Source organism: Arachis hypogaea, chromosome 8 (assembly GCF_003086295.3).
Source record: "Arachis hypogaea cultivar Tifrunner chromosome 8, arahy.Tifrunner.gnm2.J5K5, whole genome shotgun sequence".
NCBI lineage: Eukaryota > Viridiplantae > Streptophyta > Magnoliopsida > Fabales > Fabaceae > Arachis > Arachis hypogaea.
In genome coordinates, this window is record NC_092043.1 from 38,346,360 (window position 1) to 38,418,448 (window position 72,089).

The following is a 72,089-nucleotide window of genomic DNA, read 5'->3' on the forward strand; positions in this document are numbered from 1 at the left end:
TGGTTTCTTTGGTAGTTTCTTGATGCTACAAGTATAAGTTCAACTCCCATTCATTGCATTTTAAATTTACTTTATTTAAAGAACTTTTTTTTATTGTTTTTTCTATTTTTTATTTTTTTCATTCTTATATCTATTCATTTTTATAACAAATTCATTGCATTTTAAATTTACTTTGTTTAAAGAACTTTTTTTTATTGTTTTTTCTATTTTTTATTTTTTTCATTCTTATATCTATTCAATTTACTTTGTTTAAAGAACTTTTTTTATTGTTTTTTCTATTTTTTATTTTTTTCATTCTTATATCTATTCATTTTTATAACAAATTCATTGCATTTTAAATTTACTTTGTTTAAAGAACTTTTTTTTATTGTTTTTTCTATTTTTTATTTTTTTCATTCTTATATCTATTCATTTTTATAACAACTTCTAGCTGAATGTAATAAAAAAATATATACATAAAACTAAATTATATTAATTTTTTTTCATGATAAAATCAAAATATATTAACTAAATTATTTATTAATATGAATATATTTTATATATTATATTCACTCATTTATTTTAAAGCTATAAAAAAATATTAGAAAAATTAATCTATATTATTTATGCTATATTCTTTATAATAATAAAGGATAAATTAGAGTGCTATGCAAAAAAAAATTAATATAAATGAGTTTTTTTAAATTATTTTTAATTACAAATGATATTAATGTATGAAATTTTTTTTAGTAAAACTTGATTTTGATTTTGATATATTACTTAAAAATTGTTATTAAAAATAATAAAAGAAACTATTGTTATCGTATGATATAATATTTGATTATATGAGTTTTTAATTTTTTGTCTCTTTATATAAAATTCTTGGATCCGCGTACGGCTTAGACGTTCAGGCACTATAAGCATAGTGTTCTTCAATATCTCTACCATAAATGAAGACCATAAAATGGTTACACCTTGTTTTCATTCTATGAGTTTCAGAGTTATTAGAATCAAATCAGACCGACTAGTTCGATTGAAAAATCGATGAAATGAACCATCAACTGTTCTGGTCTAGTTTTAGAACCATTTAAGGATGAAAATTGGTAAAAATCGATTAAACTCAGATGTCGCCACGTGTCACCTTTCCTGCTAACGTGGCTGGTGACATGAAATCTGACGTGGTAGCTGGTGAGCTCTTTATGGTTTTGCCGTCTGTTTTTTCGTTTTCGGCTCCGAATTCGCAGTTTTCTCTCCTCTCTTTGATATTTGTATCTACTATTATGGAAAACTTAGATGTTTTTGTTGCCACAGATAGAAAGAGTCAATTCTATCATAACTATAACCATTCTGGGCACCTCTTCTCAAACTGTCCTTCTGTTGAATGTTGCACATGCCAACAGAAAAGTTCCATTAGTTACAATTGTCCACAACTATTCTACCATTACTACAAGCTCTCGTGACATTTGATTACTACCTATCCTACTCGCCCACCATGTCCTAATCACTTCAAGTATCATTCTCATACCAATTTCTCCAAGAATGTGTCTGCTTCTCCCGTTGCTACTACTGCATCTACCACCTCTACTCATGTCTCTCTATCTGATATTGCGTCTCTTCTTAGGCATCTTCTCACCCTTTACGGTAATACTTTTGCTGCTTTTTTGACTCCTCCAGGTAATTCTAAATGGTATTTTGACTCCGGTTGCTTTAATCACATGTCTCCTTTGCGTCATCTTTTCTCGTCTTTGTCTACCACTATAAATGCACCTTCTGTCAATACTGCTAATGGTTCCCTCTTGCACGTGACCCACAAGGGTTCTATTTTCCAGTCAAATCTTAATATCTCTGATACTTATTATATTTCCAAATTGAACTTTAATCTTATTTCTGTTGATCAACTTGTTGATCTCGGTTTTGATGTCAATTTTTCTATTTCTGGTTGTCATGTACAGGATCGTCGAACGGGACAAATCATCGGGACTGGACATAAGGTCGGAAGGTTGTTTGAACTTGAGAATATTCATATTCTTTCTGTGCCAAATCTTTGTGCTGTTTCTTCTCTATCTACCCTTCACTTATGGCATCAATGTCTTGCTCACATTTCCTTGGGTGAATTGTGTCCTCTTATATCTCAGGGTGTTTTGGGTTAGATTCATAATGAGGCTTTTGATTGTATTTCTTGTCAATCTGCCAAACAACTGGCCTTATCGAATCACAATAATTCCTCTCTTGCTTGTTCTCCTTTTGATCTTATCCACTTCGATGTTTGAGGTCCCGCTCCCACCGCTTGTATGGGAGGAGCACGATACTTTGTTGTTTTTCACTACAACAATTTCGGCAGATAGCGACAGAAATTTTGTAGTGGCAAAATAACAACCTGCGACGCATATCGCGGCGGTTAGTGGTTGGGGTTGCGATCAGCCTGGCATTTAGCAGCGGTTTTACTAGAACCGCCGCTATATGTACCGTAGGGTCAATTACCGTTTTAAATCTTTTTGTTCAATATAATTCTAAATGATTTCATATTGCCTTAAGGTTGGATCCATGACTAGAGGAGCTCAGATATCACGTGGGCAACCACGTGATAGAGCACCACCATTTTCGTCTTCATCTGATAAAGCTCCAGCTTCCCGTATCAATGAACCGTTTCGTGCACCGCGCAACGATAAAAGGCTTGCACCGTCAACTACAGCTGATGACCTTCAAAATCCCATAGAATGCATAGAGATACGGCACTGCGATGAAGTGGCTTATCATAAATTAGAGGATGAGGATTACGACCCGGAGGCAGATGAAGTTTCGTCGTTTGAAGACCACATCGATGACTTTTTTGCTGCCCAAGAAGCCGAAGGCCCAAACAACGATGAGAAACGCAAAGATATAGATTACTAGAATGTTACTATTATCGATATATTTTTTTCTTTTGTTTTTGTCAATAGTTATTTTGAAATCATTTACTCCTATTTATCTTTTGTGCAATGATTAGATAGTAATTTTTCATACACTTCTTAGAGGATGGTGTGAGAAAAGAGGCTAGGATGAGCGTTAAGGAGGCTATAGCACTTCCTCCCACTACAAAGATATTACTCCCATTTAATAAAGAGTTGCAACCAATTGGTCAAGCAATTAGACTATTCAGTGGTTTCTTAGGGAGTTTGGGTGCTGATTATTCAAACTTTTCCATATGTGAAGAGAGTTGGAAGCACGTGAACAAAGCCAAGAAAGAACATGCATATGACATCATTAAGGTACATCTTTAAGCTTTAACATATTAAGCAAATTTAGTATTCAATTTTTTGTGTGTAAGAATTTTTGCATGGGTAAATGAAATTGCTGGTTAAGTTTCCATATTTCATTTTTCACATGTTTATGCAGCATTTCTATATTATACATAACTGCAACTTCTTGTACTGGATTTGAGTGTTATACTTTTTCAGTTTAAAGTAGCCTGTAATGGTTGTGGATATTCTTCAAATTATGAGTCTTATGCTTGTTAGTTGGTTTTGGTTAATGACAATGACAACTAATTGCAGTGGGTCTTTCACTATGAGGACAATGCCAGAGGATAAATAAAGCGCAAAATTATGCAAATGATAGGAAAGCTTTGAAAGGATACAAGACACAACTTGTATCATAAGTATTACAAAGAAACAAGTACTTTTGAGAAAAATCTTGAGCATCGCCTGTCGAGAATAGAAGAAAATGAATGGAAATGGTTCTTTGAATATCGCCAGAAGGAAGAAACAAAGATAAGCCTTAGTATTTTTTATTATTTTCACAAAAACATACATGTGTATATATATTATACCCCTTACATTTTATATTTATACCCCTTACATTTTATATTCAACCTTCTTTTTTTCATTTATATTTGTTCTGTAATTTGTTCAGAGAAAAAGTGTAAATAAAACGCTTTAAATCGAAGCAAGCAACTTTACACACATACTGGGGGATCCAAAACATTAGCAAGAAAAAAGACGAAGTGATAATAAGTAATTATTTGCATTGAGATTTTTATTAATCTTCCTAAATATGGTGTTATTATTTGCAAAATTGTGTCGATATCAATGATATAGGAGAAAGAACAAGGAAGGCCCGTTGGTAGAAGAGAGTTGTTTATCATCACTCATAAGAAAAAAATAGCTCGTATATTCATCCCGATGCGCATGTTGTTAGTGTAAGTAACGTCTAAGAATTTTAAACTTAGATTACTGTATATATCGTGCTAATGTTAAATCATGCCTTTTCAATTTTTTGTATATTTGTAGGAAGCAATTGCGAATGTTGAGAGGTAGGATGAATCCTCTAAGCACCTTTCACAAAATGATTCGCTAGCACAAGTTCTTGGAAAGGAGCACCCAAGGCGAGTTCGTGCCTTAGGTGCTGGACCATGTCCCACCCAAGTATTTGGTAACGCTGCTGGACAACCATCGGGTTCTGGTGAGCAAAATGAAAAGTATGAGAGGAGGATTGCAGAATTAACTGCTAAGATTGAAGAAGAGCAGGCAAAGAGATAGTCGATGGGGAGGGTTTTGGGATATATAATCCAACAGCAAGGAGGCAATTTGCTAGCTGACATTGCTGTAGCACTGGATGATTTGGGAAATATACCGACCTTATCGTGCACAAGGCCATCTTCATCTGGCAACCATGACCTGCAACAAAAAATGACTTTCAATCAATGTTATTAGAGACTATTAATTTAAGTTGGTTTAGTGATTTATGTTTATTTTCTTTAAATTATCAAATTTTACTTTATATTGAATCTTTCACTTATGACAATCTCTTTATATAAGTTATGTTTGCATATATATAATTTGGTTTGTTATGTTATTTGCTTGTTTTATTTGGTTGGAAGTTTTTTAAATTAATCGATAACTAATAAATTAAAGTTGAACAAAACATACTATTTTAAAAAAGGCAAAATAATAAAAAAAAGCTAGAATTTTAATGGAAATTCTGCATTTGGTGGCAGTTTCTAACCGCTGCAAAATTATCATATTATATGTTTCCCGACATTTTGGCGGCGGTTTTCAACCGTCACAAAACAAACGTCGTTTTCAGCTCCTTGCCATTTAGCAGCGGTTTGTAACCACCGCAATACCATTTTTATTACATGGCAGTTATTCCAGCGGTTAGCAAAAACCGCTGCCAACTGTTTACCCGCGGGCTATCTTTCAGCGTTTGGTTTGACCGCCGCAAAATGGACCCAGAAACTCTGTAAAATGTCAGAATTGTTGTAGTGTTTGTTGATGATTATTCACACTTGGTTTATTTGATGACTAATCGTCATGAGTTACCTTAGATTTATATTAACTTTGCCATTATGATTAAAACTCAGTTTTTCAAAGTCAATAAGGTTTTTCGACGCGATAATGCTATGGAATACCGTGATTCCAAACTTTTAGCCTTTCTTGCAGAACACGTTACTTTGTCTGAGTTTTCTTACCCTGGTACCTCTCAACAAAATGCCCGAGCTGAACGCAAATACTGTAACATTATTGAGTCTGTTCGTACAATGTTTCTTTCTTCGCCGTGTCCTAAGCGTACTTGGGGTGAAGCTGTTCTTACTGATGTTCATGTTATCAATAGAATTTCTTCTTCTGTTCTTGGTAATGATACTCTCTTTGAGCATCTTTATCATACCTCTCCATATTACAGTTCTCTTTGAGTTTTCGATTGTGTCTGTTTCGTTCTTCTTCAACCTCATGAACATAGTAAACTTGAACCTCGAGCTCGCATGTGTTGTTTCCTTGGTTATGGCACTGAACACAAGGGTTATCGTTGTTGGGATCCTCTCTCTAAAAGTATTTGTATATCTCGTCATGTTGTCTTCTATGAACATCACATGTTTTCTCGATTTTGCTCATTTGAGTCCATTCTTCCTACCCAGTCACCTTTCTTCACTAACCCCAATGTTGACCTTTTTTCTAGTGATGATTCTACAGATTCTATCTCGGTCACTCTCTACAACCTCCTGCTCCTCCTCTTTCTCCATCTCCCAATGATTCCAGACCGGACGACAATCCTGCTCCTACCGTCATGCCTCCTCCTTCCATTCATGCTTTTAGGGTAAGAAATTTACCTCCTCATCTTCTTGATTATCCTTGTTTTTCTACTATTCTTCATCAACATAAACCTAAGTCATTTAGAGACGCCTCCACAAATCCAAATTGGCAACAACCAATACAGAAAGAAATACAGGCACTTGAAAAAACACACACTTGGAATTTGGTTGATCCTCTTTCTAATTAGGAAGTTGTGGACAGTAGATGGGTATACAAGATCAAAACTCGCTCTGATGGCTCTATTGACCATTATAAGGCACACTTAGTTGCTTAAGGTTGTACACAAGAGTATGGTATTGACTGTGAAGAGACTTTTGCTCCTATTGCTCGTCTCACATCTGTTTGAGCTCTTCTTGTCATTGCTGCAGTAAAAAAATGGTCTCTCAGTCAGATGGACGTGAAGAATGCATTTCTTAATGGAGATTTGAAAAAGAAGGTCTATATGAAACCACCTCCAGGTTATCCTTGTCCTTCTAGCAAAGTCTATCTCCTTCGCAAGGCACTTTATGGTCTTAAGCAAGCTCCTCGTGAATGGTTTTAAAAGTTCAGCACCACTATTTACAATCTCAGTTTCACTTGCAGCCCTCATGAGAATGTGCTTTTTATTTGTAAAAGTGAATGTGCAGTTGTTCTTCTGCTTTTGTATGTTGATGACATGATCATTACTGGAGATGATGTTGATGGTATCTCTGATCTCAAAGCCTCCCTTCACCGTACCTTTGAGATGAAAGATCTTGGCTCTCTCAGTTATTTTCTTGGTCTCGAGGTCATATCCACAGATGATGGCATCTATCTCTCTCAGGTTAAGTATGCTTCAGATCTTCTTGCTCACATCGGGATTACAGATAGTCGCACTGAGTTTACTCTCCTTGAGCCTCAGGTTTAATTTACCCCTATGGATGGCATTGTTTTGGACAATCCTACACTCTATCAACAGTTAGTTAGAGGTCTCGTCTACTTGACTGTCACCCAACCAGACATTGCCTATCCAGTTCATGTACTTAGCCAGTTCTTGTCAGCTCCTCGTACTACTCACTATGCGGTAGTTCTTCGCTACATCAAAGGCACCCTATTTCATGGCCTTTATTTTTCTGCCCATTCATCTTTGTCCCTTCAAGCATACTCAGATGCTGATTGGGTTGGTGATCCCACTGATCGTCATTCTACTACTAGTTACTGTTTGTTTCTTGGCGACGCTCTCATTTCTTGGTGTGCTAAGAAGCAAACGTTCACTGGTCAACCAAGCATAGAAGCTAAATATCGTGCTCTCACTGACACCACTGCTGAGGTTGTCTCGATTCATTGGCTTCTCGAAGATTTGGGTGCTCCTCAATCGTCCCCTACTTATTCTTTTTGTAACAACTATAGTGCTATTCAGATTGCCCATAATGACGTGTTTCATGAACGCACTAAACACATTGAGATTGATTGTCACTTTGTTCGGTAACATATCTTTATTGATATTGTTCGTCTCATCGATATTGGAACACTGGATCAGACAGCTGATATCTTCATGAAAGTTCATCATCCGACTCATTTTTGGACTCTGTTATCCAAACTCAAGATGGTATCTTTAGCTCCCACTTGAGTTTAAGGGGGGGATGTTAGAGAATCATTAGAATCAATTTAGATCAATTAGTATCATTTATATTTATATAGCATAGGGGTGGCAGTGGGGCGGGTAGGGGCGGGTTTTTGCCCTACCCGACCCCGCCCCGCCGTCCTTGCACTCCACTACTACCCACCCCACCCCTACCCGCGGGTAGTAGGCTGCCCTACCCTAACCCGCCCCCACGGGTACCCGCCCCGCCCCTACCCACCCCTATAAAAATTTAAAATTCATAACTAAATTAAAATACAAACATAAGATTCATACAATGTCAAATAACTTGAAATTAAAAAAAGATTAATGTTTAATCACTACAAATTTAACAGCATAATAAAAAAATTGCATCAAAAGAGTCTTCAATCATTATTCTTGTTCTTCCACCATTTAACAAACCTACATTGAAAACACAGCATAAAAACTAGTTAAATTAAGCATTATGATCAGTAAACACAAAGTTTTATCAAATAACTTGGCACCGTTTTTGAAAAAAAGGTGAAATAATTTTTCAGAAGTAACAGCAATACCATTGAAAAGAAAGCAACACCAAATTAAAATTCCAAAACAAAGATAAACAAAAATAGAAGCAGCTAACACTTATTTTAGAATTGAACAATTTGCATAAGTATAGTTTCCATGGTCAACAAATAAAATAACTCTAATGATGATGCAATTAAAAATTACTATATAACTATGCAGAAATAGTTACTCTAACTCTTACTTTGTAAAATAATAAATAAAAAAATTAATCTTAGTAATGCCTCATGCTAAGAAATAAGAATATATAAAAATTGAGTCCTATTAACCAATCTCACCACTCTTTACCTGTTAACCACAACTAATCAAGTGTTATCCCAGCAAAAATTTCACAATTATATCAAAAGACCAGTGCAAACTCTACAAGTCTGGTTCCAAGTTCCAAGTTCCTAGTCAATCTTTTTAAAAGTAAAACCAAAAACAAATTAGCACCAATGCATCATATATCACACTGTAGTCTCTTCTCTAAATACTTAAACCAGCTTGACAAGAACTAACTTTTTAAAAAATTTAAGTTTATTCAATGTTAATTCTAATAAAATTCATTGTATAAAATAAGAGTAACAAATTTACAGTCAATGAGTTAATAATTTAATAAGCAAATTTGATACAACAATGCTAAATGTAAGTTGTAACATCAGCAAGTGAATCACTCATTACCTAAATAAATTTCATGTGTATACATAGCAAGCATGATGACTTGATGGTGTTAGATTGAAATCAATTATAACTAATCAAGCACAAATCACAAGAGTGACTGACTCTGAATCAGCTCCAAAAGAATACATGGCATTATGGATAATCAGCCTTCAATTTTATAACTACTACAAGTATCTTGATTGCTAGAAAATATTAATCAGGAAAGCCATAAACAATGCTTAAACAGGAAAGCCATATGATATATATTTAACATAAAAAATGAGAAGTAATAGATAATTTCAGTTTCCAAACATGCTTTGATTTAAAAAAATAAAGATACATAAGGCCAACACACATAAATTAGGCCGATTCTTATTAGCTAGTAAGTAAGAAAACTTAGAGTTATTACTCAAATAAATTGCAAAGCTCATGCTTTAAAGAAGTACATAAATCAACTCAGATTAGCAAATGTTAATTTCTTTAAAAAGGAGAGGACCTTGGCAGGGCCAACAAGTTCCTGAGGGCTGAGGACATCATTCTTTATATCGTCATTTAGGGATTTTTCAAGATCAATAATTATTGTACTCAAAGAAGTCCTCCGTCATTCGTCAACAATTTACATAATATTAATGAAAAGGCAAGTTTAACTGTTCTAACATAAAAAAAAATTAACTATAAAATCTACTCACAAAAAATAAATCTGGAGAAGGCAAGAAGCAAAGAGCAAGCCAGTAAGCTGTAAGTAGTGAGTAAAGGAGGAGTTCTTGCTGCTTACTAGTGAGACGACGACAGAGGAAGGAAGGACCGGAGACTGCAAATCAAAGAGACGAACAGCGAGAAAAGTGACGGCAACGAGAGAAGTGCGAGCGAAGTGAGTACGGTGAGGGAGAGCGGCGAGGTGAGCGACTGCGCGACGACGGCGGTGAGCGACTGAGCAAAGCAAGCAACAGCGGCGGTGAGCCACGGAGGCGGTGAGCAAGGTTGCTGCTGTGTGGGTTTCTGGGATCTGGGTAAGTGAGTGTTGTGTGTGTTTCTGAGATTTGGGTATGTGGGTAGGTGGGTATGAGGGGTATGAGGGAGGCAACCCTAATTGCTAAGAGAAATATATATATGAGGGAGTATATGTACACTCCGGGGCGGGTAGGGGCGGGTTTACCATGAACCCGACCCCGCCCCGCCCCCGTTCAGGACCCGCCCCGCTTCGGGTCGGGTTTAAACCCGCCCCGGTCGGGTTGGGGCGGGTCGGGTACCCGCGGGTTCGGGTACTCCTGCCACCCCTAATATAGCATATCTGTATATTAATTGTAGGATTCTATGCTTTTATTATTTTGATTCTTCTAGCGGCTATATATACCCCTTGTACATTGTACTTTTCAATACAACTCAATAATACACAAATTCCTTCTCCAATTTAGTCTCTTGTTTCTTCTTCCGTGCTATTTTTTTCCTTCTCTTTTATCAATGCTTTGATGCTTACTCACCTAACCGATTAGCTCGTTCACTACTTACTTATTCTCATAGAGAAATCATATATTTTTCGTCACCTTCCGATAGTTTGCCATCTCTTTACACTTTGTCACTTTTTCAACAGTTTTCCAGCCGTTCGCCATCTTTTTAACGGTTGGCCACTCTTTCGGCAGTTCCATCTGTGTTTTTTTGTGGCAGTTCCATCTGCATTTTTTGTGGCAATTCCGTCTGCGCTTCCTTCAGACAGCGACAGTTTCGTCTGTGCTTCCTTCAGACAACAGCAGTTCCATCTGCGCTTCCTTTCGACAGTTCTGTCTGCACTTCTTTCCGGTAATTCCATCTGCACCTGTTCTATCAGTTTATGCATTTTTTATTTCATTGTTTTAAATAAGTTTCAAACTCAAGTTGTTTGAGGGGGGTATCAAAATATATTAAGATCAATTAGCATTTATTAGAATTATTTAGTATCTCTGAATATTTATTATGGAATATTACGTCTTTATTATTATGATTCTTTTAGCACATATAAATATCCTATTATATTGTATCATTTCAGACAACTTGAATACACTCAATAATACACAAATTCTTTCTCCGATTTAGTCTCTTATTTCTAACAAGATTCAATAGGATTGAATAATATGAGCTAACCCAATAATAAAACTTGCACACGATTATTAAAGAATATAGTTGTTCCTGATCTCTTATTCAATCGCCGAAAACCACACTAATTGAACTAACCCAACAACAACAATAATGAGAGGATAGGATAGTAAGCAAGAAACACCCACGAGATGAGGTATTCAATGATAAGAAAAGGAGAAAAAAAAAGGGAAAAAAATAATGGGTCAAAAGGTTTCAATGGGAATATGGTAGTGGTAGGTCAACTCACGAGAGAAACCCTAATTAGGGACATGCATTACAAGAATTAAAACTTACGAAAAAGAAAGACACAAGGGATATTGCCTAGGAATAAGAGCGAGAGGAAAGTGAAAATAATTTTGTTAGGTAATCAATAAAAATACAGTCAATTGCTGTCAACTAGCATCAGATACATATCTATAATTTATTAGATAAGATAATATTTAATTTGGTGGTTTTACATGTTTTGAGATCTGATTGTCTATGTTATCACTTTATTATTAATATCTTTATACTAAAATTTGTCTCAAAAACTAATTTGATCGACGTTTGTAAAATTTGGAGATTGAAAAAAAGAAATTAAAATTCGAATTCAGAGTGAACATTCATTTTAGTATATACTTTATAGCACTAAGTTAAGCTGCTTGATAAAAAGATTCTAAGCTTTTATCGAAAAGGTGGAATAGTTAAAATTTTCAATCTATTTGCAATGTATTTATTGAGGTAAAATTAAAAAATATACATTAACGATAATCTTAATCAAATTTTTGAAAGGTATATTGGGAATGCAATTTTTAATTGAAATAATAATACGTAAATTTTAAGAGTTATGTTATGTGTACACTAAAATTAACTACTAATATAAAATATATATTGGAATATAAATATACATTAAAAATAAATTAAACTAGACATATATTTTTACTAAAATATATTGATAGTTAATTTTAGTAGCTGATTTTGGTGTACAAATAATACTTTTAAAATTTTATATATTTATTTTAGCACTTGTTTCAAAAAATTTTTATAGAACTTGATTGAAATTGAAATGTTTAGTTTATTGAAAACGAAAATTTTTTTATGTTATTAAGAAAAATTTAAAGAATTAATAAAAAAGCGGTGCGAATATATATTGTTGAAAACAAAAGGAAAAAGAAAACGATGGATATTGATGGGTAGGTATAGAGACAAAATGAAATAAAAAAGAAGTGTGTAATAATAGTGTTATTGGATGAAAGATAAAATGTGGATAAAAAGATACGAGTTGGAGATACATAAAATCCTTTAAAGCCTTCTCATTGGTTGATCCAAAACCACACATCTTCCCCACCACTAACAACAGCAACACTCGTGTGTGTTGCCAACCACAAACACACACCTATATCATTCTCTCTCTCCCTACATATCATGTTACACACTACACATTAAAGCAATTAAGAAATTTTGCAAGAAATCATCATTCATGGCATCAACATTGTCTAGCACTGTTGTGAAGCCAACACCTTTCCTTGGACAAGGAAGGGGAACCAACAACAACACTCTGAGAGATGTTGTCTCCATGGGAACTGGGAAATACACGATGGTATGTATATTATTGTTGTTGCACTTTTGAGACACCCCTTGTTTTAGCAACAGTTTTGAAGTGTTGTGTATGGTTGTGGTTTAGGGGAATGAATTGTGGTATGGGCCAGATAGAGTGAAATACTTGGGACCCTTTTCTGCTCAAACACCTTCATATTTGACTGGAGAGTTCCCTGGAGATTATGGTTGGGACACTGCTGGTTTATCTGCTGACCCTGAAGCTTTTGCCAGGAATAGGGCTCTTGAGGTATCTTCTTCAATTCATATCTAATTTCTCTGTTAAGGCCATATTTTTACAAATCATAAATCAGTAACTCTCAGTAAAGTGTTTGTTTGGGCATCTTTAGTTCGTCTAATTAAATTCATACGTTTAGAAGTTTTTAATTAATGTGTATGAAAATTAATTATTTAGATGAATTTTTTTATATAATTAATAATACACAATTAGATGTTTGTATACATTTTTATACTCTCAAAAAATCAAATTTTCTTTTTAAGTATATATGACAAATTATTAAAATTTGTATTTCTTTTAGAATTTATATTTTTTATTTTATTGAAAAAATATTATAAAAATATTTTAAGATAAAATAAGATCTTTTAGCCTTATAATAATATTTAGTGGTGAATCATTGAACGTTTTGTGAATGAAATTAAACTTTTTTGTGGAATAATAATTAGGTGATCCATGGGCGTTGGGCTATGCTTGGAGCATTAGGTTGCATCACCCCAGAAGTTCTTGAGAAGTGGGTCAGAGTTGACTTCAAGGAGCCTGTTTGGTTCAAAGCTGGGGCCCAAATATTCTCAGAAGGTGGGCTTGACTACCTTGGCAACCCAAACCTTGTCCATGCACAAAGCATCCTTGCAGTCTTGGGCTTCCAAGTAGTCCTAATGGGCCTTGTTGAAGGGTTCCGCATTAATGGGCTTCCTGGTGTTGGAGAAGGTAACAACCTCTATCCTGGTGGGCAGTACTTTGACCCATTGGGCCTTGCCGATGACCCAGTTACTTTTGCTGAGCTCAAGGTCAAGGAGATCAAGAATGGAAGGCTTGCCATGTTTTCCATGTTCGGGTTCTTTGTTCAGGCCATTGTAACTGGTAAAGGCCCATTGGAGAACCTTTTGGACCACCTTGACAACCCTGTGGCTAACAATGCTTGGGTTTATGCCACCAAGTTTGTGCCTGGTTCTTAGAACAAGATAACACCTTTTCTTTTTCCTTCTTTTCTTTAAACCTCGCACTTTGCTTTTATTGTGAATAAAGAGACACGATGATTTATATGTAGGTTGTTATCATTAAAGTTGTGGATTAGTAGTGTTAGTGCACTTATTGTTTTTACTTATTAAGGACTACTAAGGCTTTTGTCAATCAAGGGGATTTTCATGGTGAATCTACATTATTTCTACATATAATCATATAAATCAACTACCAAGTACCAACTTAGTGACTCATATAAAATATATATTAAAAATAAATTAAACAATATATAATACACATACATAATGATTGATTTCCTGTATATACATGGCCTTTTTCCAAGCAGCATAAAACATTATTTATTATTGGTGAAATGAAGTTGCATAATCCAGCACAGCAATATGATGTACAGATATCAACAATGACTACTAATACTTGGAGCTAAGTTTCACATATACATGAACAAACTAGACTATCCATTACTACTATGCAACCTACAAGTCTACAACTATAACTATGCACAACTTTCACTCTGTAACAAAATTGGTAGATATACAGTTACTCAACCACTCTTGCCATTTTTGCTCATTCCCTACCAAGACTATGTGCTTTTGAACTCAATTTCCCCCACCATTTTCGCCGCCCTCTATCCATTTCTGGATTCCTATGAACTTTTGCTTTTATCTCCTTCAATCTAATCTTGTATTCTTTCTTCCACCCCTCAAACCTACGTTTAAGTTTCTTATATTCAGCATAACATTTCATGTTACCGTTTTGACCCTCAAGCATAGCTTTGGCCTCTTCATCAAAGACGTGTCTCTGCTGCTCGAATTCCCTTGCTAGACTGCTCACAGAATTTGCACAACTGTTAACTTCTCTTACTGCTCCGAGTTCAGAAAGACTACACGAATACTTCAAGGGTGTACTCACTCCAGGTGTTCGAGGTGTTCTAGATTCCATGGAAGTGGTATCTTCAGAATCGGAGCCATATTGCGCCAGAGCATCATGTTTTGCATGTTGACCACTGGCAGAGGCAAGGCTCTTTCTAGCAGCAGCAAGACTCATCTGTGCATTGAAATTGCAATTACAGTCTTCAGTTGAATTTCAGGTTAAACTTCAAAACATTCCTTATGGTGTGAAAAATGAGCTAATCAAAGGTGTGGTTTTGAACAACATCACATTCATTACAATAACATCATCAAATCTTGAGGATGTCAAAAGTTGAATGTATAAGCGGGAAAGTTAGTTTAGATTACTAAGCTGAAAACTTACTTGCAGAGACACCATTTGTCTTTGCCACATCTCCTCCATTGATTTCATCTTATTCTCGTACTCGATCCACCTTCTCTCAAACTGTTTTAGTTGATCCCTCAATTGAGAATTTTCGACTTCTCTTTGCTCTATAGTTACTTCAGCCTTGACGACCCGCTTTTGGAGTTCTGCTAAAGCTGAAGGCAGGTTCTGAGCCAGTTCTCTGGACAACACATCCTGCTAAACATAAACCAGGAATGAAAAATAGTAATAAAAAGGACAAAAGAAAAGAGGCGATTAAGATCTAGAATGGTTGGGAATTTGTACAAAATCTTATATAAAGAATCATTCAATTAGTATGCAGACTTAACTTCTGGTATTCTAAGCCATTCAAGAACCTAGAAATATGTTTTGGCATAACAAACATCCCCATCATTACACGTAGGGCTGGTAATATAGTGGGTTTTTCTAACTAGAAAATGCAAAAATTACCTGTATTTCTGGAAACTTTGGACGTGATCTTCGTCTATGTCTCGGATTTTCATGATGTTTCTTCGGCCTATAAAGGCTACTAGCATGCCTCCGAACCAACCACCCACGAATTACTACATAAAAAGGAAATTTTTAAGAACCAAATCATATTTAATGTCCCTCTCAAATGTAACCCCACACACTAACCAGATTGTATTACTATGGCTGCCTCAATCTGCTGATCATGTTCAGAAGAAATGGTTATAGAGGACTCCATCATAACACCATATTTCTTTCTCGCAATTTCTCCACGAATAACTGTAATATAACCAAATAGAAACTAAGATTTAGATACAAACATCCCAAGCAAGATGCATATGGAGGCAATAATCAGCAGAGAACTTTTGATCCAAGCGGAACTAATTTGATAGGCCATCCTTACATGATTGTAAAGTTGTTGCACGATTCTTAAGTTCACGGAAAATACTGCGGACTTGATAACCGCGAAAACTTCTCTGAACACTAAGTATTCCCCATAAAATATGTTTTCTCCTATCCTCCAGTACACCAACCTAAACAAGAAACAAAGCACTGAAATAATGAAGTGAAAGAAACCACTAGATGCATTAATATTAAATCAAGCCGAACCGTGATAACTTGAAAGAAATTAGCTACATACCTGTCCTGATCGAAGATACAGTTTGGTGTAGCCAACTTGGTACATTTCTGGAGGGATATTAAATTGTTGCAAAATAGCAATAGAGATACTCAGTGGATCTAAAGATGTGTGCGCCTCAGAAAGCAATAACCCATACCTAAAATATATGCAGAAACATAAATTAATCCAGTATTCATGATAATTGAAAAACTATAAGAGATTTCTGAACTACCGTTTGGCAAACTCTTGATGCGTCATTCGAGTAGGATATCCAGCCCTCGAAATCCTTACAACCTCCAAAACTCCGCAACATTTGAGCTGTTGCAGGACAAGGTCTTCATCATATATGCCAGGAACTTGCTTAGCATTGGGCTTTATACAGCGAATAAAGTGGGGTGTGGTGCTCTCCATCTGATGCATCAACTTAAACAGCTGACCCTGAAAGAGAGAAAGAAATTCAGTAACTTACTACTATCAGTATACACCTCAGATTGCTACTATGCTATTACCTTGAACTTTGTGCCAACACTCTGCCTTTTTGACTCCATAGCACCTAAGTGTGATGAATTTGTTTGTTGAGACGGGTCAAGAACTTGGGAGAATGACTGCAGCAGTTCGCAACTGCACGATGACAACAATTTAATGGAATCAGATGGCAGTGGATCTCTGTTCTTCTCCAGAAACCCATTTGTATCATATGTGACCTAATTGAGAGAAGCTGTTAGTATAATCACAAATACAATCAAAATTGACTTCTTTGGTACATATTCTAAATACACCTTAAGGCTCAGGAAATTTCAAGAGATACTTATACCCGAATAATCAATTTGAACTTAGAGTAGCTACTAACCTCCCCTGCATAATGCCGAACACTGAAAGCCTTGCCACTTTCTCCTTTGAAACAAGGATTGGAACTCAGGTGCTGCTTGAGTTTAGTAGCAAGTGTCAGATCAGTGGCCCTTGGGAAATTTGATTCCTCGTCCAACAGAGAGAGCAGCCCCAGAGGCTTCTGCAAAATTTACAACAAACATCAATCAGAGAACTTTGTAAAAAAAAACACCTAATATTAGGACCTATACACAATTTTTTTTATAAGAGCATAAGTCAAGAATAGAATGCAATAATCAAAATAAATAGTAAATACCTTCTCGAAGAGATCCAAACAAACTTGATTATCCTCAAACTCCACTTTTGTCCAATCTACACCATCTAATTCATAGTCCTGAAAAAAGAGAAGCAAATTGCAATAAATTTATAGAATAAGAACATAGTATCAGACAACTTACAGGAACAAACAATACACTAATTAAGATCATTTGGAACTAAACTGTTTTATGAAATTGTACTTCATAGCTTTTAGTTATTTAATTACTCTTGTTCCAAATACATTAACTTGTATATATTGGCCAAAAATTTGGAACTCTTGATTGATTATGCTCTTCCCAAAAGATAGTAGAAGTACCAAAGCTTTTCAAATGATGCATATAAATTAGATTCTTGGCTTGTATCGCATTCACACTATCCGAAATATACTTGGCTTCAAATTGTCCAGCAACCATAAAGTTGAATTCACAAATAAAATTTATGTAACTGTAGCAACATACTATTGCATTCAAATTAAAGATTTAACATAATTTCTGACCTCCTGCTCAAGTTTAAACAGATGCCGATTGAAATGTTGCTGAAGCCTTTCATTGGCATAATTTATACAAAACTGTTCAAAGCTGTTTTTCTAGAGAGGGAAAAAGAATATCAACCCATTAGAAGACATAAAATAGTGCATGAAACAATAGCAAACTCATCAATATAATTTGCATACCTGGAATGACTCAAAACCGTAAATGTCAAGGATACTTATGGATCTCCCAGTACGTCGTTTACCCACTTCAAGCGCCTTGTTGACTTGTTCTACAAGCCAGTCAAACAAGTTTGCATACATAAATTTTGCTAATGCATCTCTTGTATCAATGGCCTAAAGAAAAAATGAAAAATTATGTAAATAAACAGAACGGATTAGTTAGGTGTGATTGATCATTTGTAACAGATTAGAGAGTAGAGGATCCCTAACTCTTCCTCAAATTAGTGTAATTCATTCAGGGTTCTTGGCCTATTTCAAAGAATTCCTAATTCAATAACACAATTCAAATTTTCAAACTTCATTTCCTTCTAGCAAAGACATTTAGGATTTGTACAATAATAGATTGCAAGAATTGTTTAGGTAATAATAGACAAACCTGTCGCAATGTCAATTTTTTGGTAATAGTATCCTTGCCAGCTTTAATTTTATGGGTAGACAATGTTACCATTAGCTCCTTCAAACTGCATTGCATCAGTGTGGCAGCAATGGTTGCAGCTGCCAAGAGAATTATATGCATAATGTCACTTTCAAGGTGTAAAAAAAAATTTAATGTATTCATTCATATGTTACTATTTTAGTCACCTTTAAGATAAACCATTATACAATCCTTTCCCGCACAATTTAAAACATTATATTTGCTTTTAAGAATCTTATTCTTACCTTCATCATCAACCACCTCAATGTGATTTTCATTGTCAGTTTCATGGAATGTAATATTTCCCAGCCATAATATTGCAGCTAGCAACTTGAAAACCCTTTCTTGATCCTGTTTGGACATTCGAATAACATCCAACGCTTTCTGGGGTAAAACGCAGATAACAACGACAGGGAAACATTCCATGAGAACATAAAAGGCCATAAATTAGCTAAAAGAATATAGTGCTAACAAATGAACCGGCAGATGATATACCACTAGCCCTTGAAACTTTTTATCATCATTAACACCATCAATTGTCATGCAGTCACTCTGATTAAGATATCTATATTCACTGGCCGTTCTAAGCTTCAGCCTATCTGCAACGGAGAAAAAGTAATGCTGTGTGAGTAAATACTTACAACTTCAACTGAGCTGATAAAGAAATCACATTGCAGAGGCAACTAAAAGGGAAGAGGATATGTTTACAAATGAATTTACATATAGTACTAAGTGGCAGCAATGGTTAGTGAGGATAAGATAACAGAAGCTCGGCTAAAGTGCTTTGGTCATATGAAGAGATCAACAAAAGAATCAGGCAAGAAATATTTTATGAAATGGAAGTTAGTTCAGTTAAATGGTGTAGTGGAAACCTGAACTTAGATAGGTGAAACAAAGTATGAATAATTTCAATGAGATTTGGATTTTGATAGGACCTAGTGACATCAGTTGGTCCATATAACCAATACCACATAATAATAAAGCTTGTTTCTTTTACTTGGTACTTTGTGATGCCTTAACCAAGTAAATTTAAGGCACCTAAAAATGTATCACATAGGATGCCGAAGCAACTGTAGTAATTCCAAATAAAGGCAGGCTATAAAACAAGCCATATACTACAAGCTGAAAACTTGTGACATAAATTACGCAAGTATGCAAGCAAATTTGATAAATAATTAGAAAATGCACCTCTAAGATCAGGTGAAGCACCAGCACAAAGCTGATAAAATATGTGGTATGACCTCTCACCATTGGCTAGTTGAACAACTCTTGACTGCAAAAGGAGATGCGATTATTTCAGAAGTGAACATAGATATACATTTCAGTTACACACTTAAGTTTAGGTAGGGTATCACAAGTTACCTTTTCTAACAAAACTGCTCAAGTAAGTGAAATGGAATTGGCATATGAGAAACACAAAGGCATGAGAATTTAAGTTAGTAAGTCAAGAAAAATCAATTGCACGAAAGAGTAAATTTTATGTAACATATTTACTTGAAAATTCTTACATGTTTGAATTTTAGCCCCACAAATTTTCCCCAGTGCGCTGAAATGAATTTCAATCAACTTCCCCTGAGCCCAAATAAAGGTGTATATCAGTTCAACTTCTCAACCGTTAAATGCAATCCACAAAGTGCTACATTGAAAGGAATGAGTTCCAGTATAATGAAAGGAAAAACAAAACTCACAAATCTGCTAGAGTTATCATTCCTAGAAGTTTTTGCGTTTCCAAAAGATTCTAGTACAAAATTTGTCTGAAGAACATCATTTTCTATCCCACAACTGCCACCACCTAGATCAGCTAAATACTGCATAGCAATTTTCGCTGTCTCCGTCTTCCCTGCTCCACTCTCACCACTATCAACAGATTTGTAAAAAGGTGATTATTAACAAGTACATATCTATTACTTCTTCAGCAATTCAATGCCGTAGAGTTCAGCAACATATATGAAGAGGAATGTATTGAGTGCTGACCTTATGATAATGGATTGATTTACTTCATCTGCAATGTGTAAAATTTGAACAGAAATCTTTCTGTGAATATATAGTAAAACTACAGCTTAACAGAGATTCCAAAGAAAGAGAGAATCTCACCCACCTCTTATCATCTCGTTATAAGCTGCATCTGCCACAGCATAAACATGAGGATTATCATTACATCTCTGTTTATAAGCTTCTACGTATTCACTTCCATAAATCTGGACATCTTTGAAGGGATTGAGTGCAATTAAAACTGGCCCTGCCTTGCTCTGCATACAGAACAAATACCATATGAGGGAACATAGATGAACACCCAAGCAGAAGTACAACCCAGAAGAGCACACGTACGTAAATCAAATCTTGAGTGTAACGACTCTTAAGATTGTAAAGAACTGAGGGTTCATTTAAGTAACTAAGCTGTATAAGATCATCCACACCCTCTAAAATGTCGGGATTAGCCGGTAGGAGTGCTAATCTGGACACTTTCATAACCTGCAGTAACAACCACAAACATGTTACCTTGAAAACTTTATTCCGAAATGACAAAAATGCTTAGAATTTTACATTTCCGTTTGAAAGCGAAACGCATGCTTCCTCTTCTGAAGTTGACTGTATCTTTCCTAGTTCCCAGTTCCCCTTTTGTTGCCTACACCAAACTTGAAGTTTCTGTAGCAACAACCAAAATCAGAAACGGAAGTTTAATGTACAAACACATGCTACTAACAAATTACCAACTCTCAATCTATGCCAAAGGTCAGTGCTAACAGATAACTTAAAAAAGAGTTCATCAAAATACACACCTTTCTGATGAAATAAGCAATATTATCATCCTCCAAATCCACTTCTCCTGTTGGAGAAGAAACCATAGAAGGTACAGCAGAAGCAGCAGTAGAAGCAACAGCAGAAACATAAGTAGAAACTTCAGAAGAAACAGGAGCAGATGCATCAGAAGGAGCAGGAGCAGGAGCAGCAGGAGTATCAGTTTCAACACCAACAGCAGAGTTTGGAACCTGAACCTGTGATGATACAGGGGACGATGTTGTTGTTGGTGGTGGTGATTCTTCAGCACTCAAGTTCAAGTTGCTATCTTCTGATTTCACAATGTAAGGTGATTCCACAACCACCTTCACCTTCTTGACCCCAAAACTACCATTCCTCCTGTGGCGTCCACGAACACCACTATCCTCTTTCTCATCATCTCCATGGCAAAGGAACCTATTAGGCACTCTCACCGATGGCAGCCTCGCCCTCGAGGGCGGCCGCGATGGCAATGCCGGCGGCTTGTCCTTCGGCTTCTCCTCCTCATCCCTCCGCCGGAGAGACTCAAGCATCTCCTCCAGCGAGCTCCTCGCCTGAGATCTTGGGGTCATCATCTTTTCTTGCACCCCAAAGAACAACACAATCACAGCACAAAGGAATTCAAGTAAAGTTAAAAACTTTACATTCAATTTCTCATGCCCAATGCAGAAATCTCATCACCCCTTTCCCTCTGAGAATGAACACGCAAAATGTTGAAAAGTTTTTATTCTGAACGGATTATGGTTATGGGGCAATACGGGTTACGTTTTTATTTCTCTTTTATATATACGATGATATGTTTTACGTGCCACTTTTTAGCAACAGAATATCAAAAACCGAAGTCCAGATATGGATTTACCAAATCGAGGAAGGTGGCGGGTTCCCATTTTACTGAATGCGAAAGATAAGAGATTGAAGAAGTGGAGAGAGGAGGTTAAGGTTGTTAAAGTTGTTGCGAATAACTAACGAACCTCCTCTCAGAGGAAAAAACAAAATAGGAACGGGAAGATAGAAGGGAATATTTGGGTTGCTAGTGTTAAAGAAACGCACAAGAGTTTAATGAATGTAATGTTAATGGCGTATAGAAGAATAGCCCAGAAACTTTGAAGATTGAAGGAGTTGGCATGGCATCCTAACAGCAACACTTTGATAGTTTGATTCATGTCTTCCTGCAGATCAAACATATTAACTGCATTCTTCTTCTCCTTTTTTTTTATTAATTTATCTTTTTATAAATTAAATGTATTAATTTAATTAAAAGATTTCGAAAAAAGTGAAAAATATTGATTATATTATTATTAAAAATATTTTGTTATGATAAGTTTGATTTTTCTTCTTGTTTTTGAAAAAGTTGATTATTCTAGCTATTGATTATTTATTAAAAATTATAATATAATGATTAATTTTTAATATCTATAGAATATTCCTTTATTCCATACTAATTAAGTATTATTATTAATATATGTATAATGGAAAATTAATGTATAGTATAAAATGAAGGAATATATATTAATTATTTTTATTTTACGTGTAATATTAAAAGATATCATTAATTAGTCGTGTCTAATATGTTAGATAATATAAAAAATCTAAAAGAAACATAAATAACTTGAGATGATAGAAGCAAAATATTTTATTTAAATTCTCGTATTTAATTAATATTTTCAACACTCTTTAGCTAAAGAAAAAGTACGAAGAGTCATTAGAATATTTGTATAATATATACAATGGAGATTTATGGAGTATTAGAAATATAATTATTAGTATCATAACATGATATTAAGTTGAATCCCAAAATCAATTTATTTTTTAAAAAAGGTGTACAAACAGTCCATTGTCTCTCTATCGAGATCTTTAACTAAATTACATATAAAATATATTGTAAATACTAAATAACTAAGATCGCCTAAAATGTTTAAAGAAATAACCAATGATAACGAAACATGCATGCCAAACCAAAAACAGTTATGTTGGTCTCCTTTTCATAGCGTTCCATAGCCAACGACAAAGCAGAAAGAAACTGACAGACATTTTGACATGCTGTATTGCTGTTGGGTATATTTGTATGTGGATGTGGTCCTCCAACAATTGAAGTGAGATTAAATAATCACATTTGCATGACCTTATCCCAAATAGGTAATAATTAGGTAATATAATCTATACTTTATGTCATATGAAGAACTTAAAGTGGATTAACAATTTTACAAAGGATGACTATATGCGCTTGGCGTCATAGTAAAGGACATGTGACCGATATTGGATATAGCTCGTCTACCATCACTTTTGAATTATTCTATTTAGATTTTTGAGGGCCACAACACTTTACATATACTCCCTCTATTTAATCTAGACATGCCTATCATTTTCTCCTCTCTCTTTTTTCTTTCTCCCCAATTCATTGGTTTCCTTCATTTTCTATAATTTTCTTTTGACACGAGTCAAAGTTCAGCCACTATGTTTACGTTGGCTAAATAATTTGATTATAGGTTTAAATTTGGTGTTTTAGTTGAAAATTAGTGCAGTATGTATTTATAAATTGGTGAGGTGTCAAAAGACATTTTTAATATGTGGAGAGACATATTATATGTAGTACGTTGATGGGTGTGAATAACACATGAGGAAGTCTGGTTGCACGAGACTCCAACACCTGAAGGACATGTTGAATTAGCACAGAAGAGAGGCGTGTTTCATGTGTCGAGGGCTGATTGGTTGGTGATACAACACGGAGGATGTGTTGAGTATTCCGTCTATATAAAGCAAAATTTGGTACCATTTTATTGTGAGAAAGAGTGTTCTTTGAGTATTCTTTGAATGTGTTGTTATGTAATAGAGGGTACCGCAAACTTGATAGTGTATTGTAAATTATATGGAATACTCAGGAGGGAGTGAAGTTTGTGTGTCAGAATCCATTGTCGTTTGTGGTTATATGCACCATGACGAGTTTCGGAACGGTCTCTGTCAAAGTATGGAGAACAATATATTGAAGAGAGTGAAGAGTATATTAATATTGTACCGCAATCCAATTATTGCGTGTTGCTAGGGCTGTGCCACCTGTCACTACAAGCCACCTCACCACGCTCCATGCGTGTTTCCAAGCCACGCCTCTAAAGTCTTGGCACCACGCTCACGACATGTTGAAACTGACACACACAATGCGGCAAAATACCTTCCTTTCCAATATTGAACCAATACACCAACGTAGTTTCCATAAAAAAATAATTTCTTTGTTTACATTCATATATTTGAGTGTAAATTTAATTTTAACTAGTCTTATTTTTTTATGTGGTTACTATTACTCAACGGTTATAATTTATAATTTTAAAATTAAATAAAAAATATTAGTATTTTGATGATTTGTAAATAATTACTATTTACATTGTTGTGCATAATTCGTCTTTATACCAATAATTTCATCGTCATATTTATAATTCAGCTATTACAATTTAATCTGTCTCATATTATAGACAATAATTATCAATTAGAGTTTAAAGAACAACTTAAACAAATAGATATATTCAAATAAAATAAAAAAATAACCTTTTCACACGTTATTTTTAATAGTTTAAAAAAATTAGTCAAACAGACATTAGTACTTCAAACATAATTGTATATAGCTCATGTACGTGTCCACTAATATTTGGATAACTGAAAAAGATATTTAAAAATGTTCATTTCTCTGTAAATAAATCTAACAAGATAAAAAATATAATACATATAAAAATTTAATACTCACTTAAATCACTTTTATTTTTTTCTTTAAATTATTATAACTTAAAAATTGAAATATTTTTTGCAAATATTCACTCTATTTAATATTTTTTAGAATTCAGTGTATATTTTATTTATAAAAAAAAGACATGACAATGCCCCACCTTCTACAACGAATTATATCTTAGACGAATTTCTTAACGGCAAAAACATTTTTAATATACAAATAACGATCTATGCTATTTTAGATATTGCAGTGTAAAAACTAATCTTTAGTGGCCACCATAAAAAATTTCCATGTTGTGCATTTGTTTAAGAGTAGTTATATTCAAATATATATGCACATCCTACATAGAATTTTATTGTAATATTTATTAGAAAAGAAACAAATTCGGAAAATTTCGGAAAAGCTTTATATTCATGTAAAAATTACATGGATGGTATCTAAGTACCTTCTATTCTATGCGTTTTTTCTCATCCACACACTCGTTTGTTTTACACGTGCCTCATATAACATATAAATGTAATCCTTATTTTGCGTGATCAACCTTTTTTAAAGTACTCCTTTCCATATAACGTAAACCTTTTTCGCGTTCTTCTTCTTCTTCCTGTTCTTCTTCTTCTTCAACTTAATTAAATTCGTTGTTCTCCTCTATTCGCATTTTTCTTTTCTGCATTATGAATTTGGATTGATTTCAACATAATTAGCTTCGTCGTTCATCTTCTTCTTCGTTTTCTTCTTCGATCTGCACTTCTGAATTAAAGCAATGAATGAATCAACTTTAAATTAGTTGAATGAGTGCGATTTGGATAATTCTTCCGAAACACATCAATTTGATGAGGTTTGGATTATTGAATTTTGAATCGAATTCAATAGAATGAAATTGCTAATTTTATTTGAAGTAAATTGAATGGACTGAGGTGATCTGTATCTGAATTGAATTGATAATATGTAAATGTGAGTAACTTTTTGGTTCGGTAATTACTAAAGAGTTGATTCACCACGTGCATGTGTTTGGTTCAGTATGCAAAAAGGAGTCTAAAAATAATTAGACGAATATAGTGTTTAGAGTTTAAGGTTCAGGGTTCAAGGTTCAGGGTTTAGGGTTTAGGATTTAGGGGTTTAGGGGTTCAGGGTTTAGGGGTTTAGGGGTTCAGGGTTTAGGATTTAGTGTTTATAGTTTCAGGGTTCAGTGTTCAGGGTTCTAGGTTTAGTGTTTAGGGTTTAGGGTTTAATGATTCAGGTTCAGGGTTTAGAGTTTAGGGTTTAGGGTTCAGGGTTTAGGAGTTCATTGTGTTTCTAACTTTCGGTTCGCCTAGTGTATTAATTTCGGTTTACCGTGTTCAGGGTTCAGGGTTCAGGGTTTAGGGTTTAAGGGTTCAGGGTTTAGGGTTTTATGGGTTAAGGTTTTAGGGCTTTAGGGGTTCAGAGTTCAGGGTTTAGGGTTCAGGGTTCAGGATTTTAAGGGCTTAGGGGTTTAGGGTTTAGGGTTTAGGGTTTTAGAGTTTTAGTATTTTAGGGGTTTAGGGATTCAAGGTTCAGTGTTCAGGGTTCTGGTTTTAGTGTTTAGGGTTTAGGGTTCAGGGTTTATGGGTTCAGTGTGTTTCCAACTTTTGGTTCGTCCAGTGTATTAATTTCGGTTCACTGTGTTCTTTTGGAGTTCCTAATGTATTGGTAAATACAGTGATTACAATCACTGAGAACCTGGGATAAAACAGCAGTTAGACAATTCTAACAGATATATAAATTAACATCTCAGATGAGTAATCCATCTTGAATCAAATATAAATATTAACATTAACAGTTAGATTAATATTCACATATATACATTTGAAGTAAGCATGTTTTGCTTTTTAAACAAGTTAAACAAAATATTGTTAATTACAAACAGCCAATCATAGTATATGCTATTTACTATCTAAATTCTGAGATGTGAATTTACAATAAGGGCTGGAGAGGACAGTGAATTTACTATCATAGTATATTTTTCTTTGATGATTAAATGCTTATGACGTTTTATTCAGCACATGAATGATGTTCGGTTCAGTGGAGTTGGCATTTCGGTTAATTTCTGTTTTGCACAATTTAAAACTCTTCCTACTCACCTTCTACTACTTCTTCACAAGGGAGAGAAAAAGGAAAAGACAAAAAAAAATACAGCAGTAATAACAACAAAATAGTGAATATAAGGAGAAAACACGTGAAGAAGAAGGAACGCGAAAAAGAAGGAGGAGAATGAGAAGGAGGAGGAGGAAGGCGAATCTCTGTTGCTATTTTTGTTCGTTTCTGGTTGTTCAATTCCTTGCTAAATCTTCTCGCGATTCTTCTCCAGTAGTGATTTTCGCAAAGAACGTGATTGAAGTTTGAGTTATTTTGAGAGAGATTCGAAGAGAAGGAGCAGTTTCATATTGAGGAAGAAGTAACGTTTTTTCATAATGAACGTGAAATAACGAAGAATTTTTGAGTGCATGTTTTCACTCGTCATTAATGTGCGTGGCTCTATTTGAAATTGGGTCAACTTGGTTACATGGATGTGTAGCGCGTCCGAAAAAATATATAATTTTTTTAATTTTTATATTCTTTTATTCTATACGAGAGTATCTTCCTTTGTTTATATTAAAGAAAAAAAGAATACATATATATTTTGAAAAATATTGTCCATCTCATTAAATTATTTACAATATCGCTGTGATGTAGGTGATGATTTAAATCAAAGCTTTAATAATGATATTATTTAATTTGTCCCACAATATAGTGATCATTTGTAAAACAATATCCTAAAATAAATAAATAAATAATAATAATAAATAAACATATAAAATTATTTAATTTTTTTTTCAAAAAAAACAGTATTAGTATTGTATTAGGGTTTTATCAAAAGAATTACATGATCAACAATTTTATGTCAACTTAATTACATAGAACGATAAAGTAAGTATATAATTATAAAATATTTTTTTTTACATGTAAATGAAGTGAATAAATAATAAAGCAATAATGGAGGGAACCACACCCCATCATTAATCAATTCAGCTCAATTGAAACAAGTAAGAACACGACGATGCAAAGTAAGCAAGCTAAGCAATGGATCCTTTTACTCTTTTTCTTTGATTTGATTTAACAAGAAACCATTCATGCTCATGCATAATGACTCAGCTCTGGAGCGGATTTAATGCTTGTTCTTTTCCTCTTAGTCTCCTACATTCATCAAAATTAGAGTTAGAGGTTTCATAATCCATGTATATACGATTTCATCAATCATAATGTTATATCAATAATTGATAAGATACGGTTAATTTTTTTATATAAAAAAATATTGATATTTTTGTTAAAAATATGATTATTTTGTGTAATTACAGGTGGGTAGATTTTACAGATAAAAAGTTAACACGTAAGGTGTGTGTTGGATATATGTTAACACCTTGACGTAGGGTGTGTGTTGGATATATGTTAATACCTTGACAACATGCAAAGTGCGTGTTGAACACGTGTCATCATCCTGACAATACACAAGATACATGTTGAACACTTTTTTTTATATATCCATAATATTGTAATACACTTTAAATATCAATTTTTAATTAAAACACTATCTTCATCTCTATATTAAAAATAATTTTTATAAGATACACCTTTTTTTTTTTCAATAAATGAGAATGACTATTTTTTTTTTGGTTTGATAATGAACACATTAAGTAGCCATATAATAATTATGCGATTTAAATTTTAAATAAAAACTTAATAAATACCCATATAATTCTGTATAAGCTACTTAACATATTTTTTCCTTCTACCAAAAGAACCAAAGAAAAAAAAATCATGATGTGGTGAGTTGGCTTCATGATTGCATATCTATTATTCTTGGAGAGTGAATTTTGTGAATTGTCTGTGTTGTCAGTGAGATAATTCGTTTTCTTTAACTCTCTGTTGTGTATGTCCTTGCATATATGTTGTGTCATGAATACAACAGTCAGAAGACTCTCAATAAGTACTCATTCCAAAGAGCCCTGACACTATAGCACTGAACATGTCTGCGTAAATTTGTATCTATTTATGAGCATTTTATATTCCAATTATAAATAATCTTAGTCTTGATGATGATGGAATTAACTTCTAAGTTAGGATCAATAATTGAAGTGAAATTGAGTAAATACTACAAAAAATTCGTAGAACGACGGATTTATTAAAAAAATTCATCGGTAATATATTTATTATTGGAATAAATTAACGGTATAAAAATTTTATCGATAATAATTTATTAATAAATTATTTTATCTATCATTAATTATTATAAAAAATTTCACTAATAATTTTTATCAGATTTTTTTAGTAAAGCTGATGGTAATATATTATTAATTAATAATTATTGGGGAATTTTACCGATAATAAATTTGACGGTAAACTTAAATTTCAAATTTTTTTAAAAAAATTTGTTTAAAAAATAATATATAATTTTTAAATATTTAAAATTCAATAATTTCTAAACTAATAAATAAAAAAATACAACACTAATTAATTTAAAAAATAATAAATTCAGATAATAATAAATTTAGAAAATTAACAACAATAAACAATAAGTCAATAATTAACTCAAAAAATAAACAAGTTAATATTAACTAGGACGATTAACAATAATTAAGTAATTAACTCAGAAAATTAAACAATTAATTTAGATAATAATAAACTTAGAAAATTAACAACAATAAATACTAAGTTAATAATTAACTCAAAAATTAAATAAATTAAGATTAATTCTAACCATTAACAACAATAAACTAATTAACTCAAAAATTAAATAACTCATATAATAATAAACCTAGAAAATTAACAACAATAAACAGTAAATCAATAATTAATTCAGAAAATAATGAACTCAAACAACACTAGAGAACAAAAATCAGAACAATGCAGTTGGGAATCTTACACTTGTAAATTCAAACAACAATCAACTAATCAGAACACACTACTACATACTTAACTTTTACTAACATTTAAAAAATGTTACTAAATCATATTAAAATGTTACCTATGTATATTAGTAATATTTTAACAAATGTTAAATATACCCTATGTTACTAAAGAGTTTTACTAACATTTTTTTAAAGATTTAATAACATTTAGTAAAAATGTTACAAAAGATATTCTATAGTAATATTTTGAAAAATGTTACAATAGACATTTCTTGATAACACTTAGAGAAATGTTACAATAGATATTTTTTGTAACACTTAAAAAAATGTTACCATAAATATTTTTTGTAACATTTAGAAAAATGTTACCGTAGATATTTTTTGTAACACTTAGGAAAATATTATTGTAGATATTTTTTGTAATACTTAAAAAATGTTACCATAAATATTTTTTTATAACATTTAAAAAAATGTTACCATAGATATTTTTTGTAACACTTAAAAAAATATTACCATAAATATTTCTTTTAACACTTATAAAATGTTACAATAGATCTTTAGTAATATTTTTTTAGTTCTATTATACTCTTTTTTATTTTATATTATACACAATATAAATATACTAAAATTAATTACTACAACATGAAATATTTCATTAAATATACAAATTCACAAAATGAAATTTTTATAGCCTTTTTAATCAATAATCATTGTACAAGTTTATCTCTTTCATTAAATTCACAAAAATCACAAATTCATCTCAATATTACAAGCACACCACTTTCTTCTTTTTTGATCTTTTCTTATGCTGGTCATGCTTCATTTTCTCCAATTTCAAGTCAAGAACTTCTTGAGTAAGAGAAGAACAAAAAACCTGCAAAAAAATAACTATTTTAAGGCACCAATACCAATATTTCTACAATAAATCTCAATATGATTATTATAAAGCATAAATTATAAATGCTATTTTAAATTCTTCGATTTTAGGTATAAATATACCTGCTTCTTTTTAGGTGAAAGAATCACATTCTTCTCCCTTGTTTGAGATAATGACTTAGTATGAGATTTAAAAACATCTTCTGTTATAGTAGATGATTTACTTGGAACCTAAAATATAAGAAAAATAAAATATTATTAGACCATCCATAATATTACTAAACCACCCATAATAAGAAAGGGAAAGAAAAAATAAAGGGGCACTCAAAAGTGCATGCAGACTCTGTTTGTTTTATGGCTTTATTTTTTTAATATTCAATTCACATATTAATTTGTTAAGAAATTTTATCGTTATAATTATTGGTTATTAAATAAAATAGAAAATAATAATATTGATTCAAATTGCATGTGTTTGTAAAGTGAAGATAAAAAATAAAGAAATTAAAAACAAGAGATATATTAATTTGTAGATTAGTCTATACACGCTAAAATTGGTTCATTGTAGATTAAATGATTGAATACATTTAACACTATGAAAAGTAAATTTTATAAATTATTATTAAGAAAAAATGCAAAGAATGATATAAATACCTCTTTTTCAGCAGTAAAAACTTCATGATTTGCTGTTGCAGTAGCTTCTACTTCCTTCGTATTTAAAGTAGTTGACAGAAAAAAGAGATTTGGAATTTCTACTCCTGGGAGATTTTTCTGTAGTTGATTCAAAAATACATTAAATCCACACAACATCTGTGACTTCATGTCCTCCACTCTTTCTTGAAGTTTTATTTCCATCTCCTCTTGCATCTTTTGTTGTATATTCTGAATTTCTGTTTGAGCATTCTCTTTAACTTCTTTAATTAACCTCTCCGTCTCAACTTGAGATCTAGATCCCCACAAATCTGAAGCTACAACACCTCTACCATAAGTACGGACACGACCGGGTTGATCTTTTCCTAATACTTGGGAAAGTATATCATCTTGATTTGTGCTTTCTAATTTTTCAGGATGTGAAACTATGGCATCCTCAAGCTCAGACTACAATCCAAAATTCAAACTACATTAATCTATGACAAAAAAAATCTATATCACAAAAAATATATATTAAAAGAAATACATATCTTACAAAAATTTTGCTTGTTCCCTCACTCATTGGTTTTCCATCTCTTGACTTGTGTGTTAAAAAGAACATGTTCACCCGAGATGGTTCTCTTCTATCAGGATTTTTCATTGCCTATTAAGAAAAAGCACAATCAACTAAAAAAATAAATACAAATAAGACAAGTGTGAACAGATTAATTCTACCTCCTCTTCACGTATTTCAGCAAATATTTTTTATCCTGTTGTATGCTGACTTGTATTCTTTGCTCTACTAGCTTTATTCTTCTTGCTTTGTTCCTTTAAAATCATAAAAATATAATTGAATAATTAAGCCTAAAAATACACAAACAAGCAAAATTAGATAGTATAACTAATTATAATGTCATGAAAATTACATGCTAAGAATTAATATACCTTAATCATATCTAGGCTCCAAAATTGAACAAGAATCTTCCAATGTTCAAGTGGAACAGTACGAGGACAATTCTTTATATTGTAAACTAGTGGCATGTTTTTTTTAAAATATTGATTTTTTAACCGACTTTTATATGTCCTCCAAGATGAATCTAAGGTTTTGAAAACCCACCCTTTAGCTCTTTCTCCAATGTCAAACTTTCCCTGCACCATGATGTAGTAATACTTAGTTTTTAAGATCAATAAAGAAAAAAAAACACCTAAGTTAAAAGAGGTAAAAGTGTAATACAATGGTAGCTTCCCACAAATCTTCCCAATTATCTTTAAGTCCATGCCAACTTGTGTATGTCAATGGAGCAAGATGTGCATTTCTAACCAAAGTTCCTAAATGACTGCTTAACTTGGCTCGATTGCAACTAATTGGTTGACCATACTTATTTAATCTTATTGGCAGCCGATCCTCATAGCTTAAACCATGAGTTTTAAGGCACTTTGTCGGACCCCTTTTTCTTTTGGTTGCTGGTCCTGTTATGGAAATAAAGAAATAAAAGATAATAATGTAAAAAATAATATACATTGATTATAAGTATTAAACTAAACATAAAACATAATTACTTACTATCATCATCATTAGTTTGGGGTGATGCTAAAACTGGTCCTGTTATCAAGTATTAAAAGCAAAAGTCATTTAAAAGGAAATAGATTAACTGTGACAAAATTCAAAAATTTATCTCAATTTCCTAACTTTTTTGTTTGTGTTTTTTTCTTTTTAAAAAAAGAATTGGGCAATAGTATTAAAGTATTATCAAATTCAAGAATAAAATACACACACAAGCAGGAAATTAAAAATAGTATTATTTTATTTCTTTCAAATCACATGAAATAAAGGCACACTTACTATCATCATTAGCATATGGTACTAAAGGTGTTTGAGAAGGGCTTGATGCAGTATCCTCTAGCTCACCAATGATATTAACCATAGAACCACCTTTCAATCCTCTACTTTTCTTCATCGTTGATATTAATCGGGATTGACGAGGACCTAATCCAATTTGCTCTTCTTGTTCATAGATAATATCTCTCATTGAGATGCTTGACCTTAAAGTTTTCTCTTTCTTGTTTCCCATAACACTATAACAATTATAGAAAGTGCGTAAGATAAATCTGCATAAATTTAGTGAACACAAATTATTATCCATACACCAACTAACGAAGGCAGCCATAAATGGACAATTAAAAGCAAACACAGCCATAATTAAACAATTAAATAAGAAAATACCAGAAGAACAAGAACTAAATCACAGCAAAAATAAGAACTAAAATCAAGAACAAAGACCTATAATAACAGCAAAAGAGCAAGAACAAGAACTAAAAAAATTAAAAAAATCACAGCAAGACCAAGAACTGAACAACAAATAATCAACCAAGGTAGCCATTATAAACCAACAACATAAATTAAGTGAAAGAAAATTATTCTCCAAACACCAACTAACTAAGGCAGCCAAAATTGAACAATTAACAGCAAACACAGCCATGATTGAACAATTAAATAAGAAAAGCAAGAACAAGAAATCAAACCAGTAAATCATAGAAAACACAGCACGACTAAAAATTAAACAACAAGAAAAATAACTTAAATCTAAACTAAACTGAAAAATCTCATATGCTTTACATTAACATAGAACGGCTATATTGAGATTCATTCAAGCCAGCAATCAATCTGCATGTGAGACCATAAGAGTTGGTGGATTTCCTTGTTGGTAGGTATTAATAATGAGAATAAGTTACCTTCCAAAAGGGGATTTGATAAAAAGTAGACATTTTATTTCAAAAATAAAAAAGGGCAAGGAAATGAAAACTTTTAATTTGAACTGAATACTGACTAATGACTAAACTCTCACTAAGGTAACTCTTAAACAGAAGGGTTTCAAATTTTTCATAAGTCATTGATATAAATTGTAAACCTGATATGAAAAACAAAGGTGTTAAATAATAGAAAATATAAATACAGCAAAGTGTAAGGTATAAGCAATATCCAATTACAAACTCCACACTCAAAAGTATCACTACATGGCATTGATATCATCGCTAACAAAACTAATTACAAGCCATAATATTGTGTATTTGCATACCATGAAATTTAATTTCGGCATGTTTAACTTATATTTATAATATATATGTTAACCTCTTAAATTTATTTAATGAAATGTATATATAGAAAGTAAGTAATTATAAGATATGATTTAAGCATAAAGTAAAAGTGATTAGACATTTTAAGTTTTCGTAGTTATTTTGTTCCACTTGGTTTAAGCTATGTATCCTTTGGAGATTGACAAGGGTCATTTAAACATTATATTTATATAACAATATAATTAATTCAATTCACTACATATTTGGCTCAATGGTCCCCCGAATAAGCTGCGCCATTTTGACCTTTCTTCTATTTTGGTTCCTTTCGATTGGTTAATTATATTAATGCATTTAAATATAATAAACTTTTTCTGTAGTGGGAGAGAATATAATATTGTTCATGAATATTAGGTCAGAGATATTTGAATGATCCTAGTCAGTAATTAAAATATACATTAGATTCTGAAATCTGAATGAACCACTTTAAATACAAAATAAAATAAAATATGGAACAAAAAAAAGCATGCACCGTGGAATTAAGTGGAAGATACTAGTTTGGATTGACTTTATTATATATATGATTTACCAATGAAGTAGTATGTGTGATCATGTGTACTCAAGTAAAAGATATAGAGTTCAGGAATTCATGTTGAAAGATGTGTATGTCAAACAAAACTGCCATCATGAAAATTTTCTGCTCTGCTGTGAGACAAAACAGAACAGAAGCAACACAAGAAACATGATCAAAATGTGATGATATATAGCAATCTTGCCTTTCTATTAGTTAGCCAGCGTTTGAAGAGCTCCTCGCTGTCGATGCGAAAGCTTTGAGAAACACTCTTGAATCCCTTTAAGCAATTAAAGAAAAAAAGCAAGTGAATAAAGACTATAAGCAATCACTATAAGCAATTAAACTTCACTTAATTTCTATAGACTAATCAAATAACTAATGCCTAATTATTCAATTATCATGAATGAATGTTCTTCTACATTCTCCTAGTATCCTATTTTTAAGAAATTGCTTTACAATTCAACTCTGAATCTAATATTTTTATGCAGAGAAGAAAAAAAAGAAGGAATGACAAGAGATATTAGTGATCAAAGCACACCTCAATATCTTAGTTCAAGCAGTTCTAGCCCTGCTTTAACATCTTCAATCATAGGATAATTCAAATGCCAAAACATATATAATACTAACACTTCATAAAATACATAAAAGCAATCGAAAAGACAAAATATGCTAACACTTCATAATATCCTCATAAGTCTCAATGAAAACAATACATGTATGTTATGATTCAGACATTAAATCAAACATGTATTGGGCAGCTACATCTAACCAACCTATGCTGCACCAAATCGAAATGTATAGAGCAAAACATAGCAATATTGGATATAAACCAGTATTATCAAAGGCAATGAAAAACTAACTGCAATATGAACTGACAATCAATGTACAGAGAAATAGCTTATCCCTCATTCCCAAAGACGCACTTATCAGTTATCAAAAACATTCTTCTGATGTTTCTTGCTTTATCAATAAGTAGCACAAAATAACAAAGAACATTGAAAGCTTCTCATAGACAAAAATGTGGTGCTAGCATCAGGTGAAAAATAGATAGATAATACAAAGTGAGACTTACAGCAGCATCAAAACTCTAAACAGCTGTGAGAGGAAAATATCGACCCCCCTTCAATTGTTTCTAAAACGCCGCACAAAAGTTTAGTAAGTATAAATTGCCAAGTATAAACATAATTTGAATTGAAGGAGCAATTAAACTCATTTATACCTAAATTCAAAACCTAAATTCAAATAAACAACTTAATTGGTGAGAAATTACATATGCATGATTCAAATCTGGATCAAAATCAGTAAGAGAAGAAAGAATCCGAAAAGAGATTTTTCTTCTCATCTATTAGACTCACCTCAAAACAGAGAATAACAAATCCAACCCTAGAATTTGTTGAAACAAGAGAGAGATTCAAAGAGCGGAGGAGCACATGTGAGGTTGAGAGCGAGAGTGCGAAGGAGAACGAGATTCGGAGTGAGATTGAGAGCTATGACTGGTTCCCGATCTTTCTTCTGTTTCGTTAGGCTAGGTCTCCGTCCAAAGTGTTATAGGAATAGGTAACATTTTTTAAGATTTTAAATTTTTTTTATATATTTACTAACATTTCTAATAAAATGTTACTTTATAATATAATTTTATAATAATTACTAACACTTTAACAAATATTAAGCAATAAATGTTATCAAATCTTCAAAATGTAGTAGTGACAATGCAGATTTTAAACACGGAATCGTTAAAATAGAATTAAAAGATCCTAAATCAAAACTGAATAAAAAAATCCTAAATCTAAACTAACATACGAACTAAATCTGAAAAATAGTTAAATCTCTAATACAAAAACCTTAATTGCAAATTTTTTAATATATAACAAATTAAAATTAGATAAATTAGAATTTAGAATTTAATTACCCAAAACTAATTAGTGAGTTAATTACTTGGAGACAGTGACGACACAGAGAACTTTTCTGCCGTAGTGGCAGCATGAACAATGAAGTGGCGGCAACAATGACCAACCGGCAGGGTTGTATTAGGATTTTTTTAAATAAATTGAAAAAAATAACAGGAAAAAAGAGGAGGACAATATACCTGGAGGGAGGAAGGAGGCAGGTCCGGCGATATAAGGAGCAGCAATGGCAGTAGTGGCTGGAGCGATGAAAACAGCAGCGATAGAGCGACCAATTCAACGCCACGCAATCTTTGAACTAGGGGTGTAAATTACTGAACCAAACCGAAATTTACCGCAAAATCGAACCGAAATTTACAACAACCGATAAAAACCGAAAAAAATCGGTTTTTTTAATTTTTTTAAGTTAACCGATCGGTTCGGTTCGGTTTTCGGTTAGCTCGGCAGAAACCGAATCGAACCGCAGAAGTGGTTTAGTAATACATTGAAATAGAAATTTTAGACTTAACAAATGTGTTTGTTTTATGTTTAGTTGTTGGAATGAGTTGAAATTGTGTTGAAATTGAATGTAATGTAATATTATTTCAGTTTATTAATTGTTTTGAACATCATTTTACTAAGATTAATTTTCTATTAGTTAGGATTTAAAAACCGAAAAAACTGACCGAATCAAATCGCTTTTGGTTCGGTTCGGTTCGGTTCGATTATTGCACAGACAGCAAACCAATTGGTTGGTATTATGTAAAAACCGAACAGATCGGTTCGGTTGGTTTTTGGTCTAAAACCGAACCAAACCGAACCGATAACACCCCTACTTTGAACGCTGTTGGTGGTGGTCAATGCTAGTGGAGGGGTGTCAGAGGTGGTTTGTGGGGAGAGAGAGAGAGAGAGAGAGAGAGAGAGAGAGAGAGAGAGAGAGAGAGAGAGAGAGAGAGAGAGAGAGAGAGAGAGCAAAACGCATTTATCAACAGATTACCGTCGTATTTATCGACAGATAAATCTGACGGTAATGCTTTGCGAATGACCAAAACGCAGCGTTGCACTAATTCAGATTAAAATATGCCAACAAATCTGATGGTAATGATCGCACTAATTTTTTCCTCCAATTATTACCGAAAAAATTACCAAGTAGTTTTGATGGTCTTTTACTCCTAATTTTCATCGGAGAATGGTTTAGGTAGAAGAATAACTTAAAGAATCACAATTCTCAAATTGTCAATATTGTCTGCAATTACAGCCACTACAAGGGTTTACAATTATTTTTTAATGTTTAAATTTAAATTTTTGATTTATAATTTTGGATGTGTTTCAAAAATATTTTCTGTATAACTTAATAATTTTAAATGTGTTATAATTGAAAACAAATTACGGCCATTGCAACGATTATAATAAACTCTAAAATTGTTTTATATATCACAAAGTTGAGGAATTAACGTTGAATATCTAATTGATTTTTGTATCTTTCACTGCAGAGGAATAACACTCTTCTATATAAATTTTTGTGAAGAACGTGAGAGAGAAAGAAAGACAAGAACGTATGAGAGAAAGGAGAGAGAGGAACTTACAAAGAGAATGAAAAAATAATACAACAACAACAACAACAAAGCCTTGTCCCACTAGGTGGGGTTGGCAACATGAATCAAACGACGCCATTGTGCTCTGTCATGTATCATGTCTACAGAGAGACTGTTTACATGTAGATCTCGTTTGACCACCTCATGGATGGTCTTCTTAGGTCTTTCTCTGCCTTTCGCCCCTTGTCCATCTTCCATCTCATCCACCCTCCTGACTGGGTGTTCTATTGGTTTTCTTCTCACATGTTCAAATCACCTGAGACGCGATTCAACAATCTTTTCCACAATGGGTGCTACTCCAACTCTATCCCTTATATCTTTGTTCCTTATTTTATCCAATTGCGTATGACCACTCATCCATCTCAACATCTTCATCTCTGCCACACTCAGCTTATGTTCGTGCTCCCCTTTTGACCGCCCAACAATTCGTACCATAAAGCATAGCCGGTCTTATAGCAGTTAGAATTTACCTTTAAGTTTTAAAGGCACCTTTTTGTCGCATATAAAACCAGATGCACTCTTCCATTTTGACCAACCTGCTTGGATCCTATGATTTACATCACGTTCAATCTCTCTATTATCCTGTATGATGCACCCAAGATACTTATAACTTTTAACTTTTCATAGGATGTTTTCTCTAATCTTCACCTCTATATTAGGGTTTTCCCTTCTCATACTGAATTTACATTTCATATATTCCGTCTTACTACGACTTATGCGCAGACCATACACTTCTAAAGTTTCTCTCCATAAGTAAAACTTCTTATTTAGGTCTTTCCTTTACTCTCCCATAAAGACGGTATCATTGGCAAAAAGCATGCACCATGACACAGGCTTTTGGATGTGCTCTGTGAGTACTTCCAAGACTAATGTGAAAAGATACGGATTTAAGGATGATCACTAGTGTAATCCCATACCAATAGAAAATTTCTCTGTCACACCACCTTGAGTCTTGATACTAGTTGTGGCTCCATCATACATGTCTTTAATTGCACGAATATATGCGATCCTTACTCTCCTCTTTTCTAAAACCTTTCATAAGACCTCCCTTGGCACCCTATCATACGCTTTTTCCAAATCAATAAACACCATATGTAGATCCCTTTTATTACTACGATACCTTTCCATCATCCTTCTTAATGGGTATATCGCTTCAAAGGTAGATCTGTCTGGCATAAATTCAAATTAGTTCTCTGTTACTTGTGTCTCTTTTCTCAACCTCCATTCTATCACCCTTTTCCATAACTTCATGGTATGACTCATGAGTTTGATCCCTCTAGAGTTTTCGCAACTTTGTATATCCCCCTTATCCTTGTAGATAGGTACCAATGTGCTCTTTCTCTACTCATCAGCCATCTTCTTTGACCTTAAAATCTCATTAAAAAGCGTGGTTAACCAGTTGATGCATTTTTCTCCAAGGCCCTTCTAAACCTCAATCGGGATATTAGCAGGTCCTACTGCCCTGCCATTTTTCATCTGCTTTAGAGCCTCTTTTACCGCGAAGTCTCGAATCCTTCGATAGTAGTCAAAGTTTTGATCTTCTTCTCTTGTGCATAACCGACCAAGGCTTGGAAGAGTCTTCTGTTCCTCATTAAATAACTCGTAGAAGTAGCTCTTCCACCTTTCATTAATCATCTCCTCTTGAGCCAATGCCTCTTCATCCTTATCCTTTATGCACTTAACATAATCCAAATCTCTCGTTCTTCTTTCACAGCTCTTTGCGATTCTATATATACCTTTTTCTCCTTCTTTCGTGCCCAAAGACTGGTAGAGACCCTCATATGCTCTTATTCTTGCTTCACTTATAACCACTTTTGTCTCTTTCTTAGCCGTCTTATATTTTTTCCAGTTATTTGCGTTGCGGGATAAAGACGACTCTTTAAAATAATTATGTTATGAGGTGAGTAGGAAATTAAAAAAATTTTAATATTCAAAATTTAAATTAATTTTAATTACTAATATATTTAATTATAAACTAAAAATATATTTTAATTAAAATTTAATTAAATAATATTATTTAAATTAAAAAATTGATTAAAGACTAAAATTTAAAAGACACATATTTTCCATCATTTGTCCAAACTCCAAAGTCAAAAGAACCATGTTGAAACTTGAAACTTTATTTTTCCTTTTTTTGGTTTTGGTATTAAAGAAATGTTAATTACGGAACCTATTGGGCTTTACTACCAAACTGAACCCAATCCAAGAAAGTTTAATTAGAGCGGTTCGGGTCAGGTGAATCGAGACCCAGCAAGAAATAAACCTTCTTTGTTGCCTTCTTCGGCGCCTCATGAAATCGTAGTGACTACCGTAGTGACTACTGGAGTAGTGGCGGCAATCTGAATCCTATGGCGAAAAACAGGAACAAAAAGAAGCGAAACGGTGCCGTTTCCATGGACACTACGGAGACATCGGTTTCCGAAGCTGCTCAAGGTATGTATTACTCTATTCTCCTCCTAATTCCCAATTAATTACAAACTTAATTAATTAATTAATTAATTTTATATTTAGGGTTTATGGTTGGTGTTGCACCAATGGATACATCAGAATCAGGAGATCAAAGCACCTTTTCTGCTGCTACCAACATGTAAGTCGTAATTTAGATTAATTTTCAGTCATCTGCAGTTTTATGTATGGCTTTCGAGTAATCATTGTGAAATTGCTAATTACTTTTGCGTATGTTGCAACACGTTCATTATTAGTGATACTAATTAGAATATGATTACATAATGTATTCAACAAAGTAACAAACTACTGATAATGATGGACCAATATTTTTTTTTGTAACTGCTGATCAGAAGTTTATGTTGAATGTGGTTTTACCAATTATTAAAAGTTATAGCCTGGGGCTGCAACTTCACTGTATGCTTTGACAGTTACCAATTTTCCATGGGCTGTGCTTGCGAATTAGGGTTTTGGAGGGAAATGGAATGAATATATGGAAGGGTTTCGAAAGTAAAAGCCTTTAAGAAAAGAGTCTTCACTTAAGACATTTCGAAACTTCACTTACATGCAGATGTATTCATGCGAAGTTGATAGTTGAGAACTATTAGCTGAAAATTTAGTCAAATATGGCAAATTATCCAACGGATATTAACCGTCAACTTTACATAAAGACAACTAATCACAACTAATCACGATTCATATGCATTTATGATTTATATCTCATATCATGCAGGGCATGTTATTTGCAAAGCTAATGCTCAAGTCTCCTTCATTGTCATTAATTAACCTAAAAATGATGCATAAATTACTTTCTTTCTCTGATAGTTAAGATTTAAGGCTGCTTTTTGTATTCGCTCTTAAGTTATGCGACCTATCATGAAACAGGAGCATGAAGCAGAAGGGAAGGCCTATGAAGAGATCCAAAAATGTCCGGAAGATGAAGGCAAGAGCAAAAGCCATATCCGCTAAAGAGAAATGTGCTGTGAAGATTGCGAAAAATGAAGACAAAAAAGTGAGAGTTCTGTCTGCAAAAACACTCTATGAATGATTTGTTGGACGCCTCCTATCATTAGTTTTGAAAATTTTACTTATTGATCTTGCTAGCATTTAGTATATAGTTTTGTTGTTCATGTATTATTAATTCAAGTGCGTTCTGTTTTCGATCTCCCGTTATATATAAGATAGAGATAGTCTTTCTTTTTGCTGCTACCTTAGACACATATGGAATAACTTTTTTTTTTTTCTTATAAACTAATGTATCAATCTTGAATTTAGGTAATGCATTCCATTTTTAAATTTATTGATCCAAGGAGAAATCCTCTTATTTTATTCTGTGAAGATGAATCCTCATTTGAAGGGATAATTGCTTCAATGTAAATTATGGATTATGTGATTTTTTTTTATTTTATATTTCAATATTTTGGTGGTGTTTTTTGATGATCGTGTTTTGCATAATTCAGAACATATTTTGTCATACTTTAGTGGTCAAAGTCAAAAGAAAAATACAAAGTGAAAGATAATTTGTTTATCCAATGTGACAAAGCGATGAAATATTCCGTCTTAAGGTGTGTTCTACTGGGCAATAAAAACGAGTTGGAATTTTTTGTGACGAAATTATGTGTTTTTATACAAGGAGTTCCTTTATACAATTTTCTGCCCCAACATACTTTTCAACCATATGCTTGGATGGGCTGAAATTGTACATAGATGAGTTTGATAGAATTATATTTACAATTTATTCATGTAAAGTTTTCCCCTATTTTGATCCCTTAATAAAATATTGAGAAGGTTAAATGGTGTAGAAATTTTTATAGATAAATATATTATAGTGTATAAAATTATTAGTAGATTTCATTAAATGCTTGGTTAAGGGATATAGATGTCAGATATGGAAAACACTAGGCCTATGTCTGTGATTAGCTAGTCAAATAGGTTTCAATTTCAACTTAGTATTGTCACATTAGTCATTTACAATATTAGTTTCCAAAGTTTATTGAAATAATCCTACTACGATTACAAAAAAATTAGTCATTAATATTCTATAGTATAGATTATATGTTGAAAAATAAAATATACAATAAAATATATAAAATAACATATAAATATGGATAAATAAAGTTGTCGGAATTAAATATAAACACTAAATCGAAACAATGAGATTCGATTTCTATATGCATGTAAATCGAACCAATTCAGTTTAATTTATAATGATACATGGCCATTTAGGTAAATTGAATCCAATGGGGTCGATTTAGTACGTATTACACTATGTGAGTAAATCGAATGCACTTAATTCGATTTATACATTACTGACGTTTATAAATACGAGTTCAACGTGAAATTTTCACAATAGTGAGATTCACAATGGCTAGTGATGAGAGTTTTGTAGTTCTTGTGCACTATAGAGGGTCCTTTAAGAAAAAAATGCGATCAAGTATTAAGTTTACTAATAAGGACCCGCTGAGTATTTTTCTCAAACTTTCGACAAGTTTTGCTGAGTTTAAGGATACTATACTCCGAAACTAGGTCTGCTTGGCGGCAAACGGGTGGAAAAGTTGTTCTATAGAATCCCCATATCCGTGTTATGCGATGATATGAAGTATGATTCAATTGTTATTGGCAGTGACGAAGACTTGCAAGTTCTGCACTATTGTTGTTGTCAGTTTTTCGAGATGAGGACTCCGAAACTGTTGGCTAAGCTTGTAGATGTGGTATCTAGTTCTGGAGGTTCGAATCGGAATCCTCAATCCTCAAGACATCTAGCTTGCTCTAGTTCTATGCCTGTTGGTGCCTCGTCGGTTGCGCCGGTCATTGCACCTGAGGTAGTTTTAGTTGCTTCTCCTTTCTTTGCATTTAGTCTAAACCGCAGTGATGATGCCGGAGTTGGTGAGACTGGACCGTTGGGGGAGGTAGCATTTGCGACGCCCGGTTCTCCTGCAATGGTCCCAGTCTTCAGAGAGGTTGGAGTACCCGATAGGGTTGAGGATGCACTGCATAATGATGATAATGATGATGATGATGTGGAGCCCGCCACAATAGCGAATGATAGTGACGATGACACACCACGGCCGACTCCAGCTGTGGGTGGGAGAGCATCTAGTTTGGGTACTAATCAGTTCTCCCCGTACTTCTCAACTTTGGACTTGGATGCCATGGCACCTTAGGGGGATCCGGGAGTACCTGTTGGGTTCGGAGCTAAAGAGACACAGACTACAGGAGTTATATCTGAATTTCAAGTTGGTCAATAGTTTCAGGATAAAGAAAATTCGTGTTAAGCGTGAAGACTTATAGCGTTTTCCGTGGGGTTGAGTACAAGGTATTGGAATCCGATAATCGCAAGTACTATGACAAGTACAAGGAGTTTGGCAGCGGGTGCGCATGACTCATTTGGGTTAGCCTCCGCCAGTGTAGAGTTATTTGGGAGGTAAAACTATACAATGGTCCTCACACTTGTCTAGCCACATCGATATCTAGTAATCACATGAAGCTTGATTATCATGTCATATCGGCCTTCATACTGTCCATGATTAGAGTTGATGCTGCCGTCTCGATCAAGGTATTGTAGAATGTCACGAAGGCACACTTTGGGTTTAGACCGACTTACAGGAGGGTTTGGATGGCTAAACAGAAAGTCGTTACCCAGATTTACGGAGATTGGGAGGAGTCATACAATGACTTGCCACGATGGGTATTGGGTGTTCAGATCACGATGCTAGGTAGTGTTGCAGTGTTAAAGACGAGTCCTGTACGGGTTGGTGGGCAGGTGGATGACTCTACAGCTTATTTTCATCGGCTTTTTTGGACATTCCAACCGTGTATTGAGGCATTTTGACATTGCAAGCCGTTGATTAGTATGGACGGTACCCACCTGTATGGGAAATACGACAATACACTGTTGGTCGTGATTGCACAAGACGTAAACTCCAACATCATTCCTATTGCATTTGCACTTGTGGAGAGGAAGAATGTAGAGTCGTGGTCATTCTTTCTATCTCACCTACGACATGTAACCCCTCAGCTAAGTATACTTGTCATATCAGATAGATACAATGGGATAAAGGCTGCATTGAAAGCTCCTGACGGTGGCTAGCTTCCGCCTACTGCATATAGGGCTTTTTGCATCTAACACGTGGGTGCGAATTTTGCACTGAATTTCAAGGGCAAGGATGCATGGAGGTGGTTAGTGAATGTTATTTATGCCAAGGTCGAGGTCGAGTTCCACTACTGGTTTGACATTCTTTGTGCCGAAGATCCTGCTATGTGCGACTGTGCTAATTGGATTGACTATGCACATTAGACTCAGCATCGGGACGAATTCGGAGATTTGGGCACATGACTACGAATATATCTGAGTGTGTGAACTCGATACTAAAGGATGTGAGGAACCATCGAGTCTGTGCGTTAGTGAAGGCCACTTACGGGATATTGGCCGAGCTATTTGTCCAGAAAGACAGAGAGGTCGAGGCACATTTAGAAACAGGGAAGCTGTTTAGTTAGCATCTGATTAGGGCAATTGAGGCAAATCTGAAGGCCTCAAGGTGTTTCACGGTGACTTTGTATGACAGAGACAACTCAGAGTTTACTGTGGCAGAGACCACTCCGACAGGGAGTTTTTCACTGGGCACATATAGAACATAGTTGTCAGAACCGAACCAGTAATCGAACCGATCAGGTCACTGGGTCACTGAGTTACTGGTTCAACTGGTGGATCACTGGTTGAACCGATTAACCCGGTCCCACATAAGTAAAACATATAAAATAGCTAAAAACTTAAAAATTAACAGTTAAAAAACATATCTCCAATAACATTTTAATAAGCATTAAATCTCAAATCCTAAAAATAAGTAATACGAAAATAAACATAAAATTTGTTAGTACTATTACATAAACAACTCAATTTAACACAATGAAAATAACAATTCATGGATTATATCTAAGGAGTAATTTCAAAGTCTGGATGTCTTTCTTCATCTGACAAATCTGGAGCTACATCCGGATTGGTTTCATTTGCATTTTCCACATAATTATTATTAGCTTCATCATCATCTCGATCATCTTCCAGATTCAATTGATCTAGTTTTCAATAATGTTTCATAAATCATAATCAATAATAAGACAAAACATTTGGTTAAAGCATTACAAAATCATCCCTAACAAAAACATACCCAAATCATCTAAAGCTAATTGAAGAGACATATTTGCAAGATCATTCCGTAAAGAATTAACTTCTTCAGGGGTTAAAAATGGTGGTGAATCTTCCATTATCCATTCCAAATGATCCTCAAATGCATCAAGACAAATTGGATCGTAAAACGCTTTCTCATTCGGTTCCTATATTATCAATTAACTTGATTATTCTTATTATGACTAAAAATTTAAAATAATGCCTTCAAGAAAGAATAATAAAAAGTACCTTTGTTGTAGCCTTAAGTTGTAATAAACATAAACAAGATCAATAAGCTTTTGATGCTCTAACCGATTCCTTTTCTTTGAGTGAATGTGTTCAAAAATGCTCCAGTTACGCTCACAACCTGAAGAACTACAACTTTGACTCAAAACACGAATCACTAACTTTTACAAATTTGATGCTCCACATCCATAAGATTCCCACCATTGATCTTAACATAAAAAGGAAATAATATATCACAATCATAAAAGACTAATTTTAATAAAAAAATTTACCAGGCATCACTGTGCTTCGGTCACGTATTGCAGACTGTCTTCCAAAGTCTCCTTCAGCATTCTTAAAGATTCTCGTCTCACTTGTCAATTTAGAAATCATATCTGCATCACCGTAAGCATATCTCTCAATGACATCTAGTAGGCCAGAGGTTGTTTGCTTGTGCTTTTCAAATTCTGTAGCATTAAATTGAAAAGCTGGATTTAACCAATAACCAGAAGCATGAAGGTTTCTTTTAAGTTGTGAATCTCAACATGAATCTAAAATCTTCAAATATGGATCAACAACCCTCTTTCGTTTTTGAAACCTCTTCACCATCTCTTCCATAACCTTATAAATAGCTTGATAAAGGAAACTCATTGCAGCTCTATCTTCACTATCCACAATACGCAATACACGAACAAGTGGCTCAATAAGCTTAACAATATCAGTGCATTGATTCCAAAATTTAGAATCTAAGACTTGATCCACAAACTTTTTTGCTTTGACTTCTTTAGAGTAAGCTGAGCTTCTCCATTCTCTAGATGTCACCATAGCTCTCAATGCATCCTTTTGAGCCAAAATACTTTGCAAAGCAATGAAAAAGTGGCGAATCGAGTTGGAGCTGGACGAAGTATTTCTCGTCTGCCTGTGAACTTTCTCATCAAGTACAAAGGATGGCAGTGATTATAGATATACTTTGTAATCATTGAAGCTTGTGACACAGTTTCACTCACTTCCACTAACTTTCCAATATCCTGCAACATCAGATTAACACAATGTGCCACACAAGGAGACCAACACAATCTACGAAACTCCGATTCCGACAACCTTCCAGCAGCAAGGTAATTTGCAGCATTATCCATCACTATATGTACAACATTCTCAAGACCCACAAATAACACAACATCCCTAAGCAACTTAAACAAAGCCTCAGTAGTTTTCGAGATACGATAAGCATCAACTGACTTTAGGAAAACAGTTCCTTTAGGGCAATAAACCAAGAAATTAATTAAAGTACGCCTACAACGATCAGTCCATCCATCAGCCATGATAGTACATCCAGTTTGTTTCCAAATCACGCGATAATCTTCAATCATCTTCTTTACATCTTCAACCAATTTACTCAACAAATATCCACGAACTATTTCATAATTTGGCCCTTTATACCATGCACCCATGTTTGCTATAGCATCGATCATCGACTGATAATAAGCTGAATTAACCGCATTGAATGGCACAGAGGCATCCATCATCCATCTTGCAATAGCAATATCACACTTCTCCACAATTTCTTTGCTTTGGAGAACACTTTTGATAGTTGGTTGAGCTCCAGGTGTTGCTGCCAGTGGAAAAAAGGATTGTAATCCCTTGAGTTATTTTCCAACTCCCTTTCTAGAGCTAGGTGCTGGAATTCTTGATGCTTGTTGTTGTCGCATCTCATTACGTTCAATCTTATCAAATTCCCTTTCAACTTCATGACAAGTATTATAACTTTTTGTATATTCTTCTTAAGTTTTCCTTTTCTTGGTTAGAAGATCATCAATATTTTGATTGAATTGGTGTCTCACCACAGCTGGCACCTTTCGACATGCCTCAATATCTCCGCATTTTCCAGCCAAATGATGCTTTACCCGGTTAATTCCTCCACCCCTAATAAGCTTCTCGCAATAAATACATAACAAAACAGTTTTTTCTTTATCCATAACTTGTTTACAATGGCCCCATGCAGGGTCAGTTTTTCCTCTATTACTATTTTTTTGGGTTTCAATTGTTGGATCAGGAGTTAATTCTTGTTCATAAGAAGTTGGTGTTTCTGATCGTGTATTTGATGAAGCCATCCTAAATTCCTAATCAACCAGGACTAAATGACTAATCAACAATCTAACAACAATGGATAATCAACAATCAAGAGAGATCAAAATCAAATAGAATAATCAACAATCTAAATTCTAACAGAAATAAAATAGAAATCAACATACATAATCAATCATTAATCAATTAATTCTAACTAAAACTAAAGTACAAAATTATTGAAAATTTAAAATCTTGAATAACTTAAAAAAATAAAAACTTAAAAATACATACCTGGAGGGACAAGCAGAGAAGAGGGATTGAGGGAGACCGGAGGTGATGACTGACGAGCAGGAGGCGACGAGCAGAGAAGAGGGACTGATGGAGACCGGAGGCGACGACTAACGAGCAGGAGGCGATGAGCAGTAGGCGACGAACAATATCAATAGCAGGAGGCGACTTGAATCTTCGATGGAGGTGCTTCTGGGCTGTTGTGGCTGGCGCACTGTGATGGTTGCCTCCTGCCACGACGGTGAGCCGGGTGAGGTGGCTGAACGGGTCTCTCTCACATTTTCTGTCTCAAACTCTCAACTCTCAGGTAGTCTCTCATGGAGTCATGGCCAAAAGGTTTGGGAAGGGAAACAGGAAAAGGGGATAGAGGCAGGAGGCTCGAGCTAGGGTTTTCAGTTTCAGCAGCTCATTTTACTTTACTGAGTTTTTTTTATTTTAATCGAAACGACGTCATTTCAAGGGAATAAAAAAGAGTTCGAATCGGTCCAGGTTAACTGAAACCCGCTGGCTCACCAGTTTTGGCCAAACCCGGCCGGTTCAAACCGGGTCATTCCGGTTCGCTTCCTTGTTCGGTCAGAAAGCTCACCCAGACCAATTATGTCATCGGTTCACCGGGTTTTCGGTCCGACCGGGCCGTTCGATTCGGTTCCGATAACACTGATATAGAGTATTCCTCACCGAACAGACATGTGATTGTGCCTATTTCCAGGCACTTCATTATCCTTGTCGTCATGCCTTGTTTGTTGTGCATATGCACACCTAACCTGGTCCACCTACGTACACGAGGTGTATCACCTTAAATCTGTGTTTGATGTTTATCGCCTGGGGTTCACACCTCCAATTCCAATGAATGTGGAGGCGGGTACCTGATGTATCTCCGAATAGATGTGTGGATAGGAGCATCATGATATACGCACGGGCATACCTCCTAACCGTCCATCGTCTGCCCCCTTCGGCAGCTTACTAAATGTCTCCTGAAACCATGTACACTTCACCGTGAACTTGTCGATGCAGTTCGCAGGAGCATAACACCCAACATCTCCTCAAACCATACCCACGCTAACCGGCCCCCCTCAATATGTCACGCAAAGTCCGTAAGGCATCCACTGACATACTGACCGTCGATCGGGAGCCCTAACTGGTATGTCACATCTTGGAGCGTGATAGTGCACTCCCCGAATGGCATGTGAAAAGTGTGCATCTTAGGCCGCCATCTCTCCACCAATGGCTCGTCTAGTCGAAACCATGTCTCATTTAGTCTTGCAAGATAGTATAAACCGGCCATCTGCAAGTATAGAACGATCCTATCGTCCAATGGCATACCGTGTTGGTGTCTCATGCTGTTAATGCAGCGATGGGGCTGTACAACGATAGAAAATTTCTTATCATAACCGTCACAATACAAATTTCAATGCATGAAAATCTGAAAATGGTAAACATGACGCGGCATGCTCTAACTTTAAAAACTTATTTACAATATCGCCCAAGGTTTAGTAATCGAAACATACACAAAACGCTGAATAATTCATGACCAAATTCCAAAAAAAAAATCCCAAAACATTTAGTCCCACAGTTTACACATAGAATACAAAAATGATTAAAAAACTAAAAAAATCTAACATATCCTAACATTTCTAATTATAACTATCTAAATAAAAAAATCACAATTACAAAAAATCTATATTACTTTTTTCAAAGAACTCAAGAAATTTATAGCTATCGCTATTCATAAACCATGTCTCGTTGCATATAAAACTAATAACTTCAAAAATCAAACATAACCTACATTTCAAAACAACTTTCTTAAATACCATTTTAACTTATCAAAATCTAACCACTTAACAGCTTACTGCTTCTAACATACACTTATATTAACAATTTTTTTTCCATAATCCCCAATTAAAGACTCTAACCAAATGACACACGATTTATGTTAACATTACTAGAATGACTAATCTATATTTAAAAAAGGAAAATTTCTCCACTAACTTCGAGGTGGATGGCGCCAGCAATATGCGCGACTCCATCTAACCGATATAGACGATTCAAGTCGTCTTCCATGTGTCCAGCTTCGATTTTTTCTGGGCAGCTTTCCGATAATTTGGAATTTGGGTAGTGGGATTGGGTGTGGGATTTGTATGTTTCATAATTCGAACGAATGAAATTCGATTTGTATATATAGCAACATTGAGCATAAATCGAAGTCATTAGATTCGAATTACTTGAGGGAGATGTTGTTTGTAAATCGAATCTATGGGTTTCGATTTACAAAAATCATTAAATCGAAACTGTTGGCTTCGATTTACCATGGGCTGTTGTTTACGATTCTAACTCGAACTGAATTGGTTCGATTTACATGCATATAGAAATCGAATCTCATTGTTTTGATTTAGTACTTATATTTAATTCGAAGCCTCGATTTATAGACGATTTCCATTTGCATGCAATTCAAATCTAATAGATTCGATTTAATACGTATTTGCATAAATCGAATTTAATCAATTCGATTTATATAGAAATGCAACTTGAGACATTCAAGTAGTATGATCTTTTTCGTTTTGGGAGATTTAGATAATTTTAGATTGAACTTGGTCTATTAAAATAATTTATCCATTTTTAAAAAATGTTCTTTATTATTCAACACACATAAAATAAAACACTTTAATTATTTGTTACTATCTTAGCTAATTTCAAATTTATACACTAGTAATATATAATCATTTTACCCTGTAAAATTCATATAGCCATTACCATAGTAACGAATACGAAAATTTGAGCGAGGCATAAGTGTCTTATGTTTTATTCATGCTGCTACGTGTAAATTAAAAATTAATTATTTATATAAAATATACAATAAAAATAAATTAAAAAACACATATTTATATAATACATAGTAATTAATTTAATAATTAATTTTTAATATATGCATAATAATTTTGTTTTATACTTTATGAATAATCAACCATATTACATGTTGTACCAAATCATCAACTATTATTATATAATATATATTAAAATATAAAATATGTGTTAAAAATGAGTTAATATATATATATAGATCTACGTATTACATAATAGGGGCACTTGCCCTCATTTTCATTTAATTTTTTTTAGAAAAAATATACATATATAATATATCTTTATTTTAAATGACTCTATTATAAATAAATTAAATTTAATTATTTAAAGTTTTAAATTTAATTACTTTATCTTTCTATCATTTTGACTATTAGTTAACTTTATTAAATTTAGTCTTTTTCTATTTTCAAATCTCAGTCAGTCACTATTTTTTTATTTTTTTAAATTCTCTTCTTAATTTCATATTTTTTATTTTTTTATTCATTTTTAATAGTTATTTTCTCTTCATCAAAAGGTAAATTTTAAATATTTTATTTTTTTATATAACTCTCTAAAACTCTATGTATCTTTTTCAATTTTATTGTTTTTTTATATTTTCAATTACAAATTTTAATTCAAACAATTATAATTTAGGTATTAATTTAATTTTTTATTCTCTTTATAAATTTATATATTTTATTTTATTCTCAATTTAGTTATTCTTATTGTTTATTTGTTTATCTTTCATTCGTTCTATTTTATTATATGTAATTATGTTGCATATAAATTTCTAAAGTCAATTGATCAATTTACTAATTTAGAATATATATTTTTTATTTTTAAAAATAGTAATAGATAAATATTTTAAAAAATAGCTTTCGTCTTATTTTATTATATGTAATTTTTTATTTTTGAGTAAAGTATCGTTTTTGTCCCTAACGTTTGGGGTAAGTCCTATTTGTATCCCTAACGTTTAAATCGTCCTATTTGTATCTCTAACGTTTATAAAAATGATTCAATGTTATCCTACTATCAATTATACTAACAAATCAGATTATATTTTTCAATTATTCTCACTTGGATGTATTCATTCTCAATTAGGTCTCACTTGAATGTGTTCGATTTTAATATTATACCCACTATTTATGTTTAGATTCAATTATATCCCTAGAAAAGTGAATCAGGTAAGTGTTGTAGGAATTAATTTCAACTTTTAATGAGCTATTTTTCGGAGTGGATCATCGATTCTATCCCAGACATTTGTATTCTAACTTCAAGAAGAGATTTTTAAAACTCAAACTAAAGCGTTCATGATGTGTAATTGACGGTAGGATAAAATTGAATCACTTTTACAAACGTTAGGGATACAAATAGGACGATTTAAACGTTAGGGACACAAATAGGACTTACCCCAAACATTGGGGACAAAAACGATACTTTACTCTTTCATAAACCATCTCGAATATTTAATCAGATGTTAATTTTGATATATTGATAATAAAATATTTTATATGATCGTCTAATTACATCTGTTCTTTTGTATAATTATTCACACAATGAATATAAAAAATAGTTATTTTTACTGATATAATATTATATAATTAGATTTATGTGCAAATCTGCTTTACGTTAATAATGCATCAAAATTAATTTTAAATTAATCATTATTATTATTATTATTATTGTTATTATTATTGTTATTAATATTATTCTTCGAAATTATTATTGCTTCGTTACAGGCACCAATGGTTTATGGAATATATTTATTAGGTTGAAGAAAAAAGGAAAAAAATTAACAATAAGAAGATTTGCAATGGAAGATAAATTATATTTTATTTATTACATTAATACTTGTTTTTTATTTTATTTTATTTATATAGCACTAATAAGTAGTGACCTGTGAACAAATATACGACAATAGAAGTGCGTGTGGCTTTCTGTTGCGTGCTGAGCTTCTCCAATGGCTGCTTTAGATTTAAATGGAGATTTCAACAACACCCTCATCTGCTGCTTTTACTGCAAGTCGGTGTCCACACCCTTCAGATATGGCTGGCCCCTTGGCGATGGCACTTTGGCACAACTCTGTCGTCAATGCGGGTATTTTAATTATTATTATTATTATTATTATAAAAATATTATATACGCATTAAAATTAATTATTAAAATCAGTTATTATATATTTATAAATATATACATAATTATTATTATTATTTAATTAACATGAATTTTGTTAGAGATGTTTTGATGATATGTTATTTTCTTAATTAAGTATTTTTTTTTTTTTGGGAACGGCGCATTCAACTTTATTTAGTTCTTCCTTTGCATGGTTTATAGGAAGGACACACATATATATTGGGTAAAAAAACATGTTTTTTTATATACTAAAAATGAGTTATTATATATTTATATAAAAATAATAAATTTGTTATAGAAGAATATTTAAATCTATAATAAAAGAATAATTAAAATTGTTTAAAATATTATAATAAAGCTTTTTTTATAATATGCTGAATAGATAATTTTATATAAAAATATTTTATTTGTGATTGATTTTTGTATGCATATCTAATATAATATAATTATTGTGGATGTTTATGTAAGTATGCTAACGCCTAGTGGTACGGTCATGCTGGTTTTTTAGTTTTAATTATTTTTTTTTGTTTCGGTGCTTCGAGAGTGAAACTTAATATCTGATCTTATCGGTTACCTTGATTAAGGTGGAAATTATTGATACTTAAGAATGGTTAGATGATTTGACTGATTTGATTAAATTTTCATCTAACGACTCTTACATATCAACTTTACGTAAAGTCGACTTCACCTGAATTTTTACCTTCATTAATCTTACAATACATTGATTATCAAAATGAATTTTGTTGTTGTTATGAAATCACGCCGCAAGAGCTTAAACTTACACGAAGGATATATACATATCGAAGAGTCGTGTTTTGTGAATTTTATACAGTTTTTTTTATTTGTCTTAAACTAATTTTTTTTGTCAACAAAGACTAAATTTTAGATTCTTTTATCGTAAAAATTCATACCAAGTTAGCAAATTATTATTACAAAAATTTAAACTTATAAAAAAACATATAAATAGATATAACCAACAAATTTATCAGAACCAAATTTTTTTGTTGTACAATTATATAACTGAATCATTCGCCTTTGACATAATATAGGCATCTCTACGATAGTGGAGCATTTTGTACCACATTTCACGCTGGACTTGCCGGGTGGAAAGCATGTTTAATCTGCAAAAAGGTAAAACATTGTCACTATTTGTTGTTTTGGGTAAAATACTAAATTACTTCTTTATGTTTGGGTATAATTTTATTTTAATCTTTAAAATTTAAAGTGTTTTATTTGAATCCAAAAAAGTTTCATTTAATTTTAATATAGTCCTACCATAAAGACAAAGTTAAATAATTAATGAAATGTATTTTCTATAAAACTAAAAAAAATGTTAAATAAATGTATTGATGCATATGATTTTGTGCTTTTGGAACTTGTACTTGTTTTTCAAGTTATCGATATTGTTCTTATATTGCTGTTATATAGAACATTCCGTTAATTATTTTATTTTGACCTCATGATGAAACTATATATTGAAGTTAAATGAAACTTTTTTAAATTTAAATATGACACTTTAAATCTTCTTAAGAATCAAAATAGAATTAAGTCCGAACGTAGAGATCAATTTAATATTTTACTCTTATTGTTTTTAAACTAAAAACAATTAAAAAAGAGATAAAAAATGAATGCTATGAATTATGTGGGATGCATACTTGAAAAAGAACATTTTATTGAAAAAGAATCTTATAAGATTTTGAACTTTAATTTTTCACGTAATATCTAGTTCTTGTATTAATAATTTTTTCAATGTCTTACTTTTATATTGAGAGTTAGCCGCAAACTTAAAAAAAAGAAAGATTAAATACTTTTTTGGTTCTTAACGTGAATCAAAATCTTAATCGTTCTGGACTTAAAAAAAAGGTTAAATACTTACCCAACATATACCCATTCTCATTCTTGTAATCGGCCTGCACACATTGTGATTATTTAGTATTTGCTATTTAGAAAAATGATATACATTTATTTATTTAATTAAGTTGTGTGCACTTTAATTTGATAAATAAGTATCATGATACATAGTGTTTGATTTAACTTGGTATTTCAGTATCTGCATTGTGGATGCATTGTGTCTGAGAAGGATATTTTCGTGATGAATTTTGGTGGAGGTGTTTGTTGCTTAGTTTGTGCAAAGAAATATCTTCTTCCCGCTGTAAGAACTCTACATCTCTGCTTTCCAATATATCTATCTATCTCTATGCTACATTCGTATATAGTTATATTATTATATATGCTACTTCTCTACAAATTGATATATAGGGTTTTTAAATTTGTGATTTTATGTAGAGATAAGGAGAATGATAAATAAATGTATTGATGCATTCACAGTTAATTTTATATTTCTGGAGTTTGAACTTATACTGCTGTCATGTAGGACATTTCGTTAATTATTTAACTTTGATTCTATAGTAGAACTATATTAAAATTAAATAAAACTTTTTTTTATTTAAATAGACAAATAAAATACTTTAATATTAAGAACTAAAACAGAATTTCGTCCAAATATAAGAGACTAATTTAATATTTTATTTTTTTTATATATATACTAATAAGTAATAACCATCAACCATGCTATGTTTTTTAGTGAGATACAATAATAAAAATCATAATTCGATCACCTAAAAGGCCTAAAATATCTGACTTCCATAATTGAATTCTTCTCAAATCTCAGATTAACTATATATATAGTCAAAAGAAGAATATATTTCGATGTCATCACGTATTTAATTGTTTTTTAGTTCCGCTATAGTTTTAGAGGAGCAAAATATATATCTAAGGATCGGAACATACACTAGACTACTTAATTAAGTTGCTACAGTTGTTTATATTTTGCATTCCGGGTGTTCTAGCTTCAATTATAGCATCTACTATATGAATGACAGTGCTAATAATAATAGTTTATTATTCCTTGACTTTAAAATTGATGGAAAATTTTAAAATTTTCTTAAATTTTATTTTATTAAAAAATTTATTTGCATCAAATATATTTTTAATAATTAATTTTTAAAAAAATTAAAATTATTTAGCAATAATTTTATAAAAATAAATTTTAACACAAATAAATTAAACATAATTGTTATCATGTATATTTATTAGATTAATCTTAAATATTTAAAAATTTAGTTATCAGTAATATATTTGATACAAAAAAATATTAAAAATAAGATTAAAACAAGATAAAATTTAAAAAATATTTTTAAAATTTTTGTCAATTTTCAAAAACAAAAAATATATTTTTTTCCTGAATTTTTAGAATGAAGTTCCAATGTTTTAACTTCAGTTTTTGTCTTAGGAGGATGAAATTGATGAACACAAGCCCGTGAATGATTGTCCTCCTGTATTAACGTGGAACAATTCCAGTGCTAATCAATCCATGGACCGTCCTTCCAATGGTGAGTTATTTTTATCTAATATTGGCTTTGAAGAACAATATAATAATGAACTCTTATATATACTTGATTTCTTTAGAGTTGATTTATGAAAAATAGACTGGTAGAGATATAAATTATTTATTTCTCTTTTTTTATTAATTTAAATTTTTAAAAGAAATAATTTTCTGACATAGTATTAGAATTTCTATAAAAAAATTTAGAGTTCGATCTTGTTAGATTCTAGAAGAAGAAAAAATTTAACGTAAGAAATATTAAAAAAGAAAAAAAATTATGCAAAAAATTTAAATAAATTTAAAAGAGATTTTGATTTAAAGAGGTGTGTTAGAGATATAGTAGTTTATGTATTTTTTTAACTTTATTTTTTAGGAAAAGTAATTTCATGACATATAGATATAATTTGTTGGTTGATTTTATGAAAAAAAATCATTTAATTTTATAGGCATAATTTTCTGCTTGAATTTTTATCAAATTAAAATACAATAAATTAAATATTTATATTCTAACTCTCATTGGTCTTTGTATATGTTTTTATTTTAAACAAGTTCTAACAATCATTTAACTATATATGTAAATGTTATACAATTGATCAGTTACCTTTTTATCAAGGTAATTTTTTGAAAGAATAAAGTGAATTGTTATATTAAAGGTTAACAGTTTACACATTCGATATCTAGAAACTTAATTCAAAGTAAAAGCCTAATAAACTATCCTTATAATTAAATAAACCCTATATATATTGAGTAACTAGCTATATATATATAACATGAGGCAGAAACCAAAACACGGAGAAATTCAACCATGGCTGCTGCTCCAAATGAATCAACTCATCAAATGGTTATATCTGGAGCAAAATGCAAACAGAAACATGCAGTATCAGGAGGTGGTTCATCATCAACAGCCATGATTAATGCATCATTATCATTGAGTGAAAACAATGGCACACAACCTAATAATTCTGGGTGTTGCTTATATGTTTCACCTCAAACTGGTTTGATCCGTTTCCTCAATTTTGGTCAGATGAAACAGCAGCAATATTTGAAAGATTTGGGATTGTATCCACCAACTTTCATTTAATTTGCTCACTCCTTTTATATCTACAATTATTGTCACAAATATTCTAATAAGAAATTCTAAAACATCAAAACAGAGAAGAAAAAGAGATAGAGTGAAAAGGACCAAAACCAACACAAATAATTTATAATTAGGAGCTAAAATAAAAATGACATGTATTATAGAAAAATGGTTTATCAATATGAATTATAGACCAAGTAACTTGTCTTTTGAGTTTAGGTAGTTATTAGCTTATCAAATCCAAAGTTTACCAATTGAAATGTTTTTTTATGAAAAACATGTAAAATTTAAGTTTTCAATCTATTTAAGTTGTTATGCAATTATAAAAATGATTACTAATAATAACATGAATATTAAAATTATGTATTAGCTAAACCCTTAAATTTAAGTATATATCTATTTTGTATTATAGTTGTGTTATTAATGCATGCACTAAAAATATATCTTGGTTTAGAGAGTATGAAAAAAGAAAAAGAAAAATCTTAGCTTGTGACTATCTCTCTTAATATTTTTCATAAAAAATTATCTGTATTCACTGGAAGTTGTCCTTAACTCCATTATTTAAGTCCCAATTCTACAATGACTCCTATGTTCAAGAAAATTCTAAGTGCAACTGATACTAAAGTCAAGAGTGGACGTCTTGTGATTCCAACCAAAGGCGCAAGGGTGAGTCCCTAACTCCATATATTTATTAATAATTTGTGATTATATTTCATTTGAAAACACAAAAGTGTTTAGTATTGTGTAGGGTTATATTGATATTGTTGATTATTATTGATGTCTTTGTTGTTGTTGGTTTTTTTAAATGCTATTTCTTGAAGTTCAAAATTCTTATTAATTTTTTTGAACGTCTTATGATACTATTACTTCTTTAAAAATTTTGAATTAATAAAAAAATAATATAAATAATTATATTTTTAAGTAATTATATTTCTAACAGAAATAATGAATAGTGTTGCTAGATATCAATATAGTTATTAGTAAATATATATAGACCAAAACTTAAAGCAAAATATAGTAACTTATTTGCTGCAGGGTTATTATTTGCATGCATGGAAAATTAATGCATGATTATTATATGAGGATGTTATAAAATCTATGTAACAGATAATTGAATATATTATAAGTATGAATTAATAGTAGCACTGTATCTTCTACATGACTGCATGCATGGAACAGGCTTATCTTCCAGAACTTGAGGATAAGCAACGATGCATTCTCCTTGAAATTCTTGACACCAAAGGGAATATTTGGAAGTTAAGCTACCGTTTTTGGGAGAACAACAGAGGGAGGATCTATGTTCTTGGAGGCCTTAAAGCTTATATTACTATTTGGAAATGGCAAGTTGGTGACCAAGGTATTACTATCTTGTTGTATTTTAGGTTTTTATTTCTGAAATAAATAAATAAATAAACATTATTTTCAAAAATACGTATTTCAACTTTAATTTTTGGGATGCGCTTTTTTTTTGTTTAGGATGAGTTCGTCCAATCTTCCGGCGAACTTCTATAATTTTATAGAGTTTATCACGCTCTGGACGAACTTCACCCAAATTCTCCAGGACTCAGACAAATTTTATTAAAATAGTAGAGTTTGCCGAAATACGACAAATTTGTCCTAAAAAAAAATATGTATCTAAAAATTTAAAGTTGAAATAATAGATTTGTAAAATTTTTTTATAATTTATTTTAGAAAAAAAACCTTGTAGTTTACTATAATCATCTCTATTACTATATTCATATGCTTGTGCTTTATTTAATTTGTTTTAAAGTTTATTTTTATCAAAATATGTGAATAATATATATAGCGTATACAAATATGATAAACATCTTGAGTTGGACAAATTTGTCCTAAATCCCAAAAAATAAAAATACGTATCTAAAAATTTTATGAAAATAAATTTTTTATAATTTATTTTTTTAAAAAAAACCTTGTATTTTACTATAATCATCTCTATTACTATATTCATATGCTTGTGCTTTATTTAATTTGTTTTAAAGTTCATTTTTATCAAAATATGTGAAATAGTATATATAGCATATACAAATATGATAAACATTTTGGATTGGTTAAATAGTTACTTAAATAAGTATAGAGAGTTTAAATTTCATTTTATACCTGTAATAATTTATTATTGGTCAGCAAATAAAGAGTGGCATATGGTTTAATCTATTAATTTTTTTGGTCTGAGTGGCATATGTTTTCTAATTGAAGTATCATTTGTGGTTTCAGTCACATTTTATCGAATTGAACCAGAAAATAAATATCTTATTGTAACTGAAAAAGAGCTTCCAGTATCTGAAAAGAAACTTCCAGCATCGTCGTCTTAATTAGTTCTCTTAATCTCAGGTATATAACAATTATTTTAGATTTGTTATTCGTAAATAAGTTATTTTGTAAAAAAAAAAAAATAATAATAAGAGAAGACTCATATGAAACTATTGTGATTTTAATTATTTATAATAATAATTAATATATTAGTGGGTTTTTGAATTTGTTTCTAGAAGACATTTTGTACCGATCGAGTATATTATATATTTTCCTTGTATCAAATACTAACTTTTGATTATATGATATATATGTGCAAATTAAAGTTTGGAATTCATTTATCAATTGCTTCATTTTGCTTTGATTTTTTGATTACTTTTGCGTTTGATATTTGTATTAATTTATATATGGAATTTTTTCATAATATGTAACATAATTTATTATATAAAAGAGGATTTATGCACATTCTTCTTTGTATTTTGACAGGGCACATCACCAAAATGGCCATGTTTAAACATGTGAGTCATGAAATTAATAATTATTATTGATCGAATTATTACCAGCAAGGGAGTTGTTAAGACTTGTAAACTTGGCTTTATTTTTGTGACTCATCTAAGATTTGGTTTTGTTTCTGTTTATCATTTCAATTATTACTTTTGTGAACCTTTTGGTTATTTTCTTTTTGTTGTTCTTCCTTTTGCCTATTAACAGTTTCTTGTGAATATTTATAAAAATCATAAGATTCAGCGGTTATGAACAAACATATTTTTCCATCAATGTCTTCCTTTTATTTTATTGGTGAATAAAAGTAATTGATTCTCTTTGGAAAAAAACAAAGTATATGTGTGTAAAAAATTATAATTTTATTATAAATTAAAAATATAAAATACATAACATATATTAATATGAAGGGTAAAGTATTATTTTAGTTTTTAACGTTTAAGTCAAATCATAATTTGGTCTCTAATATTTTAAAGATCTTATTTTTATTTTAAAAAATTTTAAACGGGTTTAATATTGTCTAATCGTTAAATTTGACATGAATAATTAAAAAAACCACTCATGTTAACAACATCATTGTTAAGTCATATCTTTTTCTATGTATTAGAGAAATATAATCAAAATCTTTTTATAACACTTTTTCTTGTTGATCTTCTCCTTGTAAAAAAATCCCAAACCCTATCAATCAATCATCAACGTTCTAGAATCAAAGAAAAAAAATTATATTAGTGATTGTTGATAGATCGATTTTATTTATGTACTAAAATCAAATGTTATTATCTTTTCAATATGCTAATTATTCATATCAAATTTAATTGTGAGACAATATTAAACACGTTTAAAATTTTTTAAGATTGAAATAAAAAGTTTAAAATTTTTTAAAATAAATAAATAGAACGTTTAAAATATTAAAATAATATTTTATTTTAATATGAATAATATATACATTCAAATCAACTCATTCAAATTCAAATTCAATTCATTTAACATATGAGTTGATGAAAGTCAAATTTAAATTCATTTCACAATCTTATACATTCAACTTATCCGTGCCGTTAACAAGTCGAGTTTGAGTTCGAGCTAGATTGATTCGCTCTCAGCCTTGGTAACAACCAAGCATATATTTTGGATCATCATTTCATTGCTCAACTTCTTCTTTCTTCTATATTGATGTCTTAGCTACGCTCGCATATATAGTTATATTACTATATACATCAGCGTTGAAAACCGTCATGTTACATGTAAAAAGAAAATCTTGTGCTCCTATTAGAACAAATAATTTTATAATTCAAATCATTTATATTAAACCATTAAAAATATATATCATGATGTAAAAATATATTTATATTTATAAAAATAATAAAAAAAATTGTCTCAATCTTCTTTAATAAAAACCTTTCATATTTCTAGTAGAATTGGATTGTAAACTCTTTGATAGAAAAAGAGTTACATATAGAAACGGTTTTGGTGTGTTGGAGACTGAAATTTTGAAATCACTATTTATATTTGGACGTGGTACCCATTAGACTCTAAAGCCCAAATACAATAATATATATAATTTTATTCTCATTTAATTCTAAATAAAAAATAACCGTGACTTATTCAATTTAGTATTTTTGATAATAAATGAGATCACCGTTATATAAGTCATTTATTATGAAGTAGCTTAATTTGCGATTATAATTGATATATGTATTGCCCATATATAGGTTAAGAAACTAATAATTTCCTAACAATCTCCCACTTGAGCTATACATATATACTTTACTGAGATAATTGCATCTTATAAACTTTATGCGCGCATTTGAATGCTATTCCCTGGTGGCATTTACGTTGGTCCGTCATAATCTTTGTCTAACACAATTGAATTTTTTTTTTTCAAAAACACTCTTAGCCTATTATTGCAACATCAGTTCTATATCTCTTCTTTATTACAAGAATAACTCAATATTGATCATTTACCATTATATCCCTACTTCTTTATTGTGTCATTTAAAACTATATTAATGACTAATTTAATTATTAAATAAAATAATTAGTCTTCTAAATAACAAAACAAAAGAAACTTCAAACCTCTTAGGGTTCATATGGAGCACGCAAATTTTATTGGAGGCAGCAACAGCAGTTCAGATGGTGGCACAAGAGAAGTGTGACTACTGGTAAGTCCTCTCTAATGTATGAATATTGTATTTTATCACATAGTTTCTTCTTCCTTTCACATTAATGGTTCTCTGTTAATTTTTTCATAGATCTAAATCTGTTTCTTGCACATAGTTGTCGATATTTCTTGCTTGGAGGTTAATGTTTCTTCTTCCATTTGTTTTTTTAATCGATATTGGGTTTGATAGTATAAGGGAGATTGTTTTCTACAGTTTCAATGCTTTCTTCTATTTTACTAATTTTAGAATTTAATAAATTTAAAAAATATATATAGAACCAGAACAGTGCTATTATTTTCATGTTAGTGGTCTTTACACTTTAATTTATTAGAATACTATTTGTTTTATGTTTTTTCGGTTACAAATAAAATTGCTGAGTAGGATCTTGAAGTGGATGATAAAATGGAAGAAAGAGTATTTTTTGATGAGATGATAGAAGAGTCAGATGATACAGAGAAATTTCAAGAAATGTATCAAGATAAAATTGAGCAGGAAGCTGTGAATTCTGATGATTTAGGGGAGCAAGAATTTCAAGCAATGTTTGATGAGAACGATTTTTCACATCAGGTGGATGAAGTATATCGAATAGATGATATTGAAAATATTGCCATGGTTGATTTTCTGAACATAGGTGCTCATGAGATGGAATGTTTTCATTTTTTTTTAATCTTCAGATAGCATTTGATTTCTATAACTATTATGTAAAATCTGTTGGTTTTGGTGCTAGAAAAAGTAAGACTTGGAAAAATAGCAAAGGAGAATATGTGAAGCGATTGTTTGTGTGCTCTCATGAGGGATTTAGACCTGAGAAATATTATAATATGAAAAACAGAAAAAGGGAGCTAAAATATGAGACTCATTGTGGTTGCCTGACTAGGTTTGTAGTTCGTTTTGTGGCTTACACTGGAAGATGGCATATGGTTTTGTTTGTTGAATTGCACAATCATGATTGCCTTGATCTTAGGTTAGTTGGTTTTCTTCCTACACATAGAAAAATGGCAGAAGCTGATGCTAATCAAATGAACAACATGAAAGATGTAGGCATTATCACACTCCATATATATATGTTAGCTAATCAAGCAGGTGGTTATGAGAATGTTAATTATACCTTAAGGGATATGTATAATGAGATTGCTAGGCGAAGACGTCATGTCCTAGGCGATGCTAGAGCAGCATTGCGATACCTCAAAAACCAGAAAGCTGAAGATCCTTGCCTCTATTATGAGCACATAGTTGATGCTAAAGGGGTATTGCAAGCTCTATTTTGGTGTGATGGAAGAAGCCAATTAGATTATGAAATATTTGGAGATGTGCTTGCTTTTGATGTGACATACAAAAAGAACAAATACTTGTTCCGGTAGTAGTATTTTTCAGTGTGAATCATCACAACCAAATAGTAGTATTTGGAAGTGCTCTAGTTACCGATGAGAGTAAGGAGGTCAATGTGTAGTTATTACAACAACTATTGGCAGCCATGAAGGAAAAAACACCTATATCTGTTATTACAGATGGTGCTTCATCAATGAAGTTTGCAATTGAGGCAGTATTCCCAAATACTCATCATAGATTATGTGCTTGGCACCTCATTCGAAACACCACAAGTAATGTTGGAAATCCAAAATTTACATCTATGTTTAAGAAGTGTATACTAGGAGATTATGAGATTAGTGTGTTTGAGCAGAAGTAGTTTGGAATGGTTGAGGAGTTTGGTGTAGCTGAAAAGAATTGGATTATTGACATGTACGAGAAAAGGCATATGTGGGCCACTGCACATATTCGAGGCAAGTTTTTTGCAGGATTTAGGACAACTTCTTGATGCGAAGGTTTGCACTCTATTATTGCAAAATATGTTAAATCTCGATATAATTTGGTTGATTTCACAAAGCATTTTAAGCGGTGTCTTACCTACCTACGATATAAGGAGGTTGAAGCTGACTATGTTTCCATATCTGGTATGTTGGTACTTAAAACAGCATTGGAACCTTTGGAAAGGTCTGCATCAAATGTTTATACACACGAGAGATATTTTTTATATTTCGACCAATACTTGTTAAGGCTACAAGAACGAAGGTTGTGCAAGATGTGGCATTTGAGTCATTTGTAATTTATACAACATATAAATATGGAAGCCTAAATAGTTCATGGGAGGTGTCTGTGGATAACAAAATGACGAAATTCAATTGTTCATGCTTAACGATAGATTCTTTTGGAATTTCGTGTGAGCATATAGTTTGTGTGCTGGTGTTTCTTAACATTCTTGAGTTGCCAAAGTCTCTTGTGTTGACAAGGTGGTCGAAGAATGCCAAGACAAGCACTTTCAATTCAAGTTGCGTTACTTGGGAGTCTATAATATTGAGTCAATATGGATGCTTGATGGATTGGTGTCGGCAACTGTCCTATGTCGCTAGTAGAAGGTAGGAGAGATTCCACCTTGTTCAAGACACTGTTATGAGCCTAATCAAAGATTTCAAGATTGAAGATGAACAAGAAAAGCAAGTTGGTGCTAAAGCTGATGATTCAGATGGTATTTTTCCTAAGAATCCACAAAATTGTAGATCTAAAGGTCGTCCAAGTGAGAAGGTAAAACAAAAACTACAACGATGTGATATTTGTCGCATAGAATGACACAATAAAAAATCTTGTCCATTGGCAAAAGACATTCAGCAGACCAACACGAGTTGTGCAACTTCTCATGGAATAAATAAAAACCCTTTTGAGGAAGGTTTGGATGCAAATGCAAAAATGGTAATATTTGGTTTAATGATTTGCGTACCACAACATGTTAATTATGTAATTTTTATTAATAAGAATGGAGATTGATAAATATTTTGTTTGCAGGGATTTTGGGCATCTAATATTAAAGAAGATTATGAAGAACAAGAGTCTTGGGCAGGAGATTTTGATGCAAGTGCTGACATGGAACTTAGTGAAGAGTTCTCATTGTAATATGATATGAATTTTTATTATGTGCTGATTGAATAAAATTTAGGTAATAAAACTTTGTGTATGAATTTTCATATGAATTTGGTAATTCAATAGAACTTGGTGAATGGATCTTTGAATTTGTTTTGGTGAATAAAATTTGGTGAATGGATTTCTGAGCATCATGCAGTAGAATTTGGCTTGCTATCTAATGATTTGCTTTCTTAGAGGAATACGTGTATGATGCATGAAATGTGTGTATTTCATTTTGGATTTCAACATGAAATTTTTTTGATGTATTTCAAAGTTTCGTTCACAAATAAAGCGTGTGTATTTCATACCAATATAAATGGGAACAGAGGAATATGTGAATGGTGCATGAAAGGCTTCCTAGCTATGGCATGAGGGTATTATGACGGTGTGGTTATGTGTTTGTTGAGACACAAGTGTTTGAATGCTAGAATGGCAAAGAAACATGTGTGAATCTTTAACTAATTATTTTCAATTTGAAATGGCAAAGAACACATGATGAATATATTCCTAGATATCTAAATACTATGATCATAATATTAATCCTTGGCACATACTATTTAGATGATAATAGGTGAGCATAAAGTTACAATTATTTACTCACACCAATAACCAAATTAATACACAAACATAATATACCATGACATCTATTACCAATATAAAAATTATTTACTCACAGATGTTCCATCGATAAAAATAAAGATAGCAAAATATTATTGATCTCTGTATTTATTACCAATATAAAAATGGTGTTTGCTACGGTACGATGATAAATTCATACGTATCGATACATTTAAAATATGGACAAATAATAACAAACCACATAGAATTTATTTTCCACATCAACATTTAATTTTTGTTTTTTTAAATATATATTATATCACTATTTTTACTAATACACCCATTTAATTAAATAAAAATAAAAAAATATTTTTTATTTAATTTTATAAAAAATTTTAAACATCCTTCTTTTATTTGATTAGACAAAAATATCCTTTTAAATTAACGAAATTTTAGAATTCAATTAATCCGAATTTTATAGTTTCAAATAATTTAAACAACAAAACAAAAACATATTAAAAAAACAAAAAATCAAAATTTCATCTTTTCCAATTTCTCTAATTATTCATGCCCCCTCTAAGCAAAACATATCAAAGAAACAAAAAATCGATCGTTTTTCATCTTCTCCAATTACCCCTCCAAAGCAAAGCAGTGAAAATCCCAAACTAAAACCCTAAGTTCTTTGCCGCCGCCGTCCCAAATCAAGTGGAGGGTTGGGTTCCTCCGGAGGCACGCTAACGCTTGTTTCTTCCTTCTGGGGTTGATGTAAGATTCAATATACCATCTTTGGTGAGAAACAAATTAGAACTACAATCATCAACGGAACATGGTTACATGACAAAAATAAAAGAACTCAAAATTCTTATAATAATGATTCTGTAGTTCATCCACCTCATTATTGATTAATGGATGGATGGATTCAAACATGTGAAAGCCAGAAAAGCAAAATAAAATTGGAACTCAAAATCAAACAAATGAAACGAACTCAATGGCACAGATAGCAAGCAAATTAAAAGAAATTTCATATACAAAACAACCAAATTAAAGCATTCGTAGCTTAATATATATGATCTTACACCTATCTACAGCCAGATAGGGAGCCAAATCTTTCCTTGGATTTTGAGCGTTTGATTCTGACAGAAGATGAGTGTAGAAGTTGTGGAACTGGAACATTAAACTCATTGTGCATGTCTATGAAGAACTTATCAACAATGTCCAAATAAACAGAACTTATCAACAATCTCAACAACAATGATTGTATGCAGACAAAAGCTTAGACCAATTATTTTCTCCAACTTCAGCGACGGCACTTCCATCAACCCCAGAAGGAAGAAACGAAGCGTTAGCATGCCTCCGGAGGAACCCAACCCTCCACTTGATTTGGGACGGCAGCGGCGAAGAACTTAGGGTTTTGGTTTGGGATTTTCACTGCTTTGCTTTAGAGGGGTAATTGGAGAAGACGAACAACGATTGATTTTTTATTTCTTTGATATGTTTTGCTTAGAGGGGAGTACGAATGATTAGAGAAATTGGAAAAGATGAAGAAATTTTGATTTTTTGTTTTTTTAATATGTTTTTGTTTTGTTGTTTAAATTATTTGAAACTATAAAATTAGGATTAATTGAATTCTAAAATTTCGTTAATTTAAAAGGATATTTTTGTCTAATCAAATAAAAGAAGAATGTTTAAGATTTTTTATAAAATTAAATAAAAAATATTTTTTATTTTTATTTAATTAAAGGGGTATATTAGTAAAAATAGTGATATAATATATATTTAAAAAAACAAAAATTAAATGTTGATGTGGAAAATTAAATATCGGTACGTATAAATTTATTATCGTACCGTAGCAAACACCTATAAAAATATACTAAAGTTTTTAGATCAGACAAACTTTCTCCTTTAAAATAATAATTCAACAAATAAATTATAAATGTCACTAATGGTTAACATACTTCAATTGCACGAAATAACTCATCTATAGAAACATTCTGCAGTTGCGGCGACATCGGGTCTTGCGCAGAGGTTGCACTCGTTGCAACAAATTTCACACCATTTATACGTATAAAAGGGCCAGCTTCAAACCTGCAACCAAATATTAGCAACATTAACTAGAAATATACGTAAAATAAATATTGAAATCGATGAAAAGTAAATTTATTTACTTAGAATTTGTGACCGAATCAGGTGCAACTGCAGTGACATCCTCTGTAATGGCCATTGAAATTGTAAAACGTACTGCCGACAAGGTTAGGTTGGTTGACAACAAAAAGGGTTTACAACTAGCTGACCGTTATGGATTTTATAAAGGAACAATTACAAGAAATAGATCGAGTGAAATTAATTGAGGTATTCCGAGATTTTATCACTCATCAAAAATAGGAAAAAGAATGTGGTAATAAAGTCATTCAGTACACATTTAATTCAATGTCAAATATAGAAACTTGCTATCACATTCATGAGCATTCAATTTTTGAAAAATACTTGGACGATACTCTAAATGTCAAATTTTATATTTTAAATTTTAATATATCAAATTTCAATTTTCAAATTTAGAAAAATGAAATAAAAAAACAGGGTGATTACAGAGATTGCAGTGCACTGTACTCTATTAGCTGCTAAAACCACTTCATTTTAAAGAGAGAAGTAGTCTCAACAGCCCGATGTAGTCTCTAGATGAAGTCTCTGAATCTAACAAGCTCGTTCAAGAACTCCATGGTGCTATGTCTTGTTAAGCTTTCTTGAGTTACTTTCTTTCTCTCCATTGAAGATATGTTGAATTTTGTCATTGTTTAGTGGCACTCCCTTCTTTTTCTACATTATCACAATTTGAAAATTACTTGTTATTCTTTTTCAATTAATGAATAACTTTTTATCTAATAAAAAAATTATTAGATAACAATGTAACCATTACATTGTTAGCTAACAATAAAAAAATATAACAATAATATAAACAGACCTTATTCTACTATAATAATAGTTTGAATAGTATATCTTATGAATATTATAACTTCTCTTTTTTACTTTAATCTCAAATATAAATTTAACTCACATATATAAAAACTATTTTACTCTACTATAAATATAAAACTACTTTAGCACCTTTATTCTGACGAGTTTAGCTAACTCATAAGTTTGATTTAATAGAACTGCATCTGTGAGCTCCTTTGAACTAAACTCATTAATAGTTCAAGAAATTGGATCCATATATTAATGAGTGAAACTTGAATAAAGGCTGATTTAATTTGTTGGCTCATAACTTGACTTAATGTATATATGTATGTATATTACTTATTTAAACTAATATATGCTATCTTCATCATATTTGAGGCATTTCGTAAGTTTAAACCAACTCTAGATTTTTTTTATAAGATAAATTTAAAAATAATCAGGATATTTCTAGGGCTTTTCATGAAGACATGAATTAACTATTAAAATCAACCAAGTTACCATATAAGAGAACACCCTTCACTTATAAATAAGAAAGTTTCATTATTCTCATTAATGAACTCTTTATTATACAAGCACATGTTATATTTATCACAACTACCTCAAGAGGCATTCAAATGTTTAATACAATTTTTTCACTCAATTCTAGTAAAACCACATTTTCTTTATCGTTTTTCTAGTGCTAACATTATTTTTCATGTGGTATGAGCATATTTTGATCTAAAAATAGTCTTCCTAAGATTCTCTTTGCTTTATATTTTCCATTAGTTTCATAATCATTTTACCATAAGTGTACAAACAAAATAAATGAGTGAATACAAGTTATTCGATGCATAAAATAGAACAATATATGCCATACTTGAGATTAAACAGAATAAAAATTGACATGATACTAAATGATCTATATATTTATTCCTGTTAAGTAAGTTCAATTATTATCATTAAGTAACTTTTTTTAAAGAACTATGAGTATTCTCATGAATGTATTTTTAACACCAATTAGCTATTAAAAAAAATATTCATCAACAATCCTTCACTCACTCCCTCTAATTAACAAAGTTCAATTATGTCCTCATCCATAAGTTTCAACAAATATATTGCATTAAGAATGCAAGATTATTTACTGATCTTTCTTGTTCCATGGCTAGATTTATTCTATTAGCTTATAGTTGGTCTCATGCATGTCTTTTCATTGATCTTTTGTGTAGCAAACCATCAAATTCAAACTTCTAAGCATATAATGTTATGAAACCAAACCGTCACATCTATAGATCTGTTGATGACGAAGGTTCAAAAATTAAAGAAATTACAATAAAATAAATTTGAGTAAAATATCGTTTTGTCCTTAACGTTTGGGGTAAGTTCCAGCCTAAAGTTGTCCCTAACGTTTCAATCGTCTTATTTAAGTCCCTAACGTTTCAAAATTGACTCAATGTTGTCATGTCGTTAGGGATCCGTTAATAGAATTGACGGCGGGACAAAATTGAGATGATTTTGAAACATTAGGGACTTAAATAGGACGAAAATGTTAGGGATAAAAACGATACATAAAAATAAATTTTAATTTAATTTTATCTTTCAATAATATTAATTTTTTACTGTACATAGTATTCAATTATTTTTTAATTACATTTAAATAAATTACACTTAATCACATTACTTTCATTTTAAATAAATTTATTTTTTTATAATTTTAAAGAATTTTGATACATTAGAGACAAAAGGTATTATTTATATTTTATTGTATATATATTATTATTATTTTTTTCTGCAAGTTTATATACTAGTCATTCTACAAACATTTCATGATAACTAAAAATATTTAAGAGTAAAATTATAAAAAAATTAATTTATTTAAAATAAAAGTAATATGATTAAGTGTAATTTACTTAGATGTGATTAAAAAATAATTAAATACTACGTATAGTAAAAAATTGATATTATTGAAGGATAAAATTAAAATTTATTTGTATGTATCATTTTTATCCCCAATATTTTCGTCCTATTTAAGTCCTTAAAGTTTTAAAATCGTCTCAATTTTGTCCCGCCGTCAATTCTGTTAACAAATCCCTAACGGTAGGACAACATTGAGTCAGTTTCGAAATGTTAGGGACTTAAATAGGATGATTGAAATGTTAGGGTCAACTTTGGGACTTACCCCAAACGTTGGGGGACAAAAATGATACTTTTCTCAATAAATTTTGTTGCTATTCTAAAAAATGAAAATAAAAACGTTGTAAAGAAAAAAAAAGAAAAAAATGGAAACCTTGTTTGGGGAAGTGAGGAACGACTTTGATGGCTTGAGAAATAGCTAGAAATCTTGGGTCTCCTTTGAGGCCATAAACTTCCGCGAAGATTTTTTTTCATTTCATTTCTTTTGTTCCTTCTTTTCTGATTTTCTGTCTCAAGTGTGAAGTATGTGTCTCTGTGTATGTATGTGTGGCAACTTCGATGAAAAAGACCTCCTCCTCGAAGAACACCACACGACGTCGATGACCAAAAAGACGAGAAGAACACAAATTTTAGAGGCGGGGTGGGCAGGGGTGCAGAATAGTCTCGAACCAGACTCTGACAGTTGCATGTGTTCATGGGTAGTCTCGACCAGACCTTGGCAGTTGCTGCTAGCATCGGTTTTCATTGCAGTGGTGAAGAAGAAGAAGAAGAGAAAAAAGAAGAGGCCCCATC

The 72,089-nt window shown here is 31.9% G+C and overlaps 6 protein-coding genes and 1 long non-coding RNA gene across 12 annotated transcripts; 5 read left to right on the top strand and 2 right to left on the bottom strand.

The window, feature by feature from the left end:
* Positions 1–12,183: 12,183 nt before the first annotated feature.
* Positions 12,184–13,907, top strand: LOC112707348 (chlorophyll a-b binding protein 13, chloroplastic). The gene is made up of 3 exons (XM_025759041.2): positions 12,184–12,520; positions 12,605–12,766; positions 13,201–13,907. The coding sequence occupies exons 1-3, from the start codon at positions 12,401–12,403 to the stop codon at positions 13,708–13,710; spliced, it is 792 nt and encodes a 263-aa protein (XP_025614826.1). The 5' UTR covers positions 12,184–12,400; the 3' UTR covers positions 13,711–13,907.
* LOC112707347 (myosin-2) lies at positions 13,199–22,266 on the bottom strand. Its single transcript, XM_025759039.3, has 24 exons — positions 21,148–22,266; positions 20,912–21,013; positions 20,696–20,839; positions 20,466–20,616; positions 20,342–20,369; positions 20,056–20,224; positions 19,876–19,939; positions 19,730–19,743; positions 19,556–19,640; positions 18,863–18,966; positions 18,613–18,751; positions 18,329–18,447; positions 17,914–18,066; positions 17,737–17,826; positions 17,239–17,316; positions 16,945–17,103; positions 16,604–16,798; positions 16,327–16,532; positions 16,116–16,251; positions 15,879–16,008; positions 15,644–15,754; positions 15,458–15,570; positions 14,987–15,205; positions 13,199–14,779 (listed from the first exon to the last, which is right to left on the bottom strand). The coding sequence occupies exons 1-24, from the start codon at positions 21,718–21,720 to the stop codon at positions 14,300–14,302; spliced, it is 3,762 nt and encodes a 1,253-aa protein (XP_025614824.1). The 5' UTR covers positions 21,721–22,266; the 3' UTR covers positions 13,199–14,299.
* Positions 22,267–30,432: 8,166 nt separating this feature from the next.
* On the bottom strand, positions 30,433–36,475 carry LOC112707349 (uncharacterized). Of its 6 annotated transcripts, none has more exons than XM_072201718.1 (12): positions 36,269–36,475; positions 35,986–36,045; positions 35,116–35,190; positions 33,111–33,343; positions 32,832–32,870; positions 32,502–32,737; positions 32,213–32,416; positions 32,003–32,095; positions 31,824–31,931; positions 31,292–31,735; positions 30,764–30,871; positions 30,433–30,638 (listed from the first exon to the last, which is right to left on the bottom strand). In XM_072201718.1, the coding sequence occupies exons 4-8, from the start codon at positions 33,337–33,339 to the stop codon at positions 32,033–32,035; spliced, it is 771 nt and encodes a 256-aa protein (XP_072057819.1). In that variant the 5' UTR covers positions 33,340–33,343; positions 35,116–35,190; positions 35,986–36,045; positions 36,269–36,475; the 3' UTR covers positions 30,433–30,638; positions 30,764–30,871; positions 31,292–31,735; positions 31,824–31,931; positions 32,003–32,032. The 6 variants fall into 6 exon arrangements, with proteins under 6 accessions (XP_072057819.1, XP_072057820.1, XP_072057821.1 ...); XM_072201719.1 differs by having other exon boundaries at positions 33,111–33,376; XM_072201720.1 differs by lacking the exon at positions 35,986–36,045 and having other exon boundaries at positions 36,269–36,396.
* Positions 36,476–40,566: 4,091 nt separating this feature from the next.
* Positions 40,567–42,132, top strand: LOC112707351 (uncharacterized). The gene is made up of 3 exons (XM_025759047.3): positions 40,567–40,824; positions 40,903–40,978; positions 41,722–42,132. Exons 1-3 carry the CDS (start codon positions 40,740–40,742, stop codon positions 41,882–41,884), a joined length of 324 nt encoding a protein of 107 aa, XP_025614832.1. The 5' UTR covers positions 40,567–40,739; the 3' UTR covers positions 41,885–42,132.
* Positions 42,133–44,452: 2,320 nt separating this feature from the next.
* LOC140174729 (uncharacterized) lies at positions 44,453–44,926 on the top strand. The gene is made up of 2 exons (XM_072200233.1): positions 44,453–44,587; positions 44,678–44,926. Exons 1-2 carry the CDS (start codon positions 44,453–44,455, stop codon positions 44,924–44,926), a joined length of 384 nt encoding a protein of 127 aa, XP_072056334.1.
* Positions 44,927–58,593: 13,667 nt separating this feature from the next.
* On the top strand, positions 58,594–60,344 carry LOC140174730 (B3 domain-containing transcription factor VAL3-like). The gene is made up of 3 exons (XM_072200234.1): positions 58,594–58,680; positions 59,194–59,371; positions 60,247–60,344. The coding sequence occupies exons 1-3, from the start codon at positions 58,594–58,596 to the stop codon at positions 60,342–60,344; spliced, it is 363 nt and encodes a 120-aa protein (XP_072056335.1).
* A 2,484-nt stretch (positions 60,345–62,828) lies between these two features.
* On the top strand, positions 62,829–66,046 carry LOC140174608 (uncharacterized). The gene is made up of 2 exons (XR_011864344.1): positions 62,829–62,942; positions 65,781–66,046. It is a non-coding gene; the product is annotated as an uncharacterized lncRNA (long non-coding RNA).
* The last annotated feature ends 6,043 nt before the right edge of the window (positions 66,047–72,089 follow it).

What these genes read in the sequence shown, in the direction of transcription:
- LOC112707348 (XM_025759041.2), top strand. Translation starts at nt 12,401, where the DNA reads ATGGCATCAACATTGTCTAGCACTGTTGTGAAGCCAACACCTTTCCTT. An exon ending in GAACTGGGAAATACACGATG is followed by an intron (nt 12,521 to 12,604) that starts GTATGTATATTA and finishes GTTGTGGTTTAG; the next exon opens with GGGAATGAATTGTGGTATGG. An exon ending in CCAGGAATAGGGCTCTTGAG is followed by an intron (nt 12,767 to 13,200) that starts GTATCTTCTTCA and finishes AATAATAATTAG; the next exon opens with GTGATCCATGGGCGTTGGGC.
- LOC112707347 (XM_025759039.3), bottom strand. Translation starts at nt 21,720, where the DNA reads ATGATGACCCCAAGATCTCAGGCGAGGAGCTCGCTGGAGGAGATGCTT. An exon ending in ATGATAACTCTAGCAGATTT is followed by an intron (nt 19,940 to 20,055) that starts GTGAGTTTTGTT and finishes ATTTGGGCTCAG; the next exon opens with GGGAAGTTGATTGAAATTCA. An exon ending in AAAAGTTTCAAGGGCTAGTG is followed by an intron (nt 18,752 to 18,862) that starts GTATATCATCTG and finishes GTTTTACCCCAG; the next exon opens with AAAGCGTTGGATGTTATTCG.
- LOC112707349 (XM_072201716.1), bottom strand. Translation starts at nt 33,465, where the DNA reads ATGGCTGTGTTTGCTTTTAATTGTCCATTTATGGCTGCCTTCGTTAGT. An exon ending in CCAAACTAATGATGATGATA is followed by an intron (nt 32,738 to 32,831) that starts GTAAGTAATTAT and finishes TTTCCATAACAG; the next exon opens with GACCAGCAACCAAAAGAAAA. An exon ending in GGAGCCTAGATATGATTAAG is followed by an intron (nt 32,096 to 32,212) that starts GTATATTAATTC and finishes ATGATTTTAAAG; the next exon opens with GAACAAAGCAAGAAGAATAA.
- LOC112707351 (XM_025759047.3), top strand. Translation starts at nt 40,740, where the DNA reads ATGGCGAAAAACAGGAACAAAAAGAAGCGAAACGGTGCCGTTTCCATG. An exon ending in GGTTTCCGAAGCTGCTCAAG is followed by an intron (nt 40,825 to 40,902) that starts GTATGTATTACT and finishes TTTTATATTTAG; the next exon opens with GGTTTATGGTTGGTGTTGCA. An exon ending in TTTTCTGCTGCTACCAACAT is followed by an intron (nt 40,979 to 41,721) that starts GTAAGTCGTAAT and finishes ATCATGAAACAG; the next exon opens with GAGCATGAAGCAGAAGGGAA.
- LOC140174729 (XM_072200233.1), top strand. Translation starts at nt 44,453, where the DNA reads ATGGCTAAACAGAAAGTCGTTACCCAGATTTACGGAGATTGGGAGGAG. An exon ending in TAAAGACGAGTCCTGTACGG is followed by an intron (nt 44,588 to 44,677) that starts GTTGGTGGGCAG and finishes TGACATTGCAAG; the next exon opens with CCGTTGATTAGTATGGACGG.
- LOC140174730 (XM_072200234.1), top strand. Translation starts at nt 58,594, where the DNA reads ATGACTCCTATGTTCAAGAAAATTCTAAGTGCAACTGATACTAAAGTC. An exon ending in TTCCAACCAAAGGCGCAAGG is followed by an intron (nt 58,681 to 59,193) that starts GTGAGTCCCTAA and finishes TGCATGGAACAG; the next exon opens with GCTTATCTTCCAGAACTTGA. An exon ending in ATGGCAAGTTGGTGACCAAG is followed by an intron (nt 59,372 to 60,246) that starts GTATTACTATCT and finishes TTGTGGTTTCAG; the next exon opens with TCACATTTTATCGAATTGAA.